This window comes from Mus musculus, chromosome 4 (genome assembly GCF_000001635.26).
Source record: "Mus musculus strain C57BL/6J chromosome 4, GRCm38.p6 C57BL/6J".
Lineage (NCBI taxonomy): Eukaryota > Metazoa > Chordata > Mammalia > Rodentia > Muridae > Mus > Mus musculus.
In genome coordinates, this window is record NC_000070.6 from 61,808,971 (window position 1) to 61,881,059 (window position 72,089).

General features: G+C 40.3%; 1 protein-coding gene and 1 pseudogene across 2 annotated transcripts; both read right to left on the reverse strand.

The window, feature by feature from the left end:
* Window positions 1–22,348: 22,348 nt before the first annotated feature.
* On the reverse strand, window positions 22,349–49,073 carry Mup5 (major urinary protein 5). 2 transcript variants are annotated; one of them, XM_017320019.1, is made up of 8 exons: window positions 49,054–49,073; window positions 48,823–48,925; window positions 25,585–25,718; window positions 24,737–24,810; window positions 24,025–24,135; window positions 23,582–23,683; window positions 23,372–23,417; window positions 22,574–22,599 (listed from the first exon to the last, which is right to left on the reverse strand). In XM_017320019.1, the coding sequence occupies exons 1-7, from the start codon at window positions 49,071–49,073 to the stop codon at window positions 23,392–23,394; spliced, it is 570 nt and encodes a 189-aa protein (XP_017175508.1). In that variant the 3' UTR covers window positions 22,574–22,599; window positions 23,372–23,391. The 2 variants fall into 2 exon arrangements, with proteins under 2 accessions (NP_032675.2, XP_017175508.1); NM_008649.2 differs by lacking the exons at window positions 48,823–48,925; window positions 49,054–49,073 and adding an exon at window positions 26,057–26,210 and having other exon boundaries at window positions 22,349–22,599.
* A 16,659-nt stretch (window positions 49,074–65,732) lies between these two features.
* Mup-ps18 overlaps window positions 65,733–72,089 on the reverse strand; it is an 8,615-nt pseudogene continuing 2,258 nt past the window's right edge.

Genomic DNA, 72,089 nt, shown 5'->3' on the forward strand with positions numbered 1-72,089 from the left:
AAATAGGCTTACAGGGAGGGTTCTGACCCCAGAACTCAGAGGAAGATCAGAGCTCCAGATTGCTGGACACCTGTCCTGCAAGAGGAGAGCTTGCCTGCAGAGAGTGCTCTGACCACTGGAACTCAGGTGAAAGTTGGACTCCCAGGAGTGCTGACAGAGGCTAACAGAATCATAGGAAGATCAAGCTCCAACCAGAGACAGCTTGATCATTAACACCAGAGATTTCCAGATTGTGAAAGGCAAACGTAAAAATCTTACTAACAGAAACCAAGGACACTGGGCATCATCATAACCCAGTATGCCCACCACAACGAGTCCCGGATAGCCCAGCACATCCAAAATGCAAGACAGGAATTTAAAATTATATCTCATGATGGTGGTAGAAGATTTAAAGAAGGGCATTAATAACTCACTTAAAGAAATACAGGAGAACAGTTCTAAAGAGGTAGAAGCCCTTAAAAAAGGAAGCACAAAAGTCCCTCAAGGAATTACAGGAGAATGCTGCTAAACAACTAGAAGCCCTTAAAGAGGAAAAACAAAAGTAGCTCAAGGAATTACAAGAGAACAATGCTAAACAAGTAGAAGACACACAAAAATCCCTTAAAGAATTACAGGGAAAACACAACCAAACAGGTAATGGAATTGAATAAAACCATTCAAGATCTAAAAATGGAAGTAGAAACAATGAAGAAAACCCAAAGGGAGACAACTCTGGAGATAAAAACCCTAGGAAAGAAATCAGGAACCATAGATGTGAGCATCAGCAACAGAATAAAAGAGATGGAAGAGAGAATCTCAGGTGCAGAAGGTTCCATAGGAAACATGGACACAACTATCAAAGAAAAGGCAAAATGCAAAAAAGATCCAAACTCAAAATATCCAGGAAATCTAGGAACAATGAGAAGACCAAACCTACGGAAAATAGGAGTAAATTCTTTTTTATCTGAAGCATGATTAGTGGCTTTAAATTACAGAATCTGAAAATACTTTAGCCACAGATGTGAAAACCTTAAAAGTGAATGCCTAAAGAAGTGCTTAGGGACTCTTACAAACTATATGAATCTTCCTCTGTTGAACAGAATATCAATTTCATCCAGTTGATACATTTTCTTAGAATATATGTCCATTGTTTTACCAAGGAGCACCACTTTATCAAACACAAAAAAGATGATTTCCATTCATGGCTGTAGCTATATACCAGCCTAATTTTGAATCTTTTTTTTTCCTTTTCTATTTTTTATTAGGTATATAGCTCATTTACATTTCCAATGCTATACCAAAAGCCCCCCATACCCACCCACCCCCACTCCCCTACCCTCCCACTCCCCCTTTTTGGCCCTGGCGTTCCCCTGTTCTGGGGCATATAAAGTTTGTGTGTCCAATGGGCCTCTCTTTCCAGATACATATGCAGCTAGAGTCGAGTACTCATTTCTGTAATTCACAGTAGATTTGTGTTCATCATGGATATCATCAATTTAGAATTAAATGATGTCATATTTAAAAAAAAAAAAAAAAGAAGTGCTTAGGGCTGGAGAGGCACCTCAGTCACTAATACTATCTCCAGACAATGCTTCCAGAGGACCAGATGAATGGAAGTTCCCAGCAGCCATGTCAAGCAGCTATCAGCTGTCAGCCAAGGGCCCTCCCTGTCAGGCCTCTGCATGCACCTGCAAACACACATACACACACACGAACACACACATACACAAATTATTGTTTAAAAAAACAGCAAAATAAATGCTAAAATGTACTTATTATATATTTCTATGTGGTGATAAGGCAATCGCTGACTTTGTTCCTTGTAATTAATTTGATAAATAGCAATTCAGAATTAATTGCATTGTAAGCTTGACAATTGGTATTCTGGAGAGATGATCACTTTGATTTTATTTGGATGCAAAGAAAATTTAAATGGTTTTTGAATGACTATAGGGAATGGACCTGCTTGAAATGGATATTTAAAAAGAATCAAACAAATCCAATATTCAAATACACTATAAATCTAGTGTCAGACATTTGTTTGTAAATAACAAAAAGACTAAATAAGCTCTGTAGTGCAGAGAAGTATCAATGTGTCTGACATTCCATGCTACCTGGTTGTGGTGCTCAGCTTAGTTTCATGCAGTTTAATCCATCCACTAGGCAGTAAAATTTTAATTACATATATAAAAACATAAAGAGTGCCTGTCAAATACTACTCAGAAGATAAGGACTGAAACTGTGGAGATAATGGGACAGACCCATCAACCACACCATGGCTGTTGTAACTATGCATGTGTAGCTCTGTCAAGCTCATCTATGTCTGAAAGAGTAAGAACTTAACCACAGTAGACACCTGGACTTTGTTGAAGCTTAAGAAATTGGTTGAGCACTCACAGTGCAAGTGCAGCTAGGGCACGATTGCCCTCTACTGGCCAAGCTGAGTGTGGCACTGTCTCCTACAGCCAAACTGCTGGGGCTTCCTTTGTTTGTGCCTGTTAGGTTTATGCTCTGTGTATACATATTACATTTATATGTATATTTTGAAGCCAGTAGCTGAAGAGCTATAGCACAGAACATGTGCTCATTATAGTCCCTTTTAAAAATAGAAAAATTGCGTCTGGAGAGATAGCTCAGTGTTAAGAGCACTTGATGCCCTCACATACGACCTGAATTCAGTTTCCAGCATACACATGATAGATCACAACTGTCTAAACCTCCAGTTTCAGAATATCTGACACCTTATTCTGGCCTCCTCAGGCATGAATCATATATGTGATGAACAGACATACATGCAGCCAAAACACTTATACACATGAAATAAATCTAAAAACGTATAAATAGCAAATAAATATAAATAACAAATCAGGGGACTGGAGAGATGCATCATCAGTTAAAAGCACAGGCTGTTCCTTCCGAGGACTTAGGTTTGGTTTATCGCACCCACATGGTGGCTCACAACCATCTGTAACTCCAACTCCAAAGAATCTATTGTTAATCTACTTTAAAAGATTAATCTCATCTTTCATTACAAATGTTTCAAGCTAACCTTCCAATGAAAAGCCATGGATACTAGTCCTTTAATCTGTGAGTCATATTGTTTTGTTCTTCAAGTGCTAAGGATTGAACCTATGGTGTCACGGTAACCTGGTCACCCACCACTCACTGCCAGCGGGCTAGACCCATGTCTCCAAACTTAGACTCTTCTACTGAAGTTACTTTAGATAATCTGAGCTCTTTCTCTATAGGAACCTGTTCTTGTTCCTCTTTTGTTAGACAGTTTGTCTCAGCTTATGTGGCATCACACATTTTTTGTATTCCAGTTCCTTTTCAAATAACTTCATTACTTCTTACCCATTCCAAATCAAATGTAAATTCCTCTGTGGTATTGTGTTAGGTGGGGTTCTCTAGAAGAGTAAACCTTACAGCGTGTATGTGAATTGTTTATTAAAATGGCTTACAGACTATATAGTTCAGCTAATCTACTAACAGAAATTCCAAGAATTCATTAATTGCTCAGTCCTCAAGGTTGGATGTCTTAGCTGTTTTTCAGTATATGTCAGAATTGCAAAGAAGTAGGCCCTATTGGATGGAACACGGGGCCCCTAATGAAGAAGCTAGAGAAATTAACCGAGGAGCCAAAGGGGTCTGCAACCCTATAGGAGGGTCAACAATATAGACTAACCAGTACCCTCCAGAACTGTGTCTCTAGTTGCATATGTAGCAGAGAATAGCCTAGTTGGCCATCAATAAGAAGAGAGGCCTGTGGATTTGTGAAGATCATATGGCCCAGAACAGGGAATGCCTGGGCCAGCAAGCAAAAGTGGGTGGGTTGTGGAGCAGTGTGGGGGGAGGGTATAGGGTACTTTGGGGATAGCATTTAAAATGTAAATAAAGAAATTATCTAATAAAAAAAAGAAGTAGGCCCTAATGCTCATGAAGGAATAGACTTGCTAGGAAGAGTAAGGGGAAGCTCTCTAGAGGAAGCTTCCTTCTTCCATGTCTTTTATATAGGTTGCCAAAACAAGGTGTGACCCAGTTTTAGGTGTATCTTCAATCCTCAAAAAATCTGGACTAAAGGTGGGTCTTTCCATCTTCAATTGACTTTTATTTCTCAAAGAGATAGATTTATTATCTCTCAAAGGTGTACTGACCTGCTAAAGTTTTAGTTGATTCCAGATGAGGTTAACAACAAGAATAATCATTACAAGCCGACCCCTTGTCATCTTGACACACAATCATACATTCCTTTGTCATGCTTATCTTCCAAATGGAAGCAATAGCCAGGTCATGATTATACCTATATAATTATCCCATGGACAATCTCAAAAGCATTATATATTTAAAAGAGTCATAATTTTGCACAACATGTTATAAATATCCCTCATACAAGCAAAAATGCATTGTAAATTTTATAATGTCCACTCAAGGCAAAGTCTTTAATATCTCAAAATTTAAATATGACAACCACTGATATTCTTTTAATTTTTCTGATATTACAATGACAATAAAACAAAACATGAAAATCTACACAAAGACCTTCTTAACAAAATACAAGGTGGAATACCCTGGTGCATACCTATTTGCCTTGAGCTGTGTGCTGCCCATCCCCCATCCCAGCTCCATTGTCCAGCCACTGTTCCACTGGCCTCCCCCAGACCTGCTGTACCTGGAATATACATGATAGACCCTATCTCCATCCCCCAATCTCCTGCCCTCTATGTCATCTGGAACACAATCAGCTGCTCTGAGCCTGCCCCATGAGTTCCATTGTCCAGCATGCTGCCCACCAGAGGCCTGCTGCACCAGGAATATCCAGGTTAGGCCAGACCTCCTGATACCTGTTACACCTATAAAATCCAGGGACAACCAGATGACTAAAGGCCAGCATAAGAACACAACCACCAAGAGCCACTAAAATATGCCATCTTCAGAGCATAGCTATCCTACTATAGCAACCCTGGATATCCTAACACAAGTAAAGCACAAGAAAATGACATTCATTCAATCTTATAAAGATGATAGAGGCCTTTAAAGAAAAAAAATGAATAAATCCCTTAAAGAAATACAAGAAAGTATAATCACCCAGGTAGAGGTCTTAATCGCCCCACTCTCACTCATTGACAGGTCATTGAGATAGAAAGTAAACAAAGAAATAATGAAACTAACAGAAGTTATGACTCTAGTGGACCTAACACATATCTAGAGAACATCTCACCCAAACACAAAAGAATATACCTTCTTCTTAGCATCTCATGGAATCTTCTCCAAAACTGACCACATAGTTGGTCACAAAGCAATTGGTCTTGTAACTCAACAGATACAAGAACATTGAAATAACTCCTAGTATCCTATCAGAATATCATGCTTTAAAACTAGACTTCAACAATAGAAACAACAGAAAGCCCACAAACTCATGGAAAATGAACAATTCTCTACTCAATGATCCTTGAGACAAGGAAGAAATAAAGAAATGAATTCCCATACTAGCAATTTAAAAGTACACCAGAAAGTTCCATGGAAAAAGGAGAAGCAAGCATACCCAAGGGGAGTAGTTGGTAGGAGATTATCAAACAGGGCTGAAATCAATAACTTAGAAACAAAGAAAAGAATACAAAGAATCAAGGAAACCAAGACCTGCTTCTTTGAAAAATTCAACAAGATAAACAAATCCTTAGCCTAACCACCTAAGAGGCAAAGAGACAGTATCCACATTAACAAAATCAGAAATGAGAAGGGAGACAAAACAACATACACTGAAGAAATTCAAAGAAACCTTTGGCCTGATCTACAAAGCCTGTTCTCCATAAAATTGAAAAAAATCTAACTGAAATGGATGACTTTCTAGATAGATACCACTTATCAACGTTAAATCAAGATTAGGTAAAGTATTTAAATAATCCTATAAGCCCTAGGAAATAGAAGCAGTTATTAAAGTATTTAAATAATCCTATAAGCCCTAGGAAATAGAAGCAGTTATTAAAGTCTCCCATCCAAAACAAAACAACGCTCCAGAGCTCAATCTGTGCCATACTTCTCCATACCCAAATCCTGCCAGGAGACAGCTGGTCTCCCAGGAGTACTGACACACCTGTGAACACAGGTAAGACCACCAGTTTTGCTCAAATTCCTGGGTCAAGAAGGACCCACCCAGAGCCATCAGGACACAAGAACCAAAGAACAGTGGAGGACAGGATCCTTCTAGTTTCTGTCTGCACCCACAAGCTGAACCTGTACCATAGTTCTCCATACCCAAATTCCTCCCTGAGAGAACTGGTCTCACAGGAGTATGACACACAGACTTGCAGGAGGGACAAGCAACAGTCAAAGACATCGAGAACAGAGAACATCAGAGATAACCAGATGGCTAATGGCAAGTGCAACACCTTAAAACAGAAAATAAAGCTACTTGGCAACATCAGAACCCAGTTATTCTGCCACAGCAAGATCTAGATACTGAAACACGCCAGAAGAGCAAGATTAGGATTTCTATAGGATTTAGACTATGCTCTACTGTGCTTCACCAAGCTCAACTCTTTTATGTGGATTCTGGAGATCAAACTCAGTACCTCACACTGCATAGCAAGCTCTTGACCAGTTGAGTTGTAGCCCCAGCCTTGGGCCCTTTTTGATACAGCAGTCAGTCTAGCTGAGTACTTTAATGTTTGAAACCGGGACCTTTTCTTCCTCCCTAAAAATAGGGTCCCAAGAGACTTAGAGAAATAACAACATTCTTATCTCTCTCTTAGCTCAGATTAAAATGTAAACATTTCCTTAGTTCTAGCCCCTACCAAATACACAGCCCCAAACCAAGCACATGTGACCTCAGTGGGGTCAAGAGTCACAAATTGATAACCCCCTGTAGGGTCACAACCCACACATTGAGAACTGCTGATAGCACCTACTTTCTCTCTTCCCTTGTGTTCCCTTTGTCATTTTTTTCTCCAAATGCAGCCCGATGAACTTTGAAAGCACACCTCTGCACATGTTCCTACTGTAGTTCTAAAAACACTTCAGTTCTTTCCAATTTACATGAAAACTGACCCCTACCAAGCTCCTCATGGGCCCACATGAGGTGATATACATGTCCTATATTCTGCATACCAAATATTTACATTGAAATTCATAACAGCAGGAAAATAACAGTTATGAAGTAGCAAGGAAATTATTATATGGTTGGAGGTCACCACAACCTGAAGAAGCTGTATTAAAGGATCATAGCATTGGGAAGGTTGAGAACCTCTAGGCTAGTAGATCATGATGCAAGTGACTGGAACATGCTGGCAAGAGATCTTGTAAGCTTACTCTCAAGATAGCTGGAATGAGAGAGACATTTATAGAGAAACTACATGGTGCTTTGAAAATCAAATCTCCAAGAATAAATTGGTATTTTCTGTATCTTTATATAGATAAATGTTAGAGTTTTTGTGATTGATATCATGACCAAAAGCAACCTGAGGAGGAAAGGGTTTATTTGAGCTTACAGTCCATTATGAGGGGAGCTGGGAGTTTGCGGGGCAGGGGGCGGGTGAGGTGGGAATAATACTAAGTGAGAACTCAGAGGCAGGAACTAAAGCAGAGACCTTTGGGAAATGTTGCTTCCTGACTCATTCCATGTGGATAGTGATCTTACCTTCTTATATAACTTATTACCCACTCCCAAGGGTGGTATTTCTATAGGGAGTTGGGCCCTCTTGAATCAGTTTTATAGAGGCATATTCTCACTTGAAGGTGCCTCTTTCCAAGTAACTCTACCATGTGACAAGTTGAAACGAAATAAAAAATAAAAACAATGACCCAGGAAAGTTACTAATGAAAGAAAAAAAATGACAAAACAAAACAAAAAAAACTTTACCAAACAAAAACTAACTGTACATGAAAAAGAATAAAAATAACGCCTCTGGGCAATGCTTTGGAACCTGATGTCTGTATCCCTATGTACAAGTGCGTATAAAAGCATCTGGTGTACTGTTGACTGATAGATACAGATGCTGGATGCATGAGAGTTGCCCTATGATACACACATAAAGATGCTGTTTTAAACCTTTGTGATGTAGGCACTTCTGGCTTCTGTCTTTCTTTTCTTCTTCTTTCTTCATTACTCATAATTTTCTTTGTGTCATGCTGGAAATAGCTTTATTTATTACGCTCAGGACTTCTCCCTTGACATGCATTGAATGGAACCATAAATAACTGCATTTTATAGGTGTAAAATGACTGTGCTGGCAGTTGATACAGTTCACCTCAACGGTGGTGATCCTTCTATGGATGTAAATTCTTTATTTTTTTTTTCCATTTTTTATTAGGTATTTAGCTCATTTACATTTCCAATGCTATACCAAAAGTCCCCCATACCCACCCACCCCCAATCCCCTACCCACCCACTCCCCCTTTTTGGCCCTGGCGTTCCCCTGTACTGGGGCATATAAAGTTTGCGTGTCCAATGGGCCTCTCTTTCCAGTGATGGCCGACTAGGCCATCTTTTGATACATATGCAGCTAGAGTCAAGAGCTCCGGGGTACTGGTTAGTTCATAATGTTGTTCCACCTATAGGGTTGCAGATCCCTTTAGCTCCTTGGGTACTTTCTCTAGCTCCTCCATTGGGAGCCCTGTGATCCATCCATTAGCTGACTGTGAGCATTCACTTCTGTGTTTGCTAGGCCCCGGCATAGTCTCACAAGAGACAGCTACATCTGGGTCCTTTCGATAAAATCTTGCTAGGGTATGCAATGGTGTCAGCGTTTGGATGCTGATTATGGGGTGGATCCCTGGATATGGAAGTCTCTACATGGACCATCCTTTCATCTCAGCTCCAAACTTTGTCTCTGTAACTCCTTCCAAGGGTGTTTTGTTCCCACTTCTAAGGAGGGCCATAGTGTCCACACTTCAGTCTTCATTTTTCTTGAGTTTCATGTGTTTAGGAAATTGTATCTTATATCTTGGGTATCCTAGGTTTTGGGCTAATATCCACTTATCAGTGAGTACATATTGTGTGAGTTCCTTTGTGAATGTGTTACCTTACTCAGGATGATGCCCTCCAGGTCCATCCATTTGGCTAGGAATTTCATAAATTCATTCTTTTTAATAGCTGAGTAGTACTCCATTGTGAAGATGTACCACATTTTCTGTATCCATTCCTCTGTTGAGGGGCATCTGGGTTCTTTCCAGCTTCTGGCTATTATAAATAAGGCTGCTATGAAAATAGTGGAGCATGTGTCCTTCTTACCAGTTGGGGCATCTTCTGGATATATGCCCAGGAGAGGTATTGCTGGATCCTCCGGTAGTACTATGTCCAATTTCCTGAGGAACCGCCAGACTGATTTCCAGAGTGGTTGTACAAGCCTGCAATCCCACCAACAATGCAGGAGTGTTCCTCTTTCTCCACATCCTCGCCAGCATCTGCTGTCACCTGAATTTTTAATCTTAGCCATTCTGACTGGTGTGAGGTGGAATCTCAGGGTTGTTTTGATTTGCATTTCCCTGATGATTAAGGATGTTGAACATTTTTTCAGGTGCTTCTCTGCCATTCGGTATTCCTCAGGTGAGAATTCTTTGTTCAGTTCTGAGCCCCATTTTTTAATGGGGTTATTTGATTTTCTGAAGTCCACCTTCTTGAGTTCTTTATATATGTTGGATATTAGCCCCCTATCTGATTTAGGATAGGTAAAGATCCTTTCCCAATCTGTTGGTGGTCTTTTTGTCTTATTGACGGTGTCTTTTGCCTTGCAGAAACTTTGGAGTTTCATTAGGTCCCATTTGTCAATTCTTGATCTTACAGCACAAGCCATTGCTGTTCTGTTCAGGAATTTTTCCCCTGTGCCCATATCTTCAAGGCTTTTCCCCACTTTCTCCTCTATAAGTTTCAGTGTCTCTGGTTTTATGTGAAGTTCCTTGATCCACTTAGATTTGACCTTAGTACAAGGAGATAAGTATGGATCGATTCACATTCTTCTACATGATAACAACCAGTTGTGCCAGCACCAATTGTTGAAAATGCTGTCTTTCTTCCACTGGATGGTTTTAGCTCCCTTGTCGAAGATCAAGTGACCATAGGTGTGTGGGTTCATTTCTGGGTCTTCAATTCTATTCCATTGGTCTACTGGTCTGTCTCTATACCAGTACCATGCAGTTTTTATCACAATTGCTCTGTAGTAAAGCTTTAGGTCAGGCATGGTGATTCCACCAGAGGTTCTTTTATCCTTGAGAAGACTTTTTGCTATCCTAGGTTTTTTGTTATTCCAGATGAATTTGCAAATTGCTCCTTCTAATTCGTTGAGGAATTGAGTTGGAATTTTGATGATGGGGATTGCATTGAATCTGTAGATTGCTTTTGGCAAGATAGCCATTTTTACAATGTTTATCCTGCCAATCCATGAGCATGGGAGATCTTTCCATCTTCTGAGATCTTCTTTAATTTCTTTCTTCAGAGATTTGAAGTTTTTATCATATAGATCTTTCACTTCCTTAGTTAGAGTCACGCCAAGATATTTTATATTATTTGTGACTATTGAGAAGGGTGTTGTTTCCCTAATTTCTTTCTCAGCCTGTTTATTCTTTGTATAGAGAAAGGCCATTGACTTGTTTGAGTTTATTTTATATCCAGCTACTTCACCGAAGCTGTTTATCAGGTTTAGGAGTTCTCTGGTAGAATTTTTAGGGTCACTTATATATACTATCATATCATCTGCAAAAAGTGATATTTTGACTTCCTCTTTTCCAATTTGTATCCCCTTGATCTCCTTTTGTTGTCGAATTGCTCTAGCTAATACTTCAAGTACTATGTTGAAAAGGTAGGGAGAAAGTGGGCAGCCTTGTCTAGTCCCTGATTTTAGTGGGATTGCTTCCAGCTTCTCTCCATTTACTTTGATGTTGGCTCCTGGTTTGCTGTAGATTGCTTTTATCATGTTTAAGTATGGGCCTTGAATTCCTGATCTTTCCAACACTTTTATCATGAATGGGTGTTGGATCTTGTCAAATGCTTTTTCTGCATCTAACGAGATGATCATGTGGTTTTTGTCTTTGAGTTTGTTTATATAATGGATTACATTGATGGATTTTCGTATATTAAACCATCGTAAATTCTTTTTTATCTGAAGCATAATGAGAGGTTTTAAATTTCAGAATGTAAAAATACTTTAGCCACGATTGTGAAAACTTTAAAACTGAATGCCTAAAGAATTGTTTAGGTCTGGAGAAGCGCCTCATTCATTAATACTATCTCCAGACAATGCTTCCAGGGGACCAGATGAACAGAAGTTTCCAGCAGCCATGTCAAGTAGCTCACAACTTCCTGTCAGCCAAGTGCTCCTGACAGGCCTCCTTATGCACCTAAACACACACACACACACACACACACACACACACACACACACACACTCACACACTCACACACACACAGACACACAGACACCCACACACTCACACACTCACAGACACACACACACACACAGACACACATACACACTCACACACTCACAGACACAGACACACAGACACACACACACACACACAGAAACTAAAATGAATCTTTAAAAATACAGCAAAAGAAATGCTAAAAAGGAGCTTATTATATGTTTTTATGTGGATGATATGGCAATCACTGGCTTTATCACTCATAATTAATTTGATATACAGGGTTTATCTATCATGTTAATTTTCTCAAGGAACCAATTCTAGGTTTGGTTGATTCTTTGAATAATTCTTTCTGTTTCTACTTGGTTGATTTTAGCCCTTAGTTTGATTATTTCCTGCCATCTACTCCTCTTGGGTAAATTTGCTTCCTTTTGTTCTAGAGCTTCTAGGTGTGCTTTCTGGCTGCTAGTGGATGCCCTGTCTAGTTCATTTTTGGAAGCACTCAGGGCTATGAGTTTACATCATAGAACAGCTTTCATTGTGTCCCATAAGTTTGGGTATGTTGTGGCTTCACTTTCTTTAAACTCTAAAAACTCTCTAATTTCATTCTTTATTTCTTCCATGACCAAGTTATCATTGAGTAGAGTGTTGTTCAGCTTCCATGTGTATGTATGCTTTCCATTGTTGATGTTGGTATTTAAGACCAGCCTTAGTCCATGGTGATCTGATAGGATGGATGGGATTATTTCAGTCTTCTTGTAGCTGTTGGGGCCTGTTTTGTGACCCGATATGGTCAGTTTTGGAGAAGATGCTGAGAAGAAGGTATATTCTTTAGCTTTAGGATAAAATGTTTAACAGATATATGTTAAATCAATTTGGTTTATAACTTTTGTTAGTTTCACTGTGTCTCTGTTTATTTTCTGTTTCCAGGATCTATCCATTGATGAGAGTGGGGTGTTAAAGTTTCCCACTATTATTGTGTGAGTTACAATGTGTGCTTTGAGCTTTAGTAAAGTTGATTTTATGAATGTGGGTGACCTTGCATTAGAAGCATAGATGTTCAGAATTGCAAATTTTCTTGGAAGATTTTTTCTTTTGATGAGTATGAATTGTCCTTCCTTATCTTTTTTGATAACTTTAGGATGAAGTCAATTTTATTTCATATTAGAATGGCTACTCCAGCTTGTTTTTTGGGGGGATCATTTGCTTGGAAAATTGTTTTCCAGCCTTTTACTCTGAGGTAGTGTCTGTGTTTGCCTCTGATGTGGGTTTTCTGTATGCAGCAAAATGTTGGGTTCTTTTTAAGTATCCAGTCTGTTAGTCTATATCTTTTTGGGGGGGAATTTATGTTGGGAGCCATTAAGACAACACAATTGTCCTGATCTCTGAATTGGGCCTCTCCCCCCGAGAAGAAAAGAATGTTCCAGCCCTAAATCATCACGGATGTCCTGACCACACCCTGACACCTCCAAGTTCCTGCCTCCCCATGTAACTGCCTAAAGAATGTGCAATTCTATTGCCCCACCCCTCCCACTGATAAGTACCTGTACTTCCCCTTTTGCTTGTGCATTTAAACCTTGAGCCTGGCTAATACATTGGAACCTTGATGTTACTCAGAATGTTTCCATGTCGTTCTTTACACAAGGTTCTCGTCTCTCTTTTCCCCCATTTGGTTCTTAGGAGAAGGTCCCCTCGAGACCCTCGAATAACTGGACCTGCTGGACGGGTCAAGTGGTGCCAGATGTGGGGCACGAGCTATGACCACCCTCCGGACAATGGATTCAAGAGGTACCGTGCAGACAGTGAGACAGTGAGACAGTTCCCTGACACCTCGCTCAAGTGTCGCAGACGTCGAGAGGTAAGCCTGGGCATTCAGTTGTTGTCCCATTAACCATGGGGAATGTTCTGTCCAAAGAGACAGTTTTTAGTCAAGAGATGAAGGGGTCTCTTTAGAAGAGAGGGATAAGAGTAAAAAAAAAAAGGATTTAATAAAATATTTTTGTTTTGTGGACGAGAGATGTCCATGGCTGGTATTGAATGGTTCTGAAATACACCCTTTAACTTGGAATAAAGTAGGCAAAGATATTAATGCTTTGATAAAACAAGGAGAAGATGTCCCTGAATCCTTTTTTAGCAATTGGGGAATCATCAGAGTTCTCCTTAAACAGGCAGGAGAGGGCAGAGAAGGCGCCTGCCTCTTAGCCCTTACTGAAGATTTTTTAGAAAACTCCTGATCACCATCTTGCAAAAGCGAAACTAAGCCGCCCGGCGAATTGTCAATCTCGGCCATCATTGATGATCGATGCCTCAGTCACAGTATCTATATTAGAAGGTTTAGCAGGAGAAGGCTACTTGATACCCAATGAATGGAATAAAGTTGTTCAGTCTGTCCTAACTAGAGGCTAATATTTAACTTGGAAGTCAGAGTTTGTGGACAGAGGAGAAAATTTGGCTGCAAATAATAGAAAGAATCCTACTAGTAAGACAGCCTCCTGGACTGCCAATAAAATCTGCAGTAAAGGCAATTTCGCTGCAGACATAAAACAATTAGGGCTCTCCCCTGGTGTCCTCACCCAGACGGCACAGGCGGCCCTGGGAGCTTGACACACAAGATACAAGGGCCCCAAGAGTCCTATGCACAATTCATTGCCAGAATGCAGGAAGCAGCTGAGAGAATTTTGGGACCTGAGGAAAGTGAGGGTCTGTTAGTCCAACGACTTGCTCTTGAAAACGCCAATTTGTCATGTAGGGCTTCCCTGAAAGGTAAAACCAAGAGTTTAAATATAAATGGTATGATCAAGCTTTGTAATGAGGTAGATGTGTTTTCCCAACAAGTTTCTAAGTCTATCAACCTGGCTATTGGGGCTGCCTTACAACTAACAACCGCAGACAACCCCCTAGCCCCCACAAGAATTGTGCAGGGTTCCAGCAGAGAGTACAGCAATCTCGGGAGTGCGGCCTTCTTCGCCTCAGGCCCCTCACAGCCTCGGCCCACGCCGGGTGAGCCTGAGGGGACCAGGAGCAGCCTCGGTCCCTACCCTTAAGACGCCAGGAGCTCTCACCCTCAAGGCAGCCACCGGCTAGGCCTGAAGTCCAGAGCTGGGCCTGGCTTGGGAGGGAAACGGGAGGCCCGCCCATGGCCGAGCACGCAGACCTGGATGAACATAGGCCTCAATGGGCCTGGACGAAGGTGGGGGGGGGGGAGGCTCTTCCACTGATTTACTGTGGTCTATATTGAATGCTTCTGCTTTAGCCTTGTTGGATAAGACACAAAGAGATAATGCATCAGAATTTGAAGATTGTTGGATGTGCTTTTCTGCTTCTCCGCCCTTTTATGAGGGCATAGCCTTATTTAAAAATTTTACCCTGCTTTCAGATGCTAGGCAGCTTCCCTTTGAGTCAGTTCAGCTTACCTTGATAGAACTCTCTGGGATAGAAAATTGTGTGTTGGGCCCAGGCATGCTTCTGCCGCAGCCCTTGCTAGAGATTTGCAATAACACGTTTAGAGTAAATAAAAATGGGTTTTCTTATCTTCTTGCCCCAAATGATACCTTTTTGGCATGTTCCAAGGGCCTTACATGGTACATTATTACATAAGATTTTATAAATAATAGAGATTATTGTGTCTTGGTTCAGCTTTTTCCAAATTTTAGTATTCATGAGTCAGATGACTTATTAAAGTTTTGGGACCGAGGTGCCTCTTTGCCATCCCACCACAAAAGAGAGCCTATCGTGGCGGTGACCCTTGCGGTCCTTCTTGGCCTGGGTGCTGCTGGGACTGGGACCAGAATTACAGCCCTTGTGTTGTCTCAACAGAATGCGCGCCAATTACCATCTGCTCAATGAGGCTATTAGCCAAGATATAGAGAATATAAAAAGAGGCCTAGATGATCTTACTGATTCCTTGGTCTCCCTTTCAGAAGTTGCCCTTCAAAATAGAAGGGGATTAAATTTACTCTTTCTACAACAAGGAGGCTTATGGAAGAATGCTGCACTTAAGGAAGAATGCTGCGTATATGTTGATAAAACTGGATTAGTTAAAGATAGCATTGCCAAGGTTACTGCCAGTTTAGAAAAAAGAAAAAGAGTCATGGTATACTTGACCCTGGCTTCTAAGATTAAGTGGATCTTAGGTGGAGCTCATTATAGGACACAGCCCCAGTTATAAGAAAAACTTCAAGTTGTAGATTCTGATACTTTAGGTAAAATTAAAAGTTATGGTTAAATTATAGTTAAAGTATAAAAAGAGACTTCATAAAGGTCAAAATATAGCTCAATTCTTACTGTTACCTTATTTACAACTCCCCAATCCTACATTGTGTCAAAAAATTCATGGATTAGTTTTTTTTGGAAGTTATGAAATCATTTCCTAAAACATATAATTCATTTTGTCAATGGTGTTTTTGTTGGTTGCAGAAAATAGAGAGCGTTTTGCAGATGGCTATAAAATATTTGACTAAGTGTGGACTGATGATGACTTCAAAAAAGATTCAGCATGGTAAACTTTTAGGCTATTTGAGACATTTAGTGTATAGAGATTGTGTGTTTTCTCAAAAGTTTGCCCTCAGATTAAATATATTAGAAGTTTTGGATGCTTGCCAGAAGCTGTTAGAAAATTTTGGATTTTAATCTTGGTTTGACAGCTGCCTCTTACAAGCAGGAAAGGAAAGGAAAGGAAAGGAAAGGAAAGGAAAGGAAAGGAAAGGAAAGGAAAGGAAAGGAAAGGAAAGGAAAGGAATAGAGGAAAATGGATTTTAAAACTCTCCCAGGGACAGAGAAATCAGGGGACACCCTGTTTTATCCTCTCTGGCCCCTACAGGAGAAGTTCTCTACCCTCTTTATATTGTCTATGTTTGGTGCACCAATCACGTGTCAATTCATGTATGTTTTTGTTTTGTTGTCTGAATGATTGTTTCATTGTCTGAATGACTGACTGTTTTATGTTTCATGTTGAAAAGAAAAGAAAAAAAAAATAAATGGTTAAAACTTTACCTGCTGATTCACTCTCAGTTTGGAGAGAGTGAATCTCAATGGAGGCTGAGAGAGGCCCCTCACTTTAGCCAAAAATCAAGCACAGCAGTATTGGTCCTGCTGAAAAACTTGTTTTTAAAGAAAAGGAATCTGCAACCTCTTAGTTCTAAGGCAAATAAGCTGATAGTTGTTTTTTTTTTCCTAAAAAATTCTCTGCAGCTTTGTGATTATTGTGTTTAGCAAATGACAAAATGCGTTTTTATCTTATAATTATAGCTATAAAAAGTAAAATTCTTTGACCTAAATTTACGATTTGTGTAGCCACTTCATTTGGTTTTTGATTGGTCTTAAAGGTATAAATATGATCTGCATATCTTGGTCATAGAGAATTGGCTTATAAGTTATTTGGGTATGATTAAGAAGGTGTAACACTGGTTACAAAGTTAGCTTAAAAGTAGTAACTCAGGGCTAGAGTCATTTTCAAACAAAAGCACCTGGCATAAACCAGCCCAGAAAACTAGTCCTCTAAAGATACTTCTAAATTGAGATAAAATTTTATGTAATTCTTATCCTAGAAAGTAGACTTATAGAGATAAGATTTTAAAACAATGTCTCTTTAATGGAACATTAAAATTTGCACTGTCATGCATTCATGAATTGGCAGCCAAACTTTGTAACGTGATAGTGATGGTTCTAGTATTGATTTTAAGGAGAATAAATTGTTTAAAATTGGGTCTTGCTTTCCAAAAGTTATAGATATATTCTAATATTGCAACGGAAACTTAAAAATTATGGTTAAAATTGTCAGTGTTCCATTGACTGCAGCTTGCAGTTTGAGTTCAAATTTAAGATCTTTAATTCACCTGTATATTGTAATTAATATAATTATAAGAGTAATCATCTTATGAGAGTGCTAATACAGCTCACTTCATACAAAACTGGGGCAGAGTTATCTAGATATGTTTGTCTTTGTGCATAGATTAGACCCTCAGACAATCAGTTTGGCTATAGTTGCTGCCTGGCAAGAAACTGCAATACGGGCAATTTTTTCACAGCACAAAAGTTGTGAAGAACGCTTTAACTGTAAGTCATCTTAAGAAAGAGTATCAAAAATTGGAGACATAGACAGTTAAATTGTTCCTCTAAAATCGGTCCTTATTGCAGGAGGGCAAGATGCTCAGATTAAAAAATATTTTATGTTTAAGTTAATGCAGGGCTCAAGACAGCCCCAGGGAAGCTTGTGACCTTCTTTTATTTTGCAAACAGTGCCTAAGAAAGCTTTTCCCTGTGTTCAAGAGAATTTCTTTTTAGCTTTGTTGCATTCAGATGTTTAAAATAATGCTTAAATTTAAAGAGTTTTGATTTTAATGAACTGGTGATCACTAGATAATTTTGCCTGTAGGTATGGCTAACATAGCTTTACAATATGTAAGAAATTTTTATTGTCTGCTTCAATACAAGAAGCAAAGAGTTTAAATCTTTCAGTATATATTGTTTCCTAAGTGAAAAGTATTTTATTAGGTAATGCTGTTTGTAAGTGCATCTGTTTCAGTTCATTACCATCAGCTGGACATTGGTGATAACAAGCAGGTTACTGGAGAAGAGGCAGACGTGGATACCGCTTCATCACCCTTTTCTCGGGGAGAGAAACTCAATTTCCATAAAATGCTTAAGTAAGATCATTCCCCTCCCCCTAAATTCGGCCATCAGTCTCATGCCACGAATATTTATAGATTGCCGTAGTCTGTGCTTCCGACATGGTAACATACATTCTCGCCACACTGGAAACTAAACAGTCATCCCAGGCTAGACACATCGAAAAATTGGAACTTGAAGCCGTTGCCCGTGAGAGTTGTGAGACTAAGTACTACACAGAGACTAGTCTGGAAGCTGTTAGACAGTCTCTGAGAGGCATGCCTGATTGCATGAAGGTTGAGTGCCCTAGGGTCCTTCCCCCAGGAAAAAAGGTACAGGAGCAGATCAGGGTTACTCTGGGTAAAAATCTGTGGGCCTGAGAGTCAATCCTGTACATGGCCCCTAAAACTGCACACTGGGGAGCAGACCTCTACCTCTACCCACGGAGCTTGCTTCGTTCCTAAATCCCTTGGCTAGCCCAGGTTATACCCAACAGACTGGAACTGTTAATTCAAGCCTCATAGATGACTTGTCCTTGTGTCCTTCGTGGTTTTAGAGAATCACCCGGTGAGCAAACAGACATATAGGCGATTGTTAAAAACATGGCTACAAATTTATTATACAATATGCCTTTATAAAAATATTAAAACGGGGGAGATGTTGGGAGCCATTAAGACAACACAATTGTCCTGATCTCTGAATTGGGCCTCTCTCCCCGAGAAGAAAAGGGGGTCAAAAGTGGGCCACGACACAACCACAGAATGTTCCAGCCTTAAGTCATTGCAGATGTCCTGACCACACCCTGATACCACCAAGTTCCTGCTTCCCTGTGTAACTTCCTAAAGAATGTGCAATTCTATTGCCCCACCCCTCCCGCTGATAAGTACCTGTACTTCCCCTTTTGCTTGTGCATTTAAACCTTGGGCCTGGCTAATACATTGGGGCCTTGATGCAACTCAGAACGTTTCCATGTCGTTATTCGCACAAGGTTCTTGTCTCTCTCTACCCCCCAATTTGGTTCTTAGGAGAAGGTCCCCTCAAGACCCTCAAATAACTGGACCTGCTGGATGGGTCAAATTTAGTCCATTAATATTAAGAGGTATTAAGAAATAGTGATTGTTGCTTCCTGTTATTTTTGTTGTTAGAGGTGGAATTATGTTTATTTGTCATTTTTTTTTTGTAACCAGTCTGTTATTCTATGTCTTTTTATTAGGGAATTGAGTCCATTGATATTAAGAGGTATTAAGGAATAGTGATTGTTGCTTCCTGTTCTTTTTGTTGTTAGAGGTGGAATTATGTTAAGATGGCTATCTTCCTTCTGGTTTGTTAAAAGATTACTTTTTTGAATTTTCTAGGATATAGTTTCCCTCCTTTTGTTGGATTTTACATTTATTGTCCTTTGAAGAGCTGGATTTGTTGAAAGATATTGTGTAAATTTGTTTTTATCATGGAATATCTTGGTCTCTCTATCTATTGTAATTGAGAGTTTTGCTGGGCTTAGTAGCCTAGGCTGGCATTTGTGTTCTCTTAGGGTCTGTATGATGTCTTCCCAGGATCTTCTGGCTTTTATAGTCTCTGGTGAAAAGTCTGGTGTAATTCTGATAGGTCTGCCTTTATGTGGTCCTTGACCTTTTTCCTTACTGCTTTTAATATTCTTTCTTTGTTTTGTTCATGTGGTGTTTTGATTATTATGTGACAGGAGGAATTTCTTTTCTGGTCTAATCTATTTGGTGTTCTGTCTGCTTCTTATGTATTTATGGGCATCTTTTTATTTTGGGGGGTCAGGGAAGTCTTCTTTCATACATTTGTTGAAAATGTTTACTGGCCCTTTAAGTTCAGAATTTTTGCTCTCTTCTATACCTATTATCCTTAGGTTTGGTATCATTGTGTCCTGCATTGCCTGCATGTTTTGAGTTAGGATGTCTTTGCATTTTGCATTTTCTTTGACTGTTGTGTCAATGTTTTCTATGGTATTTTCACTGAGATTCTTTCTTCTATTTCTTGTATTCTGTTGGTGATGCTTGCATCTATGACTCCTGATCTCTTTCCTAGAATTTCTATCTCTCAAGTTTTCTCCGTTTGTGATTTCTTCATTGTTTCTACTTCCATTTTTAGATCCTGGATGGTTTTGTTCAATTCATTGACCTGCTTGATTGTGTTTTCCTGTAATTCTTTAAGGGATTTTGTTTTCTTCTTTAAAGCCTTCTCCCTTTTTAATCTGTTATCCTCTATTTCTTCAAGGGATTTATTAATATCCTTCTTAAAATCCTCTATCAGCATCATGAGATGTGATTTTTAAATCCAAACCTTGCTTTTCCAGTTGTTGGGAGTATCCAGGACTTGCTGTGGTGGAATAACTCGGTTCTGATGATGCCAAGTAGCCTCGGTTTCTGTTTGTAAGGTTCTTGCCCTTGCCTTTTGCCATTTGGTTACCTCTGGTGTTAAATGGCCTTGCTGTCTTTGGCTGGAGCTTGACCCTTCTGTGCATCTGTAAGCCTGTGCCAGGACTCCTGGAAGAACAGCTCTCCCCTGGCTGAACTTGTGTACAAAGGGCTGTGGAACAGTCCAAGCTCTGGCTGTAAATGGTGACTGAAGGGATCCTGTCCCAGCTGCTCCACTGTTTCTGTGCCCCGTGCACTCTTTGCTGGTCCTTCCCTGGACCATTAATGGAGAGAAAGTGGCTATTTCACCTCTGAGCCCGGGAGTGAAAGCACTTCGGGGAGAACAGCTCTTTCCTGTCTGGGCCTGTGCACAGCTGAAAATCTTTATAAAAGGAGTGAAGTAAAGAACTCTTGTAGGGTTGAGAGATGTCTTAGGAAGCTCTAGGTTGGGTGCAATTTGGGAATTACACTTCAGTGATTAAATAAACCATTATATCCTATTTATAATAAGAGGACACAAACATAAAGCTAACTCTGCAATTGGTAAAGAAGTAGCTGTCACTTTTTTTAGCCAGAGGACAGACACCATTTTAGATAGCAAAATGATCATGTGTTTGCAATCTCAGGAGGATGGTGCCTACTGTTGATATTTTGTGAGGCTATTTATTCCTGATAAGACATTAGGGCCAACCCTGAGCATCAAGTCAGCTTTTGCAAGTGGAAACTCCTAGATATAGTAGTCAGGCCAGTCCTTAGGTATCAGCAGCTGCTTTGATCTTTAGAATGGTTGGTCCAGTCACTTCTTCAGGTACAGGTAGTTGTCTTCTTGGTGGATGCCATGTAAGGGTGGGAACCTTTCCTCAAAATCACTCTGCTTCAGTCCTTGTTCCTCTGAGGGCACGTGCTGAAGTGGCATTCTTGGGCCTTTGTGACAGTTGTCCCCAACCCTCTATGCACCCTTAGCTGTAATCTACTCCCAGATCACAAAGAATTGTACAGTTCTATTGTATCAACCCTCACCTCTTCCCTGTCTTATTCCTTTACAAAGGGATTGCTCTGTCTGAGGTTTTTAATTTCTTCTTTGGCTTTGAATGTTTTCACTATTGCATATCTCATTTCTACAAAGTGTTTGGTGTTGAGAGGGACAGAATTTAGGGGGAACTCATGCTGCCATGTTGACCTGGGAATAACCAAATATTTTCTGTACCTTTCTCTGGGTTGTGGCCTTTTGAGATATGGTAGCATTGTCAAGCCTTTTGTATCTTCAACAGAGTCCTGTGTTGGAACTGTTACTTAAATATATAAGGATTCTCAATAATAGCTTAGTTTGTGAACAAATTTTTTTTTTGTCTCTTAAATTTTTCCAAGACAAAATCTGAAAAGCTGGACATCGTAGTCCATGGATATATGTGAAATCACTTAGGAGACTTTGGTCAGATAATGACTGGGACACCCCCCACCCCCATCAGGGCAGTTATGGGGAGGGAGGTATTTCATCATAAAAGCTTGTGTTTCTCAATAGTGTTTTGCTGTCTTTTAGCAAATTACAGTAAGAACTCGTTTCATGTGTCCTTAGTTGAACAAATTTAATCTCTTGATCTAGGGGCCAGAGTATGCTATAGGAAGCTAGACACATTTTTCTTTGCATCCAATGGGATTCTAATTACCAAACCTCCCCCACTTTATCCCACCCCTTTGCCATGTCTTGAAATATGTTGTGCAGGCATAGCTGTAGAAATATATGTCTCTCCTATGCTCATTGGAAAAGATACTATGGCTGGAAGAATCATGCAGCAAGTGTCATGCTCCCATGGTCCTCATAAAGCACTAAATCAGGAGAGCTAAAGAGCAGGCAGTGCTCATCAGGGCTTGAGTGCTCATCAGGGCTTGAGATTGCTGTGGGAGAGCCAAAATCCATAAACTCAGGTTACATTCTGGGTCATAAGGAAGGATCTTGGATACAGGACTCAGGAGGTCCCTCATTCACTCACTGTCAGCCCCACATTTTTCCTGACACAGAGACATATATTTAAGTGCAAGTGTAATCATTTATTGAACAGGAAGAGGAAGCAATTCTTGGAGAATTGTCATGGGTGTGTCAAAGAGAAATTTAAAGAAAGTCTTTGATTCTTGATGAGTTATCCTAGGTAACATGCTGGAGAGACCAGGATTGGACCTGTCTGTGAGACATGATGGAAGCAGATCACAGAACTTGTCACCCCATGCTGTATGGAAGGGAAGGGATGATGCTGGAGTCCTGGTGAGAAGTCTCCACTCAACACTGTGTAAGCCAGGAAGAAAGAATATAGAAACTCATTAAGCACCTCTTGGATTGACTTCAGGACAGAGAAATATTCTATTATATAGAACAAATGGGACCAAGAAATGGATCTTCCCTTGCAATCTAACTGAAATTATTTTCCAGAACACAGGGATGAAAGTCAGAATAAATGACCATAATGGAATCTGAGGCTTGTTTCTACAACTTTTGTCATAAGAAGCTCTGAAAAATGTTAGGTGAGTTGTGGAATAATGATAAACCCTTGGCTACATTTAAAGACTTCATACATTATACGAGTGAAGACTTGGATTATATGAGAAGGGGGGGCCAGAGGAGTCTGCTCTCCAGACTGGTTGAGAAGTGGTGATCAGGTACATCCACTCCCAGGTAAGAAGGCAAGGTTGTACAGAGTTCAGATTCAGATGTTATTATCTGGAGTGGGATGGAGGGGGACCACAGACACTGAAGAACAGCTACTCTGTCTGTTAATGATATTGAACCCATCACTGAGCCTTTTCTACACAACCATACATCAACTATGTAAAACTCACATCTTTGTTTTCTTGCCTAAGTGCTTTGGCCACTTTACTTTAAAGCTCAAAGTAGGACTAGTTCACAAATCCAGATAATTCAAAGCAAGATTTCCAAGCTGTCCTCAAAGATTCCCTATTAAACTATTTTTATTGTAATTTGGGCACACAATGCTAATACTTTTGGAAGGGCCTCTCCATGACCACCAAGCCCCTCCTTGCTCTCATTGGATATTGCCTACCTGGAGGCTCAGGCCATTCTTCATTCTCGGGCCTGGAGGCAGCGATCTGTCGTATGAGAACAAGAACACGTTCATATACCAGGTCCACTTTATTTCCCCAAGAGAAAGGATAGGACTCTCCAGTGTTCAAAAATGACTGGTAGCCAAGTGGATTTGTTTCCTCTATGATAAAATATTCACAATGAGAAAAATAAGTGAATCCTGACTTACTGGCATTGGATAGGTCAATGATATTTTCTCTAACGATTCCATGCTCCTCACATAGTTTTGCAAACTTTTCCTTGATGTCTGAACTCAAATCTGGTTCTCGACCTGTGAGAAGAACAACTGTGAGTGTAGCAGCTGCATAGTGTACATTGACCACAGCCTGAGTAAGGGGACAAGGGCTTCCCCACAAGGATGGGAAATAGTTGCCAACATGAATGACAGGCATGGGTATGATCAATCCTGGATTTGGTGTTTATAGAATATCCTTCTGTCACACTGAGAGATTTCAGAGTGCTTCCATCACTATGCTGGAGCGCTGTTGGAGGTGAGCATCAATCTTCAGGAGGTGACAAAGGGACAGGCCCAAGATGGGAAGACCATATTAAAGCCAGAGTTTCTTTATTCTTTTTTCACCCCAACTTCAATGTCTGTGCGAAATACTTTACCAAAGAGCTCCATCAGCTGGAAGTTTTCCTCATCCTTTTTGTTAATGAGATGAAACATAATATAATTATCATAGTCTGTCTTAAGTATAGTAAATGTATTGAATCCATCATCTGTGGAGGAAATGGGACACAGCTCAGAAATTCTTATGTTCTGCAGGAAATGCTGGAAACCCTTTTCTTGTTTTACCTCAAACATAAAATCATTAAAATAAATATCCTGGAAGAGATGGGTGAAGTGTCTGAGCCTTTCTGTCTTTAGATTTCTGAACTTCAAGAAGTAACCCTTAAGAAAAGGGACTCTGAGAGGTACAGACTACTAGTGAACAGTCAGCCATAGGCGCACCACTCTCTCATCTTCTCCTAGGCTTGCTTACCTCCCTCAGCAGCTTCAAGCAAATTGTTTCTTTATTATATAAGCTTGCTGTATCAAATATCTGCTGCTACACCCTGAGCAATGTCCACCTCTACTACTCACCAGGCAGTATCAGATAGAGTCCATGTCTCCCTACTTATCCTAATTGCCTGCCACAGGGTGTTAGCTATTAGATGGCACCAATTGACTAGTAGGTGCAAGTTCCTTAGTTCAAAATCTAGCAAAACACACACACACACACACACACACACACACACACACACACACACACACACACAAAAGGTATTAAGGTTTACTAATCATGTTGTGGATAGATATATAGACATTTGATATACTCACATGTCACAGAATATTCACCAGCTTTTTCTGTTTTGTCAGCAACCAAATATATTTCAGTGCACTCTTCATCTATACTGTAAAACAGAGTGAGCTTGTGTGTAAGGGATTTTGATTTTGCTGGCTACTTCACCCACCACACTATATTTATCTCCAGTATCTGATTTCGCTTAACTTTTGAATATTTTTGTAAAATTAGCAAAATGCATTCATTTACATTATTTCGTTTAAATCAGATACTCTAGCAATCACAAATTTGCCTATTATTTAAAAAAAAGTAAAACGACAATCACTTCTCATCCTTAGAACAACTGCAACTACTTCCAAGTTTCACCAGTGTTATGCTTCAGCCAGTGGTGTAGATTATCAGTCAGATTTCCACCATCTGCCTCAAATTAGCACTCTGTAATGGTGCCTGATGTGGCTCCCAGATCCACAGAGGAGAATTATTATTATTATTATTGTCTTTACTGCAGGGAAATGCAAGTAGAAAAGTTTGGATTTCTTTGACTAACAACTAGTAAGAAAAATAAAATTCATGATCACATAATCTTAACTTGTGACATACTGTGTCATAAATGTGGTTTCAGAAGTGTGTCTGATCTTTCCGTATAGAACTCTTAATGAATTAATTCCTGTCATGAACTTTTCTCTATGACTTTTGAAAAGACCCCTGGTTATGAGATCTTGGTTCAGTGTCACATGGAGCATTCTAGTTTTGGATACAGACTCAGTATGTGTGTGCACAAGTGCATACTGAGAGGCATCTCTCCCTGCAACCCCATATGTGTAGGCATGAGACCATACCAGGTTTTTATTTCTTCTTTCTCAGCTAGGAGCATCTCACTTACACAGTATGGAATTTAAAAGCTAAGGAATTCTCCAAGACATCGATGTGCTCCACAAAAACTCTCATGGTGCCATGTTCTTCTATCTTTTCTCTTTTGTCAGAGGCCAGGAGAATAGAAAACCATTTTCCATTAATCTGTAATAGATAAGCAAATGGTTAAGGGAGAAGGAGCAGGGATACCACATGCACAGGTTTCCACTTGAACTCCAGCCTATGGGTTAGGGCCTGAGCATACACAGGGGTAGATCTCATGCCAGTTGTCACAATACTTAGCATAATGTCCCTTCCTCTAAGTGAGAACAGGGGTCCCCAAACATTGTTAGATCTGAATAGCTGGTCTTACATCAATGTCTCTAGCCATTCATTTTTCTAATAGATTGGGGCACTATACCCATCCCCTCAAAGGACCTACTTGGACTCAAGAGTTCCCCAAAGCACATTCTGAGTCAGAAGTTACAATTCACTGATCATACCTTTTCTACATTTAAGTTCTGTCCCTCAGAACTAGCTTCTTCTGCATGGACATAGACTAGTGTCAGTTCCAAACACAGCAGCAGCAACAGCTTCATTTTGGTAGGGAATAGAACTGTCTGTCTCTCAGTACCAGGTCTTTCAGATGACGGTGCCTACACTATATTCCCTAGCTCCTTAGCTTGTCCTTATATACGCTCTGGGGTTAGCGGTTTTGTTTTTTTTTTTTTTTTTTTTCGTTTTGTTTTGTTTTGTTTTTCTTCCTGTATGGGTCTGCTATACCTCTGTCAGGCTTTGTGGAATGTTTTCTCATCTATTGATGAGAGGCCAAGGATTGTTCCTGCCCTTTTCAAACTTGGCAATTTCATCACCTATGGATTAATTTAGTAGTCTTACATTTCTCAAAACATATTCCCAAGAAAACAGTGGGTGTTCAAGAGAGCTGCCATCTGGAACTAGATATAAATTTGGATCTGGCTTGGAATCAGAAATCCAGTTTTGGAGGGGGTGGGGACTGAACTGGAAGGTCAAACATGTAGAGAATCTTTTCTTTAAGGCTTGAGTTTAAAAGAAGTTGAATTACTCAATTTTAGCAAAAATTCATTTATAAATCATGTGTATGAGCATTGGTTTTACATGTGTACCTGAGTACCATGCACAGGCCTGGTGCAGTGGAGGTCAGAAGAAGGAGTCAGATTCTTTGAAACTTGTTTTTGCCGAGGATCCAGGTTCATTTATGAGCACTCACATGGCATCTCAAAACTGACTCTATTTCAGTAAAAGGAAACTACACACTTTCTTTTAACCCCTGTTGCCTCCTGTACTCATGTGGTGCATATGAACTCATTCATGCACATACACATAAAAATAGTAAATCTTAATTTTAAAAAATTATCAAGAAAAGTCTTTCAAGGCTAAGGTGATGGCTGCCCAAAATGCTTCAACGTTTGTACAGATAGCACTGACCTCAGAAACCAGACTGTTGTCAGTAGCCAGGTTGCAACAAATGTTTTCCTTTGAGAACGTTGGACTTGAAATGACTGGACATAATCTCATCATTAATGAAAAATACAAGTATTGTTCAAAGTCATATTTTCTAATCGAGATCCAAGTAGAAATCTCACCAAAAATCATGCTTCCAAAGACATACAGTTACAATGGAACTATATTTTGTATCAGTAGACATTTTATTTACCCTGGAACTAGAAGCATAAGCTAGTGTTTGATGTGGGGAAATAAAGAATTCAAGAAGGAGGCAAGTACTTTATATGCTTTATTTCAACTTTCTATCAGCTTTATATGGTATGTACTATTTTATTCTTCTTACCATAGTATTATTTAAGACTCAGAAAGATTAAATAACTGTATAAGGTCATATAGATAGTCAATGTGAGAACTTAGATTTAAACCCAAGACTCTCTAACTCAGGAGCCTTTGTTCTTATTCACTCCACTACACAGGTCAGGATGTGTTTACCATGAAGCAGGGGGTGGTGAGTAAATAGGAGAAAAAGGAATAAACAGTGCTGTAGATCTCCAGTAATGTCAGAGTGGCAGATAGTAGCAACGAAACTGCGCATGGGTTTATTTAAAATATGGAGGAATTGGTGTGGCTTGAGACTGAATGAGGCATGACAACCTGCTCTCTCTTGGTCTACAGTGTTTGGTGGATGTTCTACTAGGAGATTATCATATTCTTTTCTCCTTCTCCTCCTCCTCCTCCTCCTCCTCCTCCTTCTCTTCCTCCTCCTCCTTCTCCTCTTCTCACCTTCTTCCATTTTTGTTTGATTATGGTGTCTGCACACATGTGCACATGCTTGTGCCTTTGTTAGTTTATGCAGAAGTCAGCACAGGACACAAATTGTCTCCCTTTATGTCTTTTTACTTCATCCCCTTGAGACAGGGTCTCCCTCTGAATCTGGCAATTAGTGTATTTCAGATAGGCTGGCTGGCCACTAAGTCCCAGCAATCCTCCAGTCTCAGCCATCTACCCACTTCTGGGGTTAAAAGCAGCCATGGCCAGCTTTTTAATGTGAGCTCTGAGCTGAGCTTGAGCTTACACTGAGGGTCTGAATGGTCTTAGATCTTTGACTATCCTCCTGCTCCAGCCTCCTGAACTCTGGGATTATGGGTTGTGGCACCTCATCTGGCTATGGACTATTGTTTTTCTAGTAATGAACTTCAAGTTGCTTCTACAGCAGAAAGCAGCAATGAGTACCTTCCACTCCTGACTTCAGCTGAGGCACCTTCCCTGTCACTAAGCATGTTAACACTCCTTAGCATGTGTAGACTGTTCATGTGACTGAAAAGCTCAAGCAGTGAAGAATTGACTAGACAATGTGTTTGTGGATGGGGTTTAAGGAGTTTACGTGTAACCTACAAACAGCCCATTTGTAAGTAGCTAGCATTTCTGAAACTGACTCATAGGAAAACGATTTAATGACCTTGTCCTGTCTCTCACCATCAACTAACTGAACAAATAACTCATTCAGAAATCCTGTGGACACATTCAAGCCACTTATATGATGTCAGGTATATTTGGAGCCAAGAAGAACATCAATGAACACAGGCTAATTTGATTCATGTCCCAGAGAGGAAATATTCTGTAGTCTCTCTAGCAGCCAAAGTGAGAGTACATCCTGCTGACTCTGGCTCAACATTAGTTCTGAAACACCTGCTGTGTCAGTGTCAGAGTGTGACCCCTACCCCCACCCCTTAGCCTTGAACTGGCTTAACAAGTCTAGTACACTGGAGCTACATGTCTTGTTTTGATACAATTATATCTTCTTGTCAGACAACTGAGAACTGCCCACATGCTGAGCTGATGAAGTGCCTATTTTTCAACTCAATCTAACTGAAACAAGCAACAGAACCCAGCCTAAACAAAGGCATAGGTCCTTGGGTTTTCCCAATGTATTCAGTGCCATACATTAAAGATTGGGCCTTGATCAGAGAACTTTGTCTTGGCTCCTTATTTCTCTTGCTGTCCTTCCCATCCCCTAATAACCAAATTGGGGGGGGGGGGAGAGTAGAGAGAGACAAGGGTCTTGTGCGAATAACGACACGGAAACCGTTCTGGATTGCATCAAGACCCCAAATGTATTAGCCAGGCCCAAGGTTTAAATGCACAAGCAAAAGGGGAAGTGTCTTTCAGCAGGAGGAATGGGGCAGAGGAAATGCACCTCAGCAGGAGGGATGGGGCAGCAGAAATTTTTCTTTTGGCGATTACTCGGGGAAGCAGGAATTTGGTGGTATCAGGGTACATCTTGAGGTCAGGACATCCAGCGCTGACTTAGGGCTGGAACAATCTGTGGTTGTTCTCAGAGCGGTGCGTCTGGTGGCTTTTGACCCCCTTTTCTTCTCAAGGGGAGAGGCCCAATTCAGAGATCAGGACAATAGCGTTGCCTTAATAGCTCCCAACATCAGTAGAGTTTGTGCCTGAACAGGGGACCAAAGTACAGAAAAACTGATTGAGGGACACTGTCTTGGTCGGGCTCAACAGAAAACAGAAGATGGTATCCTGCATGGTAACCAACATACATCATTAATATTAGCGCTATAAATTTTATCTTTTGAAGACTGTTGACTGCAAGGTTGCAAAAAGGATATAGGCTAGACTGAGTAAGAGTTGTCCCAACACTGAATTCTAAACAGGCATTTGTCCACAGTCAAGAATTGCATCATGGAAGAGGAGTAGAGATCGAAATAAATAAAATAAAATAAAATAAAATAAAATAAAATAAAATAAAATAAAATAAAATAAAAATACACACCAAAAAGAGAGATGCTAGATATACAAATGACATGAGAGAGAGAGAGAGAGAGAGAAAGAGAGAGAGAAGTACATCAGGAGATGTCCCGCATTCTGGTCCCTACAGGAGCCATTCTTAGTTCTTGTTACATCAAGTTTTCTACTCTCTCTGTATTGTATGTGTTTGGTGCACCAATCTGTCCAAGTGTCAACTCATGTCTGTTTTTGTTTCTTTGTCTGAATGACTATTGTTCTATCTTTCATGTTGAAAAGAACAACATGGTTAAAACTTTATCTTCTGGCTCTCCATCCTTGATTCAGTCTCAGTTGCACAGTGGTGGCTAATTTAAGTTGCCCAGCACCCTTAGCCAGGAGTCAAGTGCAGCAGGAGAGGCCCTACTGTAAAACTGTTTTTTAGAGGGGCCAGCAGCTTCTTAGCTCTAAGGCAAATAAGCTGATAGTTGTTTTTCACTAGAAAAATCTGTGCAATTGTGATTATTAGGTTCAACAAATGACAAACTGCTTTTTCTCTTGAAATTATACCTAGAAAAGAAAAAATTCTTTGGTATAAAATTGTAAGATTCGTGTAGGTGCTTCATTTGGTTTCTGACTGGTCTTAAAGCTATAAACATGCTCTTCATGTCTTACTTATAGAGTATTAGCTTATAAGGATTGGGTATGATTATAAAAGTGTAACACTGGTAACAAGAAGGTTAGCTTAAAACTGATAACTCAGGGTTGTTGTCTTTTTAAACAGCATGTGGCATGAACCAGCCCAGGAGATCAGGCCTCTAAAGATACTTCTAAATTGGGATAATATTTTATGTAATTCTTATCCAAGAAACTAGACTTATAAGAGATAAGATTTAAAACAATGTCCCCTTAATGAAGCATTAAAAGTTTAACTATAATGCATTCCTATATCAAAATTGTTAGCCAAACTTCATAACATGAATGTAATTCTTTTGGTATTGAGTTTAAAATTGGGTTTTGTTTTCCAAAATTTATGATTATGCTCTAATATTGAAAAGAATCTTAAAAATTATGGTTAACGTTGCCAGTGTTCCATTGGCTGCAGGTTGCAGTTTGATTGCAAGCTCAGGATTCTTAACTCAACACATATTTTGTAATTAAGGTGATTGCAAGAATAATGAAAATTAAAAGCAGCTGGGGCCAATATGGGCCTGCTGCGCCTTTTACACAAGCTTTATTGGATACAGTGGTAGAAGGAAATTTTAACCCCCCAAGAATGGAAAGGAGATCTCTCTGTGAATTTATTTGGAATCAAACAGACTCCTGAATAACATTTTCAAGATTTTGGATATGTTAATAAACAGCTGGCAGAATTTCTGGAGATTCTCAAGCAGTTTTATTTTCCCCTCACAATTGTCTTATGAGAATTCTAATGCAGTTCCCTGTGGCCATTAGGCCATATGAAACAAAGACAGACTTATCTGGATATATTTGTCCTTTTGCAGATATTGGATCCTCATACAATCAGTGTGTGCCTATTGTTGCTGCCTTGCAACAATATTATAGTATTACATGCAATTTTTCACAACACTAAGGATATAGAAATGTTTTAATTATAAATCATCTTAGGAAAGACTGTCCAAAAATTAGAGGCATAGACAGACAGTAGAATTGTGCCCCTGGAATCTTTTTGCTGCAGGAGGGGTAAGCATTGGGCCAGACCTCAGGACAAAGGCTCAGATTAAGAAATATTGACATTTGAGTTAATGAAATCTCAGAGCAGCCTAGCAAGGCTTGTGTGGCATTTCTTTTGTTTTGCAAACCCTGCCTAGGGAAGTTGTTGGGGCCTCACCTCTCCTTGCATTTAGGGAATATTTTTAAGCCAAAACAGCATTATTACAGGCCTATCCAGTTGTTCAAAATAAAGTTTAAATTTAAGATTTATGAAAGGTCAACGAGACTGTGGAACTTCTAAGGGCATTACAATCTGGATGGTCTACTCCATATAGAATTATTATGGATTTGGGAGTTTGTGTTTTCCTTTGCATCTTGATAATTGTAAAGGGGTTGTTTACTAGTGAGCTTGTGATCATTGGAAAGTTTTGCCTCTAGGTATGTCTAATAGCCTTACATTATGTAAATTTTTAAAAATGATAATTTTTTTGTCTCTGCCTCAATACAAGAAGCTAGGACTTTAAATCTTTCAGTTTATATTGTTTATTATATGGAGAGTATTTTATTACTATTCCCCCTTATGGGAAATATACTATAAACTTTTGCTCTTACACAGTAAGCTTGAAAAATTTTGGAGTAGTTGTCGCTCCAGAAAAGATTCAAAAGGTGATATCTTTTTCAATATTTGGGGCCTCAGTTATATCCTAGAAAAATTGTGGTACAGAAAATTCAAGAAAGAAAAGATGATTTGCTTACTTCAAACTATTTTCAAAAGCTTCCAGAATATGTTAATTGGCTAACAACTCATCTTAAGCTCTCCACAGGAGGACTTGACCCTTTGTTGGATGTTATCAAGGGAGATGCAAATTAACTGGTGAAAAACAAAAAGCTTTGCATAAAGTTGTGGAGCCTTCTCTAATCAACTGTTATCAAATTTAATCAATGGTAGTCAAATGTTAGCTGCTTATTTAGTTATTGTTACTCAATGAACCAACAGCAATACTTTGGTAAAGGAAGTATTAATGTGCAAAGATCTTTCTACATCTCCAAGTAAACTTTAACATACTGTTATGAAGCTGTCATGGTGTTAATAAAAAAAAAATTGTAGGATAGAATCATGAAGGGAGTTTTAAGAAAATGTCTTAAAAACGTGATGAGACATCTATTCCTTGTTTCAAACAGCATTTAAATTGTTTTTTGCAGAATATTGATATTTGGTCTATTGCATAGTAAATTTTAGGTAAATTGATAATCATTATCCAAAGACAAGTTAAAATTTGCTTCTACACGTGCTTTTGTATTTCCTGTAAATTGATGTATGCATCCCATAAAGAATACATCTACTGTATTTATAAACCACCCTTCTATGGGAGAGAAGTATATATGATTGGATCACATGTTTATTCTGTTGAGTTTCCTCCTGCTTCAGCACAGATAATTGAATTGTGTGCTGTAGCCAGTGTTTTGAAATGTTAAAAACAAACCAACTTTTAATTTGTATACTGATAGCATATATATATATATATGTATATATATATATATATATATATACACACACACACACACACACACACACACACACACATATAGGCTTACAATTGTTTGAAATTTTTTTTTTTTTTTAGAAACTGCTGATTCTCTAATTTAGCAACTGTTTATACACATACAACTCAAGTTAAGAGAAAATACTGTTCCTTTAAAGGACTGTCCTTGGACCTTTAAGAACTCATCCTGGACTGCCTGGACAAGACCCCTTAAGGAAATGGCACAACAGATTTGTATCCCAGGGAGATTATAAGCCTTAAACAAGAACAATTGGCCATATAATCTCATTTTTTTTACATCATCAAAATAGTAATGGCTTGAGATAATAATTTAGTATTTTTAGAGAATTTGCATGTCAAATTGTAGAGACTTGTTCTCAGAGACCTCAATTTCTGTCTGTTCCACCGAATGGTGTTAAAATCTCGAGGACTTATACTTAATCAATTATTGCAAACTAATACTCATATTTCTGATCCTAGAAACATAAAATATGTATATGTAACTATTGACACCTTTTCATGCATTATGGTTGTAATTGCTTTAACAAGAGAAGGAAATAAAAGTGTAATTAGTCATTGCCTACATTAACTTTTTTTATGCTTGGTGTTCCATATCAGATTAAAACAGAAAATGGAACTGGCTATTACAGTCAAGCATTTGAGATGTTTTGTTAACAATTTAATGTTACCCTTGTTACTGAGATTTTATATAATTCTCAAGGACAAGGCAGTGTTGAACTGTAAAACAATATCTCCCTAAAAAAACAAAAAAATGGGGAATTATATCCCCATGCACATTATTTAAATCAAATATGTTATTTTAAAATTTTTAAAATTGGGATGCCAAGGAACTCTTTGCTGAGTGTCTATAGCATCCTACAGCTAGGCATACTCATGCCTAGGTGAGATGGAAAGTTCTGCTTATTGGTATACGGCATAATCTTGATCAGGTGTTTATATGGGCAAGAGGGCATGTTTGTGTTTTTTCTGCAGAATGTTTCAGGATCATGCTTGCTGCCAGAGTGATTTGTGACATGCTGACACAAAAGAATAATGCTGACCTGTGAGCTTGCTGAGTGCCCTGACAATGGTGACAGGAAAGCTGTAATGAGTGTATGTTCTTGACCCACCTTTGCTTGCTTATGTCCCAAGTTAGACAAGCTAAGCTGCCTTGCTTCAAGATTTGATGCCTTGTGGGATAGAGAACATAGATACTGTAGAAACTGACTAGGAAAATTATTCAAAATGAGGATTTATAATGACTTTTCTATTTCCTTTAATGTGAACAGTTATTCTGACTCAATGATGGACTGACTGGTCTAGAAATAAATCCAACGTTGGATATTCCAATTACAAAGATAGCTAAAAAATTTTTATCAGCCAGCTTACCTGACTCTTACCACTATTTACCTGGAAGTAACAGTTTGTTTTCTATTGATTCTCAAAGCCACCTCCCCCATACTAGGAGACCCTGGGAGGGATCTTTGCTAATTTGCACCTGAATTGACATCCCCACAGACAACTTTAATCTTTTTCCTTTTAATTTTGACCTTGTATTTTAAGCAGGTTGGTTATTCCATAGAGTCTCACCTTCAGCAAAGCTCAGATATGGCAGTTATTCATCGCTATGAATTGATGCATTGAACGCATATTGTGGCTTTGGTCTGAATGGGAAAAAGGTGAGGTCCAGTAGCCAAGGACGGGCCACTGATGATTCTATGACTCTTATCAACCTAAAACAGAGGCATGTGCCAAAAGGCCATGTTTGTACATTATAAACACTAAAAAACCATGCTTGTGCAAATAAACACAAACAAACTGCATGTGTTCCCCAGGATGTGTCAAAGGAGTATAGACATTCAGATCCAAGGCAGGCACAGCCACCATCCACCATAATTCTCAGAGAGGGCCATGGAGCATAAGTAAAATTTATGCCCCATTCCAGCTAATTTTTAATAAACAAAATGGGAGGAACTGTGACCCCCAGATCCAAGGCAGGCACAGCCACCATCCACCATAATTCCCAGACAGGGCCATGGAGCATAAGTAAAATTTATGCCCCATTCCAGCTAATTTTTAATAAACAAAACGGGAGGAACTGTGACCCCCCTGCTCCCAGTCTTAAGCTGGCCAAACAAGTCTCTGACCCTGGAGCCAGGCATCTGTTTCTTCTACATTTAAATCTTCTTGCCAGAGAATTGAGAACTATTTGCCCACTGAGCTGCTGAAGAGGCTATTTTGCAACTCATTCCAGCTGAAACAAACAAAAGAACTCAGCCAACACAAAGGGATGGGTCCTTGAGTTTTCCCATATATATTCAGTGCCATACATTAAAGACTGATACTTGATCAGAGAACTTTGTCTTGGCTCGTTATTTCTCTTGCCATCCTTCCCATCTATCTACAGCTTTCCTTTCAGGAAAGCAGTAACCCGTGGCCACTTGCGGCTACATCAGAGAAAGCTTGGAGTTACTGAAATCCACTTGCTTAGCGCCCCAAATCTAGCATGGTCCCCTGGAAACCAGAGATAGAGACAGAATTAGGGGGCAAAGAGATTATTGTCCAGTAACTCATGAAGGATGAAAGGAGCTAGGAGGCAGCAGAATCAAGAAAGGGAAGTTATCCTGTGTTAGGCAGAAATGCTATGCCACAGTTTTGTTCATTAATGGGGGGTTGCACCCCAAAGCGACCAGCTTTCAGCTCAAAAACCAGGGAGTCTGCCAAATCAGTTAACAGCTGGGACAGCTAGCTGTTCATACTCCTCAAACCAAGCAGTCTTTTCTTCAAGGTTTGGGGTGGACTCCAAGCTATAGTGACTCTTGATGTCTGGCATTCCGTATGCTATTGAACACAGTCTTTTCTAAGGGGTCTTGAGTCCTCTCCTCAGTAGGTATCTGTCTTAGGAACATTTCAATTCAATGATATTTAACTCAGGGGAATTTGTAATCTGAGGCCAAGAACAATGTGTACTCACTACAAAAGCTCAGAAAGGTCAGCACCTTGGCAGTCACAGAGTTAGCAATCAGTCACTAAATGTTGAATAAGGGATAGCAGGATGACACAGGAGAGGGAGAGGCTGGAGAGATGATTTCTGGTTAAGAGCACTTGCCTGTTCTTTTAGAGCACCACTGACATGGTGCCTCAAAGGAATGTATAACTCTAGTACCAGGGGGTCTGACACCCTAGGTGTGCACTGCATGGATGTGGCATACAGACATACGCATAAGCAAAACACTCACACACATAAATAATCTATTAAAATAGGAGAGAATTAGCCAGACCAACAGGAAGTGGGCAGAGGGCCATCTAGGCTGCGGAGAGTGTACACACAAACGCAAAGGCCATGACAAATAGGAGTACAAGTAGTTCTGAGAGCCAAAGGAAACCTTGCAGGAGCACATCAAGCACAGGAATTATAAAGTGAGTGGAGGCTAGCAAGGGTGTGCGTCAGTTTGCTGGGGCTGCCCTTAGGAAGTCATGCAGTATGGATGACTTCAACAGCAAAAACTGAACTTTCTCATTTCTATCAGCTAGATAGAACTCTGAGAGAAAGGTGTTCAATGTGGCTTGCTTCTTCTGAGATCTTTTTCATTGGTTGAATCATAACGGGATGCCTTCTGGGGTCTTCAGGAAGTATCCCCCTTTTTATCCAGCCTGTATCCTAGTCTTTTCTTTTAAGGACACTGGTCATATCATCTTAGTTTTCACTTCAATGACCTCTTCTTACCATAATTACACCGAATCACACCCCAGGCACTGTGGTTCTATAGCTTCCAATGTATATATATTTGGTAGGCACAGCTCACCCCCCTTGTCAGCTCATGTGGGTCCAAGAGGAGCTTGGGTATGTGTCGGGTTTCTTGTACATGGGAAGGAACTGAAACATTTTAGAACTACAGTAGGAACATGGGCAGAGGTGTGATTTCAAAGTTCATCTGGCTGCATTTAGAGAACAAATGACAAAAGGAAGGCAGGGAAAGAGATAAAGAAGGTGCTATCAGCAGTTCTCAACGTATAGGTTGTGACCCCACAGGGGGTTATCAATTCTTAGGTCTTGACACTCAGAAGGTCACATGTCCTATATTCTGCATATCAGATATTTACATTAAAATCCATAACCCCAGGAAAACGACCATTATTACTTATCGAGGAAATAATTCAATGGTTGGAGGTCACCACAACCTGAAGAAGCTGTATTAAGGATCATAGCATGGCGAAGGTTGAGAACCTCTAGGCTAGTAGATCATGATGGAAGTGACTGGAACATGCTGGCAAGAGATCATGTAAGCTTACTCTCAAGATAGCTGGAATGAGAGAGACATTTATAGAGAAACTACATGGTGTTTTAAAATGCAAAGCTCCAAGAACAAAGTGGTATTATCTGTATCTTTATATAGATAAATGTTAGAGTTATTGTGATTATTAACTGGACCAAAAGCAACCTGAGGAGGAAAGGGTTTATTTTAGCTTACAGTCCATTATGAGGGTAGCTGGGAGTGTGGGGAGGATTGGGGCTAACTGTATGTGAGAACTCAGAGGCAGGAACTAAAGCAGAGACCTTAGGGGAATGCTGCTTCCTGACTCATTCCCTATGGATTGTGATTCTATCTTCTTATATAACTTATTACCCCCTGCCCAGGGTGGTATTTCCATACAGAGTTGGTCCCTCCTGAATCAGTTTTATAGAGGCATTTTCTCCCTTGAAAGTGACTGTTTCCAAAGAACTCTAGCATGTGTCAAGTTGAAACATAAACAAAAATAAAAACAATGACCAGGAAATTTACTAATGAAATAAAAAAATAGACAAAACAAAACAAAATCTTAACCAAACAAAAACCAACTCTACATGAAAAACAATAAAAATAACGCCTCTGCCCACTGTTTTGAAACCTGATATCTGTATCCCTATGTACAAGTGTGTATGAAGGCACCTGAAGTACTGTTGACTGATATATACAGATGCTGGATGCATGAGATTTGCCACTATGATACACACATAAGGATGCTGTTTTAAACCTTTGTGATGTAGGCACCTCAGGCTTCTGTCTTTCTTTTCTTCTTCTTTCTTCATTACTCATAATTTTTTGTGTGTCATGTTGCAAATAGCTTTATACATTATGCTCCGGTCTTTCCCCTTGGCATACATTGAATGGAACCATATATAACTCCATTTTATAGGTGTAAAATGACTGTGCTGGCAGTTGATACAGTTCACCTCAATGGTGGTGATCCTTCTGTGGATGTAAATTCTTCTTTATCTGAAGCATGATAAGTGGTTTTAAATTTGAGAATATAAAAATATTTTAGCCGCAGATGTGTCAACCTTAAAAGTGAACACAAATTCCAAGAATTTGTTATTGTTCATTCCTCAAGGCTGGATGTCTTAGCTGTTTTTCAGTATATGTCTGAATTCCAAAGAAGTAGGGCCTATTGGATGGAACACAGGGCCCCCAATGAAGGAGCTAGAGAACGTAACCAAGGAGCTAAAGGGGTCTGCAACCTCATAGGAAAAACAGCAATATGAACTAACCAGTACCTTCCAGAACTGTGTCTGTAGTTGCATATGTAGCAGAGGATGGCCTAGTTAGCCATCAATGGGAGAAGAGGTCCTTGGTGTTGCGATGATAATATGCCCCAGTACAGGTGAATGCCATGTTCAGCATGCAGAAGTGGATGAGTTGGGGAGCAGGGCAGGGGGAGGGTAAAGGGGACTTTTGGGAAAACATGTGAAACGTAAATGAAGAAAATATTTAATAAAAAAAAAGAAGTAGGCCCTAATGTTCATGAGGGAATAGACTTGCTAGCAAGAGTAAGGGGAAGCTCTCTAGAGAGAGTTTCCTTCCTCCATGTCTTTTATATAGGCTGCCAACAGAAGGTGTGCCCCCGTTTTAAGATGTTTCTTCGATCCTCAAAAAAAAATGTGGATTAAAACTGGGTCTTTCCATCTTCAATTGACTTTTATTTCTCAAAGAGATAGATTTATTATCTCTCAAAGATATACTGACCTGCTAAGGTTTTAGTTGATTCCAGATGTAGTTAACAACAAGAATAGTCATTACACTCCCACCCCTTGTCATCTTGACACAAAATCTTATATCCCTTTGTAATGATTATCTTCCAAATAGAAGTAATGGCCAGATCATAATTATACCTGTAGAACTACCCCATAGACAATCTCAAAATCATGGTATACTTAGCAGAGTCATAATTGTGCACAACATGATATAAATATCCCTCATAAAACCAAAAATGCATTATAAATTTTATAATGTCCACTCTAGGGACATTGTTTGATATCTCAAAATTTAAATATGACAACCACTGATATTCTTTTAATTGTTCTGATATTACATGACAATATAAGAAAACATGAAAATCTGTACAAACACAATCTTAACAAAATACAAGGTGGAGTTCTCTGGTGCATACCCAGTTGCCTTGAACCACCCATCTCCCACCCCAGCTCCATTATCCAGCCACTGCTCTACTGGCCTCCATAAGAACTGCTGTACCTGGAATATACAGGTAAGACCCTACATCCTGCCCCTAATCTCCTGCCCTCTAAGTCACCTGAGGCACATCCAGCTGCTCTGGGACTGCCCCATGAGTTCCATTGTCCAGCCCAAGGTTGCCCACCAGAGGCCTTCTGCACCTGGAATATACAGGTTAGGTCCAATTTCCTGATATCTGTTATACCTATAAAATTCAGTGACAACCAGATGACTAAAGGCCAGCATAAGAACATAACAAACAATAGCCACTGAAATATGCAATCTACAGGGCATAGCTATCCTACTATAGCAATCCTGGATATCCTAACACATCTAAAGCACAAGAAAATGACATTAAATTCAGTCTTGTAAAGATGATAGAGGCCTTTAAAGAAGTAATGATTAAATCTCCTAAAGAAATACAGGAAAATAAATCAAACAGATAGAGGTCTTCATCACCCCATTCTCACCAATGGACAGGTCATCGAGATAGAAAGTAAGCAGAGAAATAATGAAACTAACAGAAGTTATGACTCAAATGGACCTAACACATATCTAGAGAACATCTCACCCAAACACAAAAGAATATACCTTCTTCTTAGCATCTCATGGAATCTTTTCCAAAACTGAGCACATAGTTGGTCACAAAGCAGTTGGTCTTGTATCTCAACAGATACAAGAACATTGAAATAAATCCTAGTATCCTATAAAACTATCATGCATTAAATCTAGACTTCAACAACAGAAACAACGTAAAGCCCACAAACTCATGGAAAATGAACAATTCTCTACTCAATAATCATTGAGTCAAGGATAGAAATAAAGAAATGAATTCTCATACTAGCAATTTAAAAGTACACCTGAAAGCTCCAGGGAAAAAGGAGAAGAAAGCATACCCAAGGGGAATAGTTGGTTGGAGATTATCAAACAGACAGGAATTAATAAATTAGAAACAAAGAAAATAATACAAAGAATCAAGGAAAGCAAGAGCTGATCCTTTGAAAAATGCAACAAAATAAACAAATCCTTAGCCTAACTACCTAAGAGGCAAAGACACAGTATCCACATAAACAAAACCAGAAATGAGAAGGGAGACATAACAATAACATTTTGGAAAATCAAAGAATCATTCGACCAAACCTACAAAGCCTGTACTCCATAATATTGAAAAACCTAAATTAAATGAATGACTTTCTAGATAGATACCTCTTATCAAAGTTAAATCAATATCAGGTAAAGTATTTAAATAACTATATAAGTGATAGGAAATAGAAGCAGTCATTAAAAGTCTCCCATCCCAAACAAGACAAGACCCCAAGGCTCACCCTCTTCTACTGCTCTCCATACCCCAATCCTGCCCAGAGAGAGCTGGTCTCCCAGGAGTGCTGACACACCTGTGAACACAGGTAAGACCACCAGTTTTGCTCAAATTCCTGGTCCAAGTAGGACCCACCCAGAACCATCAGGACAGAGGAACCAAGGAATGGTGGAGGACAGGATCCTTCTGGCTTCTGTCTGCACCCCTATCTGACCATGTGCCACAGTTCTCCATACCCAAATTCCTCCCCAAGAGAACTGGTCTCCCAGTAGTATGGATACACAGACTTGCAGTTGGGAAAGGCAACAGTCAATGACAGCTTTGTGCTTCACTAAGCTCAACTCTTTTATGTGGATTCTGGGGATCAAACTCAGGACCCCACACTGCACAGCAAGCTCTTGATCAGATGAGTTGTCGTCCCAGCCCTTATCCCTTTTTGATATAGTAGTCAGTCTAGCTGAATAATTTAATGTTGAAACTGGGATCTTTTCTTCTTCCCTAAAACTATGCTCCCAAGAGAGAGAGGCAGGGAAATCCTGGGGTTTGCTTGCCAGTAGGTCTAGCAACATTCATAAGCTCTTGGTGAAGAGAAAGACTCTGTCTCAGAAAACTAGATGAAGAATGAGCGAGGAAGACACTTGATATCAATATCTGGCTTCTACATATACACACACAGAGGTGCACAAGAACCTGCACACCCATGCATGCACAGACACAAACACAAGCCAATCTTTATAAAAAAAAAATGAAGAAAGGAACCTGCTGTAGGATTTAGGGAGGTCTCAAGAAGCTCTAGGTTAGGTGCAATGGGGAAATGACCCCTCAATTATTAAATATCCCAATAGATCCCATTTATAATAATTAGACACAAACATAAAGCTAACTCTGCAATTGGTAAAGAAGTAGCTGCCACTGGTTTTAACCAGAGGACAGACACCATTTTAGATGGCAAAATGATCTTGTGATGACAATCTCAGGATAATGGTGCCTAATGTTCATATTTTGTGAGGTCTTTCATTCCAGATAAGACATTGTGGCCCACCATGAGCATCAGGCCAGTTTGTGCAAGTGGGAACTGCTAGTTCTAGCAGTCAGGCCAGTCCTAAGGTGTCAGCAGCTGCTTTGATATGTAGAATGGGTGTTCCTGTCACTTTTGCACCCACAGGCAGCTGTGTTCTTTCTGTATGTCATGTAAGGTTGGGCATCTGTCCTCATATCACTCTGCTTCAGCCCTTGCTCCTCTGAGGATGCATGCTCATATGGCATCCTTGGGCCTTTTTGACAGTTTTCACCAACCCTCTATGCTCTTTTACTTGTAATCTACTCCCAGATCACAAAGAATTGTACAGTTCTATTGCATCAACCCTCACCTCTTCCCTGTCTTCTTCCTTTACAAAGCAATTTCTCTGTCTGAGGTTTTGATTTTCTTCATTGGTTTGAATGTTTCTACTGTTTCCCATCTAATTTCCCCAAAGTTAGGTTGGTTTAGGGTTAGAGTTAGGGGTTAGGGTTAGATTTTCATTTAGGCTTAGGGTTAGTGTTAGAAGAATTTGTGTTGCCAAAAGAAATTTATGTATGCCCTTTACTAAGCATGTGTCCCTGAATCAGAGCAAACAGGAAGTAAGGATTAGCCAGGGAAGATAATAAATGAGTCAGAACCTGGATTCTGAGCCAAGAATAAACTGAAAAGTATATTGTATTTCTCATTGTATCTTCTCGTCTTGATCACTGTGGCTGAATTCATGTCCCAGGAGTCATTGGAAAAAGAACCAGGGTTTGAATGTGTATAGGAAACGAGAAATTAATTTCATCCTCACTGAGCCATATTAGATTATGATTGGGATTGTGTGTGTGTGTGTGTGCTTGTGTGTGCCTGTGTGTTTGTGCATGTTTGTGTGTATGTACACACATGTATGGGTGTTCAGATGTGTGTGTACACTGGTGCAGGTGTGCATATTTACGTGTGTGTGATATCAAGCTTAAGAGTTCTTTGCCAGAATCTGTCCACTGTATTTAGAAACCAGGTGTGTTCTTTGCTTGGAACCCAGTAGGATAAGCTATAGGCTGGGCTGGCAGCTGACAAGCTGAGCCCTAGGGATCTGCCTGTCTCCATCTGCCCAGGGCTGCTATTAAAATCAGAGACACTATGCTCTACTGTCCTCCACCAAGCTCAACTCCTTTATTGATCTGGGCATCAAACTCAGGACCTCACACTGCACAGCAAGCTCTTTACCAGTTGAGTTTTCATTCCAGCCCTGGGCCCTTTTTGATACAGCGGTCAGTCTAGCTGAATACTTTAATGTTTGAAACTGGGACTTTTCCTTCCTCCCTAAACCTATTCCCCCACGAGACTTGGAGAAATGATAACCCTCTTATTCTTTCTTATAGCTCAGATTTAATGTATTAAGACAACTCTATTGTCTTGATCACCTAATTGGGCCTCTCCCCTTGAGAAGAAAAGGCTGTCAAAAGTGGGCCACCGATGCACTGCTCCGAGAAAAACCACAGAATGTTCCAGCCCTAAGTCAGCGCCGGATGTCCTGACCACAAGATGTACCCTGATACCACCAAGTTCCTGCTTCCCCGTGTAGTTGCCAAAAGAAAAATTTCTGCTGCCCCATCCCTCCTCCTGAGAAGTACTTCCTCTTTTTCTGCTTCCCCATTCCTCCTGCTGAGAAGTACTTCCCCTTTTGCTTGTGCATTTAAGCCTTGAGCCTTGCTGAATACAGTGACACCTTGATGCTACTCAGACTGCTTCCCGTGTCATTCCTGCACTTGGTGTCTGTCTTTCTCTCCCCCCATTTGGTTCTTAGGAGAAGGTCCCCTTGAGACCTTCGAATAACTGAACCTGCTGGACGGGTCACTCATGCACATGCACTGGCGCACACCTGCATGTACAAACACAAACACAAGACAATCCGTTTTTTGTACTTTATTTTATATGTATTTTCTTTTTTATTAGATATTTACTTTATTTACATTTCAAATGGTATCCCATCCCATTTCCTGGTTTACCCCCTGAAAACCCCTATCCCCTCCCCTCTCCTCTGCTCACCAACACACACTCCTGTTTATTGTTCTTGGCATTCACCAACACTGGGGCACAGAGCCTTCACAGGAACAAGGGCCTCTCCTCCCACTGGTGACCGACAAGTCCATCCTCTGTTACTTATGTGGCTGGAGCCATGGGTTCCTCCATGTGTACTCTTCAGTTGGTGGTTTAGTCCCTAGAAGCCTTGGGGGTACAGGTTGATTCATATTGTTGTTCCTCTTGTGAGGTTGCAAACCCCTTCAGCTCCTTCCATCCTTTCTCTTAACTCCTCCATTGGAGACCCTGTGCTCAGTCCAATGGGTACCTGAGAACTCCTAAACCTGATAAACAACTTCAGCAAAGTGACTGGATATAAAATTAATTCAAACAAATCAGTGGCCTTTCTCTATTCAAAGGATAAACAGGCTGAGAAAGTAAGTAGGAAATCAACACCATTCACAATAGTCACAAAAAATAAAATAACTTGCTGTGACTCTAACTAAAGAAGTGAAAGATCTGTATGAGAAGAACTTCAAGTCTCTTAAGAAAGAAATCAAAGATCTCAGAAGATGGAAAGAAGTTCTCTCATGATCATGAATTGGCAGGATTAATATAGTAAAAATGGACATCTTGCCAAAAGCAATCCACAAACTCAATATAATCCCCATCAAAATTCCAACTCAATTCTTCATCATTTAGAAAGACCAAGTTGCAAATTCATCTGTAATAACAAAAAAAAAAAAAAAAAAAAAAAAAAAAACACTTCAAGGTATTGGTACAGTGACAGGAAGATAGATCAAAGGAATAGAATTGAAGACCCAGAAATGAACCCACACACATATGGTCACATGATTTTAGAAAAAGGAGCTAAACCATCCAGTGGAAAAGACAGCATTTTCAACAAATGGTGCTGGCTCAACTGGCAGTTAGCATGTAGAAGAAAGCAAATCAATGCATTCTTATCTACTTCTACAAAACTCAAGTCCAAGTGGGTCAAGGACCTCTACATAAAACTAGATACACTGAAACTGATAGAAAAGAAGAAGGGAAGAGCCACAAGCACATGGGTACACGGGAAAATTTCCTGAACAGAACACCCATAGCTTATGCTTTAAGATCAAAAATTGACAAATGGGACCGCATATACTTGCAAAGCTTTTGTAAGGCAACTGACACTGTCAATAGGACAAAACAGCAACCAATAGATTGGGAAAAGATCTTTACCAACTCCACATATGATAGAGGGCTTCAATATATAGACAGAACTCAAAAAGTTATATGCCAGAGAACCAAATAACCCTATTAAAGATAGGGTACAGAGCTAAACAAAGAATTCTCAACTGAGGAATACCGAATGGCTGAGAAGCACCTAGAGAAAAGTTCAACATCCTTAGTCATCAGGGAAATGCAAATCAAAACAAGCCTGAGATTCTCACACCACTTAGAATAGCTAAGATCAAAAATTCAGGTGACAGCAGATGCTGGTGAGGATGTAGAGAAAGAGGAACACGCCATTGCTGGTGGGATTGCAAGCTGATACAACCACTCTGGAACTCTGGAAGTGTCTCAGAAAACTAGACATAGTATTACCTGAGGACCCAGCTATAGCACTACTGGGCATATACCCAAAAGATGCTCCAACATATAACTAGGACACATGTTCCACTATGTTCATAACAGCCTTATTTAGAAAAGCCAGAAGCTGGAAAGAACCAAGATGTCCCTCAACAGAGGAATAGATACAGAAAAAGTGGAACATTTACACAGTGGAGTACTACTCAGCTATTAAAAACAATCAATTTATGGAATTCTTAGGAAAATGGTTGGAACTAGAAAATATCATCCTAAGTGAGGTAATTCAATCACAAAAGAACACACATACTATGCATTCACTGATAAGAGGATATTAGCCCAGAAGGTCAAAACAACCAAGATACAATTCACAGACCACATGAAGCTCAAGAAGTTGTGAGATGAAAGTGTGGATACTTTGGTCCTTCTTAGAATGGAGGTTTTCAGTTAGGATCATTTTGCATTTTGATTTTCTTTGACTGTTGTGTCAATGTTTTCTATGGTATCTTCTGTACCTGAGATTCTCTCTTCAATTGCTTGTATTCTTTTTGTGATGCTTGAATCTTTGACTCCTGATCTCTTTCCTAGGATTCTCTCTCTCAAGTTTTCTCCCTTTGTGATTTCTTTATTTTTTCTACTTCCATTTTTAGATCCTGGATGGTTTTGTTCAATTCCTTGACCTGCTTGATTTTGTTTTCCTGTAATTCTTTAAGGGATTTTTGTGTTTCCTCTTTAAAGCTTTCTCCCTTTTTAATCTGTTCTCTATTTCTTCAAGGGAGTTATTAATATCCTTCTTAAAATCCTCTATCAGCATCATGAGATTCTTTTTTAAATCTAAACCTTGCTTTTCCAGTTTTGGGGGGTATCCAGGATTTGCTGTGGTGGGATAACTGCGTTCTGATGATGCCAAGTAGCTTCGGTTACTGTTTGTCAGGTTCTTCCCCTTGCCTTTTCACATCTGGTTACCTCTGGTGTTAAATGGCCTTGCTTTCTGTGACTGGAGCTTGTCCCTTCTGTGCATCTGTAAGCAGTTGTTCCTGGGCTTGGTCAGGCTCCTCCATGAAGGGGCAGGCCTCAGCCTCTTGCTCTTCAGCTGGCTCCATCTCCCAGGAGCCGCCTCCCTGGGCCTCATTGGGAGAGGCAATGAGGCTGTTCATCCTCCACACCCCTCTTCAGACTTCCCGGCTCCTCCACTTCAGCCTTGGCCTAGGCCTCTGCCTCAGCCTCGGTCTTAGCCTCAGGGTACTGGTCTTGCACTGTAGGACCCCAAGAAGGAGCCCCCCCACTCAAGTCTCAGTACGTGGGGTTACCCAAAGAAACACGAGAGACCTCCTTGATGCAAAAGCATGAGGTAGCTTTAATGGCGGAGCTCGGGGTCAATATGTATCTCACGCAGGAGACAGAGAAATCGACCACGAGGCTTGGAAGCTAGGGGTTTTTATAAAAAAGGGGCTGGAGCTGGGGGAGGAATTGGCACGGTTGCACATGATTATGAGTCAGCAGAGTAGTACGTGCAGGCCAGGGTGTATAAGGATTCTAAAGCCGGGGGCTTATCTGAGTTGACAATGCATCTGGTTAATGTTTCAGCTTTTAACTATGCTCACTATAGAAAGGGGGTGAACAGGAGGCACCAGGATGGTCAATGAGTCAGCCAAGATAGTCAGAACCAGTTCCTGCATTCCTTCCCTTATCTTTACGACTGGGTGACCTAGCTTGCCCGGGCTATTTGACATACATTACATGAATCACAGGTCTCAAGTTTTATTTCCTTTCAGCACCTGCTTGGCTTGCTGATCTCCTGGCTCGGCCTCAGAGAGGTCCGGCTCCTCACAGCGTCCTGCACCAGCTCTGGATCCTCGCTGGCCTGGGCTCCTTGGTGTAGCTCTGCTCCTCTTCTGAGCACAGGCTAGGCCTCAACCATAGGGTCATGCTCGATCTCCCACAGCCCCTCGCTGAAGCATTGCCTCTTGTTGGGCTTGCCGAACTTCTCCTTGGACTCCTCATAAGGGTACAGGTGCTTGGGACCCAGCAGGGCTGTCTCATGTGTCCCAAAGAACACCTGGTAGCGGTTGGGTTCAGCGACATGTTTGAACCTCAGTGGCCGGTGGGCATAGCCCTTTAACTTGGCAAACACCAGGTCCCCGGTCTTGTATTTAGGGCGGCTGAAGCAAGATATAGAGTGTGCTCTGGGCCCCCACCTTGGCCACCGGAAGCTGACTACCCTGATGGCTTCTTGACCCACTACACTATACATATCTCCAGTTTGTGATTCCAGTTAACTTTTGACTGTTTTTGTAAAATTAGCAAAAGGCTTTTATTTACATTATTTCCTTTATATCTGATGCTTTAGATATCACAAATTTGCCTATAATTTTAATAAAAGAAAACGACAATCACTTCTCATCCTTATTACAACTGCAACTACTTCCAAGTTTCACCAGTGCCATGCTTCAGCCAGTGGTGTAGATTATCAGCCAGATTTCCACCATCTGCCTCAAATTAGCACTTTGTAATGTTGCCTGATGTGGTTCCCAGTACCACAGAGGAGAATTATTATTATCATCTTTGCTGCAGGGAAACAGATGTAGAAAGGGGCGGATGTCTTTGGCTAACAACTAGTAAGAAAATTTTAATTCATGATCCCATAATCTTAACTTGTGACATGCTGTCTCATTAATGTGGTTTTAGAAGTGTCTCTAATCTTTCCTTATCGAACTCCTACTGAATTCATTCCTGTCACCAACTCTTGTCTCTGACTTTTGAAAAACCCCTGGTTATGAGATCTTGGTCACATGTAACTTTCTAGTTTTGGATACAGACTCAGTATGTGTGTACAAATGTCCATACTGAGAGGCATCTCCCTCCCCAGTCCCGTGTGTTTGTAGGTGTGAGACCATACCAGGTTTTCATTTCCTCTTTCTCAGCTAGGAGCATCTCACTTACACAGTATGGAATTTAAAAGCTAAAGAATACTCCATGACATGAATGTGCTCCACAAAAAGTCTCATGCTGCCATGTTCTTCTATCTTTTCTCTCTTGTCAGAGGCCAGGATAATAGTATGCCATTCCCCATTAATCTGTAATAGATAAGCAAACGGTTAAGGGAGAAGAAGCAGGGATACCACATGCACATGTGTCCACTTGAACTCCATCCTATGGGTTAGGGCCTGAGCATACACAAGGGTAGATCTCATGCCAGTTGTCACAATACTTAGCATACTGCCCCTGCCTCTCAGTGAGACTAGAGGTCCCCCAACATTGTCAGTTATGAAGAGCTGGTCTTACTTCAAGGTCTGGATCCATTCATTTGTCTAAGAGATTGGGGCACTATACCCATCCCCTCAAAGGACCTACTTGGCTTCAAGAGTTCCCCAAAGCACATTCTGAGTCAGAAGCTACTATTCAGTGATCATACCTTTTCTACATTAAAGTTCCTTCCCGTAGAACTAGCTTCTTCTGCATGGACACAGACTAGGGTCAGTCCCAAACACAGCAGCAGCTGACTGTTGGGAATGGACCTGCGTGCAATGGATATTTAAAATGAATCAAACAAACTTCAGTATTCAAATGCACTATAAATCTGGTGTCAGACATTTGTTTATGAATAATAAAATAACTACATAATCTTTGTATTGTAGAGAATTACCAATTTGTGTGACATTCCATATTACTTGGCCTTGTGTTCAGCTTAATTGCATGCAGCTTAATCCATCTACTAGGCAGTAAAATTTAATTACATATATAAAAACCTGAAGGGTGCCTGTCAAATACTAGTGACAAGATAAGGACTGAAATTCTGGAGATAATAGGACAGACCCAGCAACCACACCATGGCCTCTGTATCAAGGCTTTCGTAGCTCTGTTAAGCTCATCTATGCCTGAGAGAGTAAAAACTTAACCACAGTAGTCACCTGGACTCTGATGAAGCTCAAGAAATTGGTGTTGAGCACTCACAGTGCAAGTGCAGCCAGGGCACGGTTGCCCCCTACTGGCCACGCTGAGTGGTGCGCTGTATCCTACAACCACACTGCTGGGGGTTCCATTCTTTTGTGTCTGTTAGGTTTGTGCTCTGTGTATACATATTACATTGGCATGTATAATTTGAAGTCAGTAGCTGAAGAGTTATTGCACAAAACATGTCCTCATTATGGTCCTTTTTAAAAATAGAAAAATTGAGTCTGGAGGGGTAGCTCAGTGATAAGAGGACTTGGTTCTTTCACAGATGATCTGAATTCAGTTTCCAGCATACACATGATAGCTCACAACCATCTATACCTCCTGTTCCAGAAGAACTGACACCTTATTCTGACCTCCTCAGGCATGAGTCATGTATGTGAGGAACATTCATACATGCAGCCAAAACACTTATACACATAAAATCAATCTAAGAATGTATAAATAGCACATAAATATAAATAACAAATCAGGGGACTGGAGAGATGCATCATCAGTTAAAAGCACAGGCTGTTCCTTCCGAGGACTTAGGTTTGGTTTAAGTCACCCACGTGGTGGCTCACAATCATCTGTAACTCCAGCTACAAAGGACCCATTGTTAATCTACTTTAAAAGATTAATCTCATCTTTCATTCCAAATGTTTCAAGTTAACCTTCCAATGAAAAGCCTTGGTTACTAGTCTTTTCATGTCTAAGTTATATTGTTTTGTGCTTTGAGTGCTGAGCATTGAACCTATGGTGTCACGGTTACCAAGTCCCCACCCACCACCAGCGGGCTATACCCTTATCTCAACTTAGATTCTTCTACTGAAGTGATTTTACATAGTCTGAGCTCTTTCTCCATAAGAAACTGTTCTTTGTCATTTTGTGTTAGACAATTTGTCTCAGCTTATGTGGCATCATATATTTTTCCTATTCCAGTCCCTTTCTAAATGCCTTCATCAGTTCTTACCCAATCCAAATCAAATGTAAATGCCTCTGTAGTATTGTATTAGGTAGGGTTCTCTAGAGGAATAACCCTTACAGTGTGTATGTGATTTGTTTGTTAGAATGGCTTAAAGCCTGTTTAGTTCAGCTAACATACAAACAGAAATTCCAAGAATTCATTATTGTTCACTCCTCAAGGCTGAAAGTCTTAGCTGTTTTTCAGTATATGTAAGAATTCCAAAGATGTAGAGCGTATTGGATGGAACACGGGGCCCCTAATGAAGGAGCTAGAGAAAGTAACCAAGAAGCTAAAAGGGTCTATAACCCTATAGGATAAACAACAATATGAACTAACCAGTACCCTCCAGAACTGTTTTTCTAGTTGCCTATGTAGCAGAGGATGTCCTAGTCGGCCATCAATGGGAGGAGAGGCCTCTGGTGTTGCGAAGATAATATGCCCCAGTGCAGGGGAATGCCATGGCCAGCATGCAGAAGTGGGTGAGTTGGGGAGCAGGGTAGGAAGAGGGTATAGGGGAGTTTTGGGAAACATTTGAAATGTAAATGAAGAAAATATTCAGTAAAAAAAAAAAAAAAAAAAAAAGGAGTAGGCCCTAATGTTCATGAGGGAATCAACTTGCTAGTAAGAGTGAGGGGAAGATATTTAGAGGGAGCTTCCTTCTTCTATGTCTTTTATATATGCTGCAAACAGAAGGTGTGGCCCACTTTTAAGGTGTTTCTTCAATCCTCAACAAACTCTGGATTAAAAGTGGGTCTTTCCGTCTTCAATTGACTTTTATTTCTCAAAGAGATAGATTTATTATCTCTCAAAGGTGTACTGACCTGCTAAGGTTTTAGTTGATTCCAGATGTAGTTAACAACAAGAATAATCATTACAACCCCATCCCTTGTCATCTTGACACAAAATCATGTATACCATTGTCATGCTTATCTTCCAAATAGAAGAAATAGCCAGGTCATAATTATATCTGTATAACTATCCCATGGACAATCTCTAAATCACTGTATATTTAACAGAGTCATAACTGTGTAGAACATGATATAAATATCCCTCATACAACAATAAATGCATTATAAATTTTATAATGTCCACTCAAGGGACATTCTCGGATATTTTAAAATTTAAATATGACAACCATTGATATTATTTAATTTTTCTGATATTACATGACAATGGAAAAAAAACATGAAAATCTTTACAAACACATTCTTAACAAATTACAATGTTGTGCATACCCAGTTGCCTCGAGCTATGTGCTGCCCATCCCCGACCACAGCTCCATTGTCCAGCCACTGGTCCAATGGCCTCCACCAGAACTGCTGTACCTGGAATAACAGGTAAGACCCTACCTCCTGCCCTCAATCTCCTGCTCTCCATGTCACCTGGGGCACAACTAGGTGCTCTGAGAATGTCTAGCCGAAGGCTGCCCACCAGAGGCCTGCTGCACCAGGAATATCCAGGTTAGGCCAAATCTCCTGATAGCTGTTACACCTATAAAATCCAGGGACAACCAGATGACTAAAGGCCAGCATAAGAACATAACCAACAAGAGCCACTGAAATATGCCATCTTCAGAGCATAGCTATCCTACTACAGCAACTCTGGTTATCATTACCCAACTAAAGTACAAGAAAATGACATTAAATTCAATCTTGTAAAGATGATAGAGGCCTTTAAAGAAAAAATGAATTAATTCCTTAAAGAAACACAGGAAAATACAATCACACAGGTAGAGGTCTTCATCACCCCACTCTCAGCAATGGACAGGTCATTGAGACAGAAAGTAAACAGAGAAATAATGAAACTAACAAAACATATGAATCAAATGGACCTAACACATATCTAGAGAACATCTCACCCAACCACAAAAAAATATACCTTCTTCTTAGCATCTCATGGAGTCCTTTCCAAAACTGACCACATAGTTGATCACAAAGCAGTTGGTTTTGTTATCTCAACAGATACAAGAACATTGAAATAACTCCTAGTATCCTATCAGACTATCATGCATTAAATCTAGACTTCAATAACAGAAACAACAAAAAGCCCACAAACTCATGGAAACTGAACAATTCTCTACTCAAAGATCCCTGAGTCAAGGAAGAAATAAAGAAATGAATTCTCATACTAGCAATTTAAAAGTACACCTGAAAGCTCCAGGGAAAAAGGAGAAGCAAGCATACCCAAGGGTAGTAGTTGGTAGGAGATTATCAAACAAAGCTGAAATAAATAAGTTAAAAAGAAAGAAAAGAATACAAAGAATCAAGGAAACCAAGAGCTGGTCCTTTGAAAAATTCAACAAAATGAACAAATACTTAGCCTATCCACCTAAGAGGAAAAGAGACAGCATCTACATAAACAAAATCAGAAATGGGAGGAGAGACATAACAATATACACTTTGAAAATTCAAAGAATCATCCGGCCCAACCTACAAAGACTTTACTCCATAAAATTGAAAAATCTAAATAAAATGGATGACTTTCTAGATAGATACTACTTATCGAAGTCAAATCAAAATCATATAAAGTATTTAAATAACCCTATAAGCCCTAAGGAAATAGAAGCAGTCATTAAAAGTCTGCCATCCAAAACAAAACAAGTCACCAGGGCTCTCCATACCCAAATCCTGCCAGGAGAGAGCTGGTCTCCCAGGAGTGCTAACACAGCTTTGAAGACAGAACACAGGTAAGACCACCAGTTTCGCTCAAATTCCTGGCAAAGAAGAACCCACCCAGAACCATCAGGACAGAGGAAACAAGCAATGATGGAGGACAGGATCCTTCTGGTTTCTGTCTGCACCCCTAATCTGACCCTGTGCCACAGTTCTCCATACCCAAATTCCTCCTGGAGAGAACTGGTCCCCCAGGAGTACTGACACACAGACTTGTAGTTGGGACAGGCAACAGTCAAAGACAGCAAGACTAGCCAACAACAGAGATTACCAGATGTCTATTGGGCCTCCCCGCTTTATAAGCACAGTCTCTTAGTAAACTCTCAGGCCTTGAATAGAGAAAAATTTTTCTTGGCCTCATTCTTTTCTCGCCATCTAGTCTCTTTCAGCCCCAGCATGCCTTTTAGGAGTACTCGGTTCATGTAAGCCACAGGTGACTTATAGTTACCTCTATAGGCAAGTTCATAAACCTTAAAACAGAAAGCAAAGCTAATTGGCAACATCAAAACCCAGCTCTACCACCACAGCAAGTTCTAGATACACCAACACAACAGAAAACCAAGATTAGGATTTATATAGGATTTGGACTATGCTCTACCATGCTTCACTAAGCTCAAGTCTTTTACATGGATTCTGGGGATCAAACTCAGGACATCACACTGCACAGCAAGCTCTTGATCACTTGAGTTGTCGTCCCAGCCCTGGGCCCTTTTTTGATACAGCAGTCAGTCTAGCTGAATACTTTAATGTTTGAAACTGGGACCTTTCCTTCCTTCCTAAAACTATGCTCTCAAGAGACTTGGAGAAATGACAACCATCTTATTCTCTCTCATAGGTCAGATTATAATGTAAACACTTCCTTGGTTCTATCCCCTACCTAATACAGAGCCCCAAACCAACCATTGCATTTTTGGCTTAGGTTGTTGCTCCCAACAACTTAACATGGCGCATCCTCTGTTTGTCTTCAAATTTTAGTATCACCCCATGAAAGGCAACTAGGAGCAGATTTGTAAGTAAAATAGGGTCGGGTTTACTAGTACTACTGATGTTGTGAAGAAACACCTGAGGGCAGCCTGGTGTATCCAGAAAGAACCTGAGCTGGGAATGTAACTGAGTTGCTAACATGTTTTCCATGAAAGCCTGGGGTCTTCTCTTTGGATCCCCAGCATCCACAGAAGAAGGCTAGTGACACAAGTCCTGTAATCCCAGCACTGGGGAGCAGGGAGATCCTGGGGTTTGCTTGCCAGTAGGTCTAGCCACATTCATAAGCTCTTGGTGAACAGAAAGACTCTGTCTCTGAAAACTAGGGGGAGAATGAGAGAGGAAGACACTTGACATCAACATCTGGCTTCTACATATACACATGCACAGGTGCACATGCACCCGCACACACATGCATGCACACACACACACACAAGACAATCTTTATAAAAGGAATGAAGAAAGGAACCTGCTGTAGGATTTAGGGAGGTCTCAGGAAGCTCTAGGTTGGGTGCAATGGAGAAATGACCCCTCAATGATTAAATAGCCCAATGGATCTCATTTATAATAATTAGACACAAACATAAAGCTAACTCTGCAATTGGTAAAGAAGTAGCTGTCACTGGTTTTAACCAGAGGAGAGACACCAATTTAGATGGCAAAATGATCCTGTGATGACAATCTCAGGATGATGGTGCCTAATGTTGATATTTTGTGAGGTCATTCATTCCAGATAAGACATTCTGGCCCACCATGAGCATCAGGCCAGTTTGTTTAAGTGGGAACTGCTACTTCTAGCAGTCAGGCCAGTCCTAAGATGTCAGCAGCTGCATTTATCTTTAGAATGGGTGTTCCTGTCCCTTCTGCACCCACAGGCAGTTGTGTTCTTTCTGTATGTCATGTAAGGTTGTGCATCTGTCCTCATATCACTCTGCTTCAGCCCTTGCTCCTCTGAGGATGCATGCTTATGTGGAATGCTTGGGTCTTTGTGACAGTTGTCCCCAACTCTCTATGCTCCCTTAGCTGTAATCTACGCCCAGATCACAAAGAATTGTGCAGTTCTACTGCATCAACCCTCACTTCTTCCCTGTCTTCTTCCTTTACAAAGGATTGCTTTGTCTGGGGTTTCAAATTTCTTCTTTGGCTTTGAATGTTTCTACTGTTTCCCATCTAATTTCCACCAAGTTAGGTTGGGTTAGGGTTAAAGTTAGGGGTTAGGGTTAGATTTAGGTTTAGGCTTAGGGTTAGTGTTAGAAGAATTTGTGTTACCAAAAGAAATTTATGTCTGCAATTTACTAACCATTTGACCCTGAATCAGAGCAAACAGGAAGTGGGGATCAGCCATGGAAGATAATAAATGAGGCAGAACCTGGATTCAGAGCCAAGGTGAACTGAAAAGAATACTGTATTTCTCATTGTATCTTCTCGTCTTGTTTACTGTGGCTGAGGTCATGTCCGGGGAGTCATTGGAAAAGAGCCAGGGTTTGAATGTGTATAGGAAAAGAGAAATTAATTCCATCCTCACTGAAATGTATTAGATTATGATTGGTACTGTGTATACGTGCTTGTGTGTGCAAGTGTGTGTGCATGTGTGTTTGTATGTACACACATGAGTGGGTGTTCATATGTGTGTGTGCACTGGTGTAGGTGTGTATATTTACGTGTATGTGCATGTGTGTGTGTGTGTGTGTGTGTGTGTGTGTGTGTGTGTGTGTGTGTGTGTAGGCCTGATATCAATCTTGCATGTTCTTTGCCAGAGTCTGTCCATTGCATTTGGAAACCAGGTGTGTTCTTTGCTTGGAACCCAGTAGGATAAGCTAGAGCTTGGGATGGCCGCTGGCAAGCTGAGCCCTAGGGATCTACCTGTGTCCATCTACCCAGGGCTGCTATTACAATCATGAGACACTATGCTCTACTGTCCTCCACCAAGCTCAACTCCTTTATTGATCTGGGCATCAAACTCAGGACCTCACACTATACAGCAAGCTCTTGACCAGTTGAGTTGTCCCAGCCCTGGGCCCTTTTGATACAGCAGTCAGTCTAGCTGAATACTTTAATGTTTGAAACTTGGACTTTTCCTTTCTCCTTGAAACTATTCTCCCAAGAGACTTGGAGAAAGAACAACCCTCTTATTCTCTATAATAACTCAGATTTAATGTAAATATTTCTTTGTTTCTCTCCCCTACTAAACCCACAGCTTCAAACCAAGTATTGCATTTATGATTTAGCTTGTTGCTCTCAAGTCATGGAGTAACCTTTGTTTATCTTCAAATTTTAGTATCACAACATGAAAGGCCGCTGGGAGCATATTTGTAAGTAAAATAAGGTTGGGTTTAGTGGTACTACTGATGTGGGGAAGAAACACCTGAGGGCTGCCTGGGACATTTCAAAAAGAACTTGAGCTAGGGAGGTAGCTGAGTTACTAAGGCATTTTCCATGAAAAACTGGGGACCTCTCATTGGATCCCCAGCATCCATAGAAGAAGCCTAATGATGCAAGTCCTGTAATCTCAGCACTGGGGAACAGGGAAATCCTGGGGTTTGCTTGCCAGTAGGTTTAGCCTTATTTATAAGCTCTTGGTGAAGAGAAAGACTCTGTCTCAGAAAACTAGGTGGAGAATGAGAGAGGAAGACAATTGACATCAACATCTGGCTTCTATATACACACACACACAGGTGCACAAGAACCTGCATACACATGCATGCACACACAAACATATAACCATCTTTTTTGTCTTCTATTTTACATGTATTTTCTTTTTTATTACTTATTTTCTTTATTTACATTTCAAATGGTATTCCATTTCCTGGTTTCTCCTCTATAAACCTTTTATCCCCTCCCCTCTCCACTGATCACCAACACACACACTCCAGTTTCCTGTCCTTGGCATTCCCCTACACTGGGGCACAGAGCCTTCACAGAACAAAGGGCCTCTCCTCCCACTGGTGACTGACAAGGCCATCCTCTGCTACATATGGGGATGGAGCCATGGGTCCCTCCATGTGTACTCTTTGGTTGGTGGTTTAGTCCCTGGGAGCTCTGGGGGTACATGCTGGTTCATATTGTTGTTCCTCCTGTGAGGTTGCAAACACATTCAGCTCCTTCAGTCCTTTCTCTAACTCCTTGATTAGGAACCCTGTGCTCAGTCCAATGGTCACCTGAGAGCATGTACTTCTGTATTTGTCAGGCACTGTGAGAGCCTCTGTCAGCAAGCACTTGTTGGCATCCACAGTAGTGTCTGGTTTTGGTGACTGTATTTGGGATGGATGCCAGGAGTGGCAGTCTCTGAATGGCCTTTCCTTCTATCTCTGTTCTACACTTTGTCTCTGTAACTCCTCCTGTGGGTATTTTGTTCCCCCTTGAAAAAGAACAAAGTATCCACACTTTCTTCTTACTTCTTCTTGAGCTTCATGCGGTCTGTGAATTGTATCTTGGTTATTTTTACCTTCTGGGCTAGTATTATCAGTGAGTACATAGTATTTGTGTTCTTTTGTGCTTGAATTATGTCACTTAGGATGATATTTTCTAGTTCCTACCATTTTCCTAAGAATTTCATAAATTTATTGTTTTTAATAGCTGAGTAGTACTCCATTGTGTAAATGTACCACTTTTTCTGTATCCATCCCTCTGTTGAGGGACATCTGGGTTCTTTCCAGCTTCTGGCTATTATATATAAGGCTGTTATGAACATAGTAGAGCATGTGTCCTAGTTATATGTTGGAGCATCTTCTGGGTATATGCCCAGTAGTGATATAGCTGGGTCCTCAGGTAATACTATGTCCAGAGTTCTGAGACACTTCTAGAATGGGTTCCAGAATCGTTGTACCTGCTTGCAATTCCACCAGCAATGGAGGAGTGTTCCTCTTTCTCTACATCCTCACCAGCATCTTCTGTCACCTGAATTTTTTATCTTAGCTATTCTGAGTGCTATGAGAATCTCAGGGTTGTTTTGATTTGCATTTCCCTGATGACTAAGGATGTTGAACTTTTCATTAGGTGCTTCTCAGCCATTCGGTATTCCTCAGTTGAGAGTTCTTTGTTTAGCTCTGTACCTCATTTTTATAGGGTTATTTTGTTCTCTGACATATAACTTCTTGAGTTCTGTCTATATACTGAAGCCTTTTATCAGATGTAGAGTTGGTAAAGATCTTTTCCTAATCTATTGGTTGCTGTTTTGTCCTACTGACAGTGTCGTTTGCCTTACAAAAGCTTTGCAATTGTATGAGGTCCCATTTGTCAATTTCTGGTCTTAAAGCATGAGCTATGGATGTTCTGTTCAGAAATGTTCCCATGTTCCCATGTGCTTGAGGCTCTTCCCTACTTCTTTTCTATCAGTTTCAGTGTACCTAGTTTTATGTGGAGGTCCTTGACCCACTTGGACTTGAGTTTTGTAGAAGTAGATAAGAATCCATTTATTTGCTTTCTTCTACATGCTAATTGCCAGTTGAGCCAGCACCATTTGTTGAAAACGCTGTCTTTTCCACTGGATGGTTTAGCTCCTTTGTCAAAAATCATGTGACCATAGGTGTGTGGATTCTTTTCTGGGTCTTTAATTCTATTCTTTTGATCTATCTTCCTATCACTGTACCAATACCTTGCAGGTTTTTTTTTTTAAATCATAATTGTTCTGTAGTACAGGTTGACGTCAGAAATGTAGATTCCCATATAAGTTCTCTTATTGTTAAGAATAGTTTTTGCCATCCTAGGTTTGTTATTATAGATGAATTTGCAAATTGCTCTTTCTTACTCTATGAAGAATTGAGTTGGAATTTTGATGTGTTTGCACTGAATTTGTAGATTGCTTTTGGCAAAATGTCCATTTTTACTATATTAATCCTGATCATGATCCAATTCATGATCATGGGAGAACTTACCATCTTCTGAGATCTTTGATTTCTTTCTTCAAGACTTGAAGTTCTTCTCATACAGATCTTTCACTTGCTTAGTTAGAATCACACTGTGATGGTTTGTATATCCTTGGACCAGGGAGTGGCACCATCTGAAGGTGTGGCCTTGTTGGAATAGGTGTGACCTGGTTGGAATGGGTGTGTCACTGTGGGTGTGGGTATAAGATCCTCACCCTAGTTGCCTGGAAGTCAGTCTTCCACTAGCAGCCTTTGGATGAAGACATAGAACTCTTAGCTCCTCCTGTGCCATGTCTGCCTGGATACTGCCATGGTCCCACCTTGATGATAATGGACTGACCCTCTGAACCTGTAAGCCAGCCCCAATTAAATGTTGTTATTTATAAGACTTGCCTTGGTCATGATGTCTGTTCACAGCAGTAAAACCCAAACTAAGACACGCACCGAGGTATTTTATATTTTGTGACTATTGTGAAGGGTGTTGTTTCCCTCCTTTCTTTCTCAGTCTGTTTATCCTTTGAATAGAGAAAGGCCACTGATTTGTTTGAGTTAATTTTATATCCAGTCACTTTGCTGAAGTTGTTTATCAGGTTTAGGAGTTCTCTGGTATAATTTTTGTGGCCAATTAAGTACACTCTCATATCATCTGCAAATAGTGATATTTTGACTTCTTCCTTTCCAATTTGCATCATTTTGACCTCCTTTTGTTATCTAATTGACCTGGCTAGGACTAGGAGTACTATGTAGAATAGGTAAGGAGAGAGGGGAGTCTTGTCTCATCTCTGATTTCAGTGGGATTGCTTCAAGTCCCTCTCCATTTAGTTTAATGTTGTCTACCAGTTTGCTGTATATCACTTTTACTATGTTTAGATATGGGACTTGAATTCCTGGTCTTTCCAAGACTTTTATCATGAAGCGGTGTTGTAATTTGTCAAAGGCTTTCTCAACATCTAATGAAATGATCATGTGTATTTTTTTCCTTTGAGTTTGTTTATATAGTAGATTATATTTATGGATTTCCATATAATGAACCACCCCTCATCTCTGTGATGAAGTCTACTTGATCCTGATGTTTGATGATTTTGAATTGTTTCTGGATTTTTTTTTTGAGAATTTTATTGAATAGTTTTTGTGTCTATATTCATAAGGATCATTGGCCCGAATTTCTCTTTCTTTGTTGGTTCTTTGTGTGGTTTAAATATGAAAATAATTGTGACTCCATGGAAAAAATTGGGTAGTGTTCCTTCTGTTTCTATTTTTTTGGACTACTTTAAGGAGTATTGGTATTAGGTCTTCTTTGAAGGTCTGATAGAACTCTGCACCAAACCCATCTGGTCCTGGGCTTTTTTAAGTTGGGAGACAATTAATGACTGCTTCTATTTCTTTAGGGCATATGGGACTATATAGATCATTTATAAGATCCTGATTTAATTTTGGTTCCTATTATCTGTCTAGGAAATTGTCCATTTCATCGAGATTTGCCAGTTTTGTTGAGTATAGGTTTGTTTGTTTTTTAAAGTAGGACCTAAAGGTTTTGTTTTTTATTTCTTCAGTTTCAGTTGTTATGTCTCCCTTTTCATTTCTGATTTTGTTAATTAGGATACTGTCTCTAGGCCCTCTAGTTAGTCTGATTAAGTGTTTATCTATCATGTTGATTTTCTCAAGGAACCAACTCTAGGTTTGGTTTACTCTTTGAATAGTTCTTTTTGTTTCTACTTGGTTGATGTTAGCCCCGAGTTTGATTATTTCCTGCTGTCTACTCTCTTGGGTGTATTTGCTTCTTTTTGTTCTAGATCTTTCAGATGTACTGTCAAGCTGGAAGTGTATGCTCTCTCCAGTTTCTTTTTGGAGGCACTCAGTGCTATGAGTTTTCCTATTAGCACTGCATTCATTGTGTGTCATAAGTTTGGTTTATGTTGTTGCCTCATTTTCATTAAACTCTAAAAACTCTCTAATTTCTTTCTTTGTTTCTTACATGACCAATTTATCATTGAGTAGAGTGTTGTTCAGCTTCCAGTGTATGTATGTTTTCCATTGTTTTTGTTGGTATTTAAGACCAGCCTTAATCTGTGTTGATCTGATAGGATGGATGGGATTATTTCAATCTTCTTGTAGCTGTTGCAGCCTGTTATTTGACTGGTTATATGGTTAGTTTTGGAGAAGGTACTGTGAGGTGCTGAGAAGAAGGTATATTCTTTAGCTTTAGGATAAAATATTAAACAAATATATGTTAAATCAATTAGGTTTATAACTTCTGTTAGTTTCACTGTGTCTGTGTTTAGTTTCTGTTTCCAGGATCTGTCCATTGATGAGAGTAGGCTGTTAAAGTCTCCCACTCTTATTGTGTGAGTTGCAATGTGTGCTTTGAGCTTTAGTAAAGTTTCTTTTATGAATGTGGGTGGCCTTTCATTAGCATTGATGTTCAGAATTGAGACTTTTCTTGGTAGTTTTTTTCCTTGATAAATATGAAGTGTTCTTCCTTAACTTTTTTGATAACTTTAGGATGAAAGTCAATTTTATTTGATATTAGAATGGCTACTTCAGCTTGGGTTTTTTTGGAACCATTTGCTCGGAGAATTGTTTCCTAGCCTTTTACTCTGAGGTAGTGTCTGTGTTTGTCACTGATGTGGCTTTTCTGTATGGAGCAAAATGTTGAGTTCTTTTTAAATATCCAGTCTGTTAGTCTATGTCGTTTTATTGGGGGAATTGAGTCCATGAATATTAAGAGGTATTAAGGAATAGTAATTGTTACTTCATGTTATTTTTGTTTTTAGAGTTGGAATTATGTTAAGATGGCTATATAATTTTTGGTTTATTAAAAGATTACTGTCTTGACTTTTCTAGGGTTTAGTTCCACTCCTTTTGTTGCAGTTTTACATTTATTATCCTTTGAAGAGCTGGTTTTCTTGAAGGATATTTTGTAAATTTGTTTTTATTATGGAATATCTTGGTCTCTCTATCTAAGGTAATTGAGTGTTTTGCTGAGCATAGAAGCCTGGGCTGGCATTTGTGTTCTCTTAGGGTATGTATGATATATTTCCAGGATCTTCTGGCTTCTATAGTCTCTGGTGAGAAGTCTGGTGAAATTCTGAATAGTCTGCCTTCATGTGGTACTTGACCTTTTCCCCTTACTGCTTTTAATATTCTTTCTTTGTTTTGTGCATTAGGTGTTTTGATTATTAAGTGACAGGTAGAATTTCTTTTCTGTTCTAATCTATTTGGTGTTCTGTCTGCTTCCTGTGCATTTATGGGCATCTTTTTTTTTTTTTTCTTTTTTTAGGTCAGGAAAGTTTCCTTTTATAATTTTGTTGAAAATATTTACTGGCCTTTTAAGATGGGAATTCTTGCTCTTTTCTATACCTATTATCATTAGGTTTGGTCTTCTCATTGTGTCCTGGATTGTCTGGATGTTTTGAGTTAGGATCTTTTTGCATTTTCTTTGACTGTTGTGTCAATGTTTTCTATGATATCTTCTGTAACTGAGATTCATTCTCTCTTCTATTTCTTGTACTCTTTCGGTGATGCTTGAATCTATGACTCCTGATCCATTTCCTAGAATTTCTATCTCTGAAGTTTTCTCCCTTTGTGATTTCTTTATTGTTTCTTCTTCCATTTTTAGATCCTGGATGGTTTTCTTCAATTATTTCACCTGTTTGGTTGTGTTTTCCTGTAATTCTTTAAGTGATTTTTGTGTTCCCTCATTAAAGCCTTCTCCCTTTTAAATCTGTTCTCCTGTATTTCTTCAAGGGGGTTATTAATACCCTTCTTAAAATCCTCCATCAGCATCATGAAATGTGATTTTAAATCCAAACCTTGCTTTTCCAGTTGTTGGGCATATCCAGGACTTGCTGTGGTGGAATAACTGGATTCTGATGATGCTAAGTAGCCTCGGTTTCCCTTTGTAAGGTTCTTGCCCTTGCCTTTTGCCATCTGGTTACCTCTGGTATTAAATGGCCTTGCTGTCTCTGGCTGGAGCTTTACCCTTCTGTGCATCTGTAAGCCTGTGCCAGGACTCCTGGGAGAACAGCTCTCTCCTGGCTGAACTTGTGTACTGTGGAACAGCCCAAGCTCTGGGTGTAGATGGTGACTGAAGGGATCCTGTCCCAGCTGCTCCACTGTTTCTGTGCCCTGGGCACCCTTGCTGGTTCTTCCCTGGTGCGTTAATGGAGAGAAAGTGGCTATTTCACTTCCCAGCCCTCATGTGAAAGCACTCCTGTTAGAACAGCTCTTTCCTGTCCTGGCCTTTGCACAGCTGGCAATCTTTATAAAAAGAATGAAGCAAGGAAGTCCTGTAGAGTTCAGGGATGTCTCAGGCGCTCTAGGTTGGGTGTAGTTGGGGAATTACACTTCAGTGATTAAATAGCCCATTATATCCTATTTAAAAGTGGACACAAACATAAACCTAACTCTGCAATTGGTAAAGAAGTAGCTGTCACTGATTTTAGCCAGAGGACAGACACCATTTTAGATGGCAAAATGATCTTGTGTTTGCAGTCTCAGGATGATGGTACCTAATGTTGATATTTTATGAGGTTATTTATTCCTGATAAGACACTTGGCCCAACCTTGAGCATCAAGTCAGCTTTTTCAAGTGGAAACTCCTAGATTTAGCTGTCAGGCCAGTTCTTAGGTGTCAGCATCTGCTTTGATCTTTAAAATGGTTGGTCCTGTCATTTCTGCAGCTACAGGTATTTGTATTCTTTCTGTCTGTCACGTAAGGTTGGACATCTGTCTTCAAAATCACCTTGCTTCAGCCCTTGTTCCTCTGAGGGTACATGCTCATGTGGCATCCTTGGGCCTTTGTGACAGTTTTCCCCAACCCTTTATGCTCCCTTAGGTGTAATCTACTCCTAGATCAGAAAGAATTGCACAGTTCTACTGTATCAACCCTCACTTCTTCCCGGTCTTCTTACTTTACAAAGGAATTGCCTTTTCTGAAGTTTTGAATTTCTTCCTTGCCTTTCCTTTACATCTCATTTCTGCAAAGTGTTTGGTGTTGAGCAGGAGAGGATTTAGCTTGAAGTCAACGTGCAGTGTTGATATAGAATAACCAAAATTTATTGTACCTTTCTCTGGGTTGTGTTCTTTTGAGGTATGGTAGCATTGTTAAGCCTTTTTTGTCTTCAACAGAGTCTTGGATTGGAACTGTTACTTAACTCTATAAGGATTCCCAATAATAGCTTATTTTGTGAAAAAAAATTTTGTCTCTTAATTTTTTGCCAAGACTAAAGATGAAAAGCTGGGCATGGTAGTCCATGGATGTAGTTTAAGACTCTTAGGAGGCTTTGGTTGGACAATGACTTGGACCCACAAATCAGGGCAGTTGAGGGGAGGGAGGTATTTCATCATAATTTCTTAGGTTTCTCAATAGTGTTTTGCCATCTTTTAGCAAACTACACCAAGAACTCATTATGTGTCCTGAGTTGAACAATTTAATCTAATGATCTAGGGTCCAGAGTATGCTATGGGGAGCTAGAAACATTTTTCTCTGTATCCAATGGTACTCTAATTATCAAACCTCCCCCCTCGCTGTGTCTTAAAACATATTGAGCAGGCATAGCCTTAGAAATATGTGTTTCTCCTTTGCTCTGTTGAAAGACTATGGATGTAGGTATTATACAGCAAGTGTCATGCTCCTGTGGTCCTCATTAAGCAATAAAGCAGGAGAGCTAAAGAGGAGGCAGTACTCATCAAGGCTTGGGATTGCTGCAGGAGAGACAAAATTCAAAAACTCAGGTTACATTTGGGGTCATAAGGAAGGTTCTCTGTTACAGGATCCTGGATGTCCCCTCATTCACTCACTGTAAGCCCCACATTTTTTCTGGACAGAGAGACATATATTTAGGTGCAAGGGTAATCATTTGATGAACAGGAAGAGGAAGAAATTCAAGGAGAATTGTCATGGGTGTGTCAAAGAGAAATTTAAAGAAAGTCTTTGATTCTTGATGAGTTATCCTAGGTAACATGCTGGAGAGACTGGGATTGGACTTCTCTGTGAGACAGGATGGAATGCAGATCACAGAACTTATGTAGGGGATGCTGCATGGATAGGAAGGGATGATGGTGCAGTCCTGGTGAGAAGTCTCCACTCAACACCGTGTAAGACAGGAAGAAAGAAAACAGAAACTCATTAAGCAATTCTTGGATTGACTTCGGAACAGAGAGCCATTCTATTATATAGAATAAAGGGGATGAAGAAATGGATCTTCCCTTGCAATCTAACTGGAATTATTTGCCAGAACACAGGGATGAAAGTCAGAATAAATGACCATAATGGAATCTGAGGCTTATTTCCATAACCTTTGTCATAAGAAACTCTGAAGAAGGTTAGGTAAATTGTGGAATAATGATAAAAGCCTTGGCTACATTTAAAGACTTCACACATTATATGAGTGAAGTCTTGGACTAGATGAGAAGGGAGGGCCAGAGGAGTCTGCTCTCCAGACTGGTTGAGAAGTGGTGATCAGGTACATCCACTCCCAGGTAAGAAGCTAAATTTGTACAGAGTTCAGATTAAGATGTTACTATCTCAAGTGGGATGGAGGAGGACCAGACACTGAAGAGCAGCTATAACACATCCTGCTACTCTGTCTGTTAATGATATTGAACCCATCACTGAGCCTGTTTCACACAAGCTTACATCAACTATGTAAAACTCACATCCTTGTTTTCTTGCCTAAGTGCTTGGGTCACTTTACTTCAAAGCTCAAAGTAGGACTAGTTCACAAATCCAGATTATTCAAATCCAATTTTCAAACTTTCCTCAAATATTCCTTATCAAACTATTTTTTATTGTAATTTGGGTGCACAATGCTTATACTTTTGGCAGGGCCTCTCTGTGACCAACAACCCTCTCCTTGCCCTCATTTGATATTGCCCACCTGGAGGCTCAGGCCATTCTTCATTCTCAGTCCTGGAGGCAGCGATCTGTTGTGTGAGAACAAGAACATGTTCAGGTACCAGGTCCACTTTATTTCCCCAAGAATAAGGATAGGACTCTCCAGCGTTAAAAAATGACTGGTAGCCAACTGGGTTTGTTTCCTCTATGATAAAATATTCAGGATGAGATAAATAAATGAATCCTGAGTTACTGGCATTGGATAGGTCAATGATATTTTCTCTAATGATTGCATGCTCCTCACATAATTTTGCAAACTTTTCCTTGATGTCTGAACTCAAATCTGGTTCTCGTCCTGTGAGAAGAGCAACAGTGAGTTTAACAGCTGTATTGTGTGCATTGACCACAGCCTGAGTGAGGGGACAGGGGCTTCCCCATAAGGCTAGGAATATGTTTGCCATCATTATTTACAGGCATTTCTATGATCTATCCTGGATCTGGCATCCCTAGAATATCTGTCTGTCTCACTGAGAGATTTCAGAATGCTGCCATCACTATGCTCGAGGGATGTTGGAGGTGAGCATCAATCTTCAAGAGGTGACAAAGAGGCAGGACCAATCTGGGAGGACCATATTAAAGCTAGAGGTTCTTCGTTCTTTTCCCACCCCAAGATCAGTGTCTGTGTGAAAATACTTTACCTTAGAGCCCCATCAGCTGGAAAGTTTCCCCATCCTTTTCATTAATGAGATGAGTCATAATATAATTATCATAGTCTGTCTTAAGTATAGTAAATGTATTGAATCCATCATCTGTGGAAGAAATGGAACACAGCTCAGAATTTTTTTTGTTCTGCAGGAAATTTTGGATAGCCTTTTCTTGTTCTACTCCAAACATAAAATCAGTAAAATCCATATCCTGGAAGAGTTAGGTGAAGTGTCTGAGCCTTTCTGTCTTTACCTTTCTGAACTTCAAGAAGTAACTCCTAAGAAAATGGACTATGAGTGCTCCACACCACTAGTGAACAGTCAGCCACAGCAGCACCACTCTCTCATCATCTCCTAGGCTTACCTACCTCCCTCAGCAGCTTCACGCAACATGTTACTATCTTTTATAAGTTAGCTGTATCAAACATCTGCAGCTACACCCTGAGTAATGTGTACCTCTACTAGCCTCCAGGCAGTATCAGATAGATTCCATCTCCCCCTACTTATCCTACTTTCCTGCCACAGGGTGTTAGCTATAAGATGGCACCAGTTTTACTAGTAGGTGCAAGTTCCTGAGTTCAAACTCCAGCAAAACACACAACAACACACATACATACACACACACACACATACCAACACACACACATACACACACACACACACACACACACACACACACACACACACACACTAGAGGTGTTAAGTTTTACTAATCATCTTGTGGATAGATATATAGATTTTATGTACTCACAAGTCACAGAATATTCACCAGCCTTTTCTGTTTTGTCAGCAACCATAGATATTTCAGAGCACTCTCCATCTCTTCTGTAAAACAGAGTGAGCTGGTGTGTAAGGGATTTTGATCTGGATGGCTTCTGGACCCTGTACTCTGTGCATATCTTAAGTTTTGATTCCATTTAACTTTTGACTATTTTTGTAAAATTAGCAAGTCTTTTATTTACATAATTTCCTTTATATCTGATACTTTAGCAATCACAAATTTGCCTAGTATTTAAAAAAAAAAGAAATAGATAATCACTTCCCATACTTAGAACAACTGCAACTACTTCCAAGTTTCAACAGTGCCAGCCTTCTGCCAGCGTTGTAGATTATCAGTCAGATTTCTACCATCTGCCTCAAATTAGCACTCTGTAATGTTGCCTGATGTGGTTCTCAGTACCACAGAGGAGAATTATTATTACCGCCTTTACTGCAGGAAAACAGAAATAGAAAGGGTCAGATTTCTTTGGCTAACAACTAGTAAGAAAAATTTAATTCATGATCACATAATCTTAACTTGTAATATACTGCCTCATTAATGTGGTTTCAGAAGTGTCTCTGATCTTTCCTTATTGAACTAGTGAATTAATTCCTGTCACCAACTCTTGTCTCGGACTTTTGAAAAATCCCTGGTTATGAGATCTTTGTTCAGTGTCACATGGAACGTTCTAGTTTAGGATACAGACTCAGCATGTGTGTACACATGTGCAGACTGAGTGGCATCTCTTCCCCCAATCCTTAGTGTTTGTAGGTGTATTAGTCAGGGTACTCTAGAGGCACAGAACTTATGGGTAGTCTCAATATAGTAAAGGAATTTATTGATGACTTACAGTCTGCAGCCCAATTCCCAACAATGGTTCAGTAGTAGCTGTGAATGGAAGTCCAAGCATTTAGCAGTTACTCAGTCTCACACAGCAAGCAGGTGAAGGAGCAAGAGCAAGACTCCCTTCTTCCAATGTCCTTATATTGTCTCCAGCAAAAGGTGTAGCCCAGATGAAAGGTGTGTTCCACCATACCTTTAATCCCAGATGAAAGGTGTAGCCCAGATTAAAGGTGTGGTGAAACACAGATGGATGACCTTGAACTCGGAGACTTAATCTTCTGGAATCCATAGCCACTATGCCTCAAGATCTCCATACCAAGATTCAGATCAGAAACTTCTATCTCCAAGACTCCAGATAAGGGTCACTGGTGAGCCTTCCAATTCTGGATTGTAGTTCATTCCAAATATAGTCAAGTTGACAATCAGGAATAGCCACTACAATCCACCCCTTGTCAATTTGACACAAATAATATCTCATGATCACATGAAACAATAACAAGGTTGTGAATATGCCTAACATGATATAACTATCCCTTGTACAATCGCAAACACATTTGTAAATTTCCAATGGGGCAATGTCCCTTGGGAACATCCTTTTAGTGTCTCAACTTAAATACAGATTGATGTTAAAGAAATTGGAAGAAAGACAAATATATTCGTTAGCAAAATAAGACAGGGGCATTCATATCACTTTATAATCCTCGTTTCTGCAACTGGTTACGTGGCCTTAATTGGTATTTATAACTACCTTCCTCTACTACCCATTCTGTATTTCCTTCACCTTCAGCCAGCACCTCAGCAGGTCTTGGCTCTTTTCCTGGAGGATTGACCCATACCTTCATTCCTGATGGGTCTGTGTCCTTTGTCATCCTGCTTGGATTAGGCTGTTGTAGTTTCCCATTGACTTTAATCGCAGGACATGGTAGTACTAAGAGACACCCTAAGGGATCTCCTACATTCCAGACATAATCTTGCTTACCTCCATTGTGAAGAGGTAATCCAATTTCCCCATGGTAATCTGGATCTATCACCCCTCCTAACACTGTTATTCCTTTTTTTAGCCTGTTGGTCTAAGGGCATTAGAAGCCCAAAATGACCAGGGGGAAGTCTGAGCTTCCAGTTCAATGGAATGTTTGTTGTAGCTCCTGGTAGGAACACTCCCCCCTCTGGAGCCAAAACTTCTAGGCCAGCAGAGCCTAGAGTTAAGGGTGTCCAGCTTTCCTAGAGGGTCACTAGGAGTGATAGTGAGTGGAACTATTCCCTTTTCCACCCCTTGATTCCTGGACCCATAGATCCTGGCTATGGGGGAAACTGTACCATATATCAAACGCTGATTCAAAGCATATACTGCCTTCTGAAGAACTCTGCTCCAGCCTTCCATGCTATACCACCTAATTGGCGCTGTAACTGCATCTTCAAAAGGCCATTCCAGTTTACTATCAGACCATCTGCTTCAGGATGATGGGGAACGTGGTAAGACCGGTGAATTCCATGATCGTGGGCCCACTGTCACACTTCTCTGGCTGTGAAATGAGTTCCTTGGTCAGAAGCAATACTGTGTGGAATACCATGACGATAGATAAGGCATTCTGTCAGTCCATGGATGGTGGTTTTAGCAGAGGCATTACGTGCAGGAAAGGCAAATGCATAACCAGAATAAGTATCTACTCCAGTAAGAACAAAACGCTGTCCTTTCCAAGAAGGAAGTGGTCCAGTGTAGTCAAACTGCCACCAGGTTGCTGGCTGGTCACCTCGAGGAATAGTGCCATATCTGGAGCTCAGTGTTGGTTTCTGCTGTTGGCAGATCTGGCATTCAGCATCAGCTGTAGCCAGGTCAACCTTGGTGAGTGGAAGTCCGTGTTGCTGAGCCCAAGAATAACCTCCATCTCCACCACCATGGCCACTTTGTTCATGTGCCCACTGAGCAATGACAGGGATGGCTGGGGAGAGAGGCTGACTGTCAACAGAATGGGTCATCTTATCCACTTGATTATTGAACTCCTCCTCGGCTGAAGTCACCTTTTGGTGAGCATTTACATGGGACACAAATATCTTCACATCCTTTGCCCATTTGGAGAAATCTATCCACATACTTCTTCCCCAGATGACTTTTTCACCAATTTTCCAATTGTGATCTTTCCAAGTCCCTGACCATGCAGCCAATCCATTGGCTACAGCCCATGAGTTAGTGAATAATCATACATCTGGCCATTTTTTCTTACAAACAAACTGTAATACCATGTGTACTGCCTGAAGTTCTGCCCACTGTGAAGATTTCCCTTCACCTTTGTCTTCAGGGTTGTCCCAGGAAAGGGTTGTAATGCTGCAGCTGTCCACTTCTGGGTGGTGCCTGCATAACGTGCAGAGCCATCAGTAAACCAGGCCCTAGTCTTCTCCTCTTCCGTCAGTCAATCATAGCGAACACCCTATGAGGCTATAGGTGCATGCTTGGCAGCAGATAGCATTGTAACAGGAGTAGAAACTACAGGTATTTGAGCAACTTCTTCATGTAACTTGCTTGTGCCTTCAGAAACTGCTTTGGCCCGATCAAGTATATATCACTTCTATTTGATAATAGAATGCCGCTGTGCGCGTCCCACTTTATGACTTGCAAGGTCTGATAGTACCCAGGTCATAATGGGAAGTTCAGGTTGCATAGTAACTTGGTGTCCTATTGTCAAATGTTCAGTTTCCACTAAGGTCCAATAGCAGGCCAAGAGCTGTTTTTCAAAGGGAGAATAGTTGTCTGCAGATGATGGTAGCTTTGCTCCAAAGGTTTTTTTCTGTGATTCACCTACAGGGGCCTGCCAGAGGTTCCAAACAGTATCTCTATCAGCCACAGACACCTCAACTATCATCGGGTCTGCTGGGTCATATGGCCCAAGTGGTAGAGCAGCCTGCACAGGAGCCTGGACCTGTTGAAGGGCCTTCTCCTGTTCCAGGCCCCACACAAAGCTAGCAGCTTTCCGAGTAACTTGGTAAATAGGCCTACGTAACACACCCAAGTGAGGGATGTGCTGTCTCCAGAATCCAAATAGACCCACTAAACATTGTGCTTCTTTCTTGGTTGTAGGAGGGGCCAGGTGCAATAACTTATCTTTTACCTTAGAAGGAATATCTCCACATGCCCCACACCACTGGACTCCTAAGAATTTCACTGAGGGAGATGGTCCTTGAATTTTGGTTGGATTTATTTCCTGTCCTCTGATATGCATATGTGTTACCAATGAGTCCAAAGTGGTTGCTACTTCCTGCTCACTTGGTCCAATCAGCATAATGTTATCAACATAGTACACCACTGTGATATTTTGTGGAAGATCCAAACGATCAAGATCCCTTCTAACTAAATTATGACACAGGGCAGGAGAGTTAATATATCCTTGAGGCAAAACTGTGAAGGTATACTGTTGGCCTTGCCACAATTATACCATTTGCTTCTGGTGGTCCTAATGGACAAGTACTGAGAAGAAGCATTTGCCAGATCAATAGCCGCATACCAGGTGCCAGGAGATGTGTTAATTTGCTCAAGTAACGAAACTACATCTGGTACAGCAGCTGCAATTGGAGTTACTACCTAATTTAGTTTTCGATAATCAACTGTCATTCTCCATGATCCATCTATTTTCTGCACTGGCCAGATAGGAGAGTTAAGGGAGATGTGGTGGAAACCACCACTCCTGCATCTTTCAAGTCCTTGATAATGGCAGTAATTTCTGCAATGCCTCCAGGAAGATGATACTGTTTTTGATTCACTATTTTCTTTGGCAGAGGCAACTCTAAAGGCTTCCATTTAGCCTTTCCAACCATAATAGCCCTTACTCTACAGTTCAGGGAACCAATATGAGAATTCTGCCAATTTCTGAGTATATCCATCCCAATTATACATTCTGGAACTGGGGAAATGACCACAGGATGTGTTCGGGGAACTACTGGACCTACTGTGAGTCAGACATCAGTCAAAACTCCATTAATCACCTGCCCTCCATAAGCCCCTCTCACCACTTTGCGCTTTATAGAGCTGGTAAAGGGCATATCTTCTGGACCTTTCCATTGTGGAAGATTAGGTTTTACAAAATATATCCACGCTAACATTGAAATTTCCCTAAGTCTTAAAATATC

Bases quoted from the DNA above. Each gene is read 5' to 3' on its own strand.
- Mup5 (XM_017320019.1), bottom strand. From the start codon at position 49,073: ATGGAATGTCACACAAATTG. The intron at 48,926-49,053 runs GTAATTCTCTAC...CATTGCACGCAG, and splicing joins ATGGAATGTCACACAAATTG to GTCCATTCCCAACAGTCAGC. The intron at 25,719-48,822 runs GTATGATCACTG...TATCTATTACAG, and splicing joins GGAACTTTAATGTAGAAAAG to ATTAATGGAAAATGGTTTTC.